General features: G+C 40.1%; 2 protein-coding genes across 2 annotated transcripts; one reads left to right on the top strand and one right to left on the bottom strand.

The window, feature by feature from the left end:
* Positions 1 to 2,145: 2,145 nt before the first annotated feature.
* On the bottom strand, positions 2,146 to 26,707 carry LOC124273869 (fibril-forming collagen alpha chain-like). Its single transcript, XM_046709210.1, is given in 53 exon segments — positions 2,146 to 2,720; positions 2,970 to 3,191; positions 3,605 to 3,688; positions 3,862 to 3,971; positions 4,341 to 4,473; positions 4,731 to 4,748; positions 4,969 to 4,986; positions 5,332 to 5,406; positions 5,687 to 5,722; positions 6,080 to 6,115; positions 6,523 to 6,594; positions 6,889 to 6,942; positions 7,120 to 7,173; positions 7,454 to 7,507; positions 7,842 to 7,895; positions 8,192 to 8,245; positions 8,509 to 8,616; positions 8,731 to 8,838; positions 8,996 to 9,103; positions 9,314 to 9,421; positions 9,642 to 9,803; positions 9,982 to 10,035; positions 10,218 to 10,271; positions 10,394 to 10,609; positions 10,758 to 10,811; positions 10,989 to 11,042; positions 11,280 to 11,378; positions 11,585 to 11,683; positions 11,813 to 11,866; positions 12,404 to 12,511; positions 12,898 to 12,996; positions 13,199 to 13,252; positions 13,464 to 13,508; positions 13,944 to 14,051; positions 14,278 to 14,331; positions 14,527 to 14,634; positions 15,186 to 15,235; positions 15,238 to 15,283; positions 15,553 to 15,696; positions 16,062 to 16,259; positions 16,519 to 16,572; positions 16,804 to 16,857; positions 17,100 to 17,153; positions 17,288 to 17,341; positions 17,661 to 17,714; positions 17,852 to 17,896; positions 19,079 to 19,174; positions 19,385 to 19,453; positions 20,156 to 20,209; positions 20,355 to 20,384; positions 20,609 to 20,631; positions 21,750 to 21,881; positions 26,417 to 26,707. Coding segments are annotated over 53 exon segments (4,314 nt in total). The 5' UTR covers positions 26,493 to 26,707; the 3' UTR covers positions 2,146 to 2,567.
* Positions 26,708 to 46,718: 20,011 nt separating this feature from the next.
* Positions 46,719 to 60,566, top strand: LOC124273871 (perlucin-like). Its single transcript, XM_046709211.1, has 5 exons — positions 46,719 to 46,867; positions 55,008 to 55,096; positions 58,804 to 58,894; positions 60,026 to 60,248; positions 60,470 to 60,566. Exons 1-5 carry the CDS (start codon positions 46,804 to 46,806, stop codon positions 60,504 to 60,506), a joined length of 504 nt encoding a protein of 167 aa, XP_046565167.1. The 5' UTR covers positions 46,719 to 46,803; the 3' UTR covers positions 60,507 to 60,566.
* The last annotated feature ends 2,327 nt before the right edge of the window (positions 60,567 to 62,893 follow it).

Below are 62,893 nucleotides of genomic sequence, written 5' to 3'. Positions count from 1 at the left end.
CAAACTAGTGATGATGAATAACACGCTTTTGACAATAGAAATATATAGCATGTGCTATTGATGATCAAATCACTTCACATCCACACGTGAGGTGTGTTCGTTGTGTGTTTATATATGTGAACAATCTTCAATATTAAAATATACATGTTAAGAAGAAAACTCTGTTGTGACAGAGTATGCATAGCTTTCCACTTGATCAGATGCGTCAGTTATGGTATTTAGTTGATGTTTGTTAGCGTTATGTACATATTCACGTCAGGACAACTTCCACGGGTTGTACATGCCTTTTCCGATTGTGGGTGTTCAGACTGAGGAAGCCTTTTCGGATTGTTTCAGTTTGTACTGTGCATCATTGGACCTTCTAAAGGCAATACTTCAATTAAAACACAGTATATACTAACGAGTGAGTGAGTTTGGTTTTACGCCGCCTATAGCAATATTCCAGCAATATCACGGTGGGGGACGCCAGAAATGGGCTTCACTCATTGTACCCATGTGGGGATTCGAACCCGGGTCTTCGGCGTGACGAGCCAACGCTTTAACCACTAGACTACCCCACCGCCCCTATATACTAACGATCATTGTCTCGAAGAGCAATTATTTGAAAGGTAAACATATGTATGTCATGTTACTAAATGTGTTGCAGGAATACACCCTGTATCATGAATATAGTTACAAGGTGATCTCGACGTGATTTTATCCTTTCGTTTCCGTTCATTCCATTTTAGCTATCTGCTTTATCAAATAGTCTGCCACAACCGTTGTTCTACATGCAATAGGATAATATATGCCGATTTGGGGGGGAGACTTACATTTAGTCTCTGAAGTGAACATAGTGTACACAAAATAAGTTTTTTAAATATTTACTCGATAACATATAATAAAAAGGAGCCATTTTCTGAAACTGCAATAATCTAAACTTACACACCACAGACGCTTGTGGGCTCTCTTAATTATATTTGTTTCAGGATCTATATGACCGGATATTTGTGGGGCAAAATTGTTGTCTGTGGTTCGGTGTTAGGCTATAGAACAAAGGTGTGATGAAGGTAAAAACTAATATGTCATTAAGGTTAAAACTGGTGTGAATACTGTGTAAATCTGGGCCCACTTTTTTATGTCTATAACTGCTTTAACGTAAAACGGTTTTGATTTTTATTAATAGATACGTCAACAAATATATATATATATATTCACAGAGGGCCTATTTAATGATCATTAACTCACAGAAATCTGAACAAACGTCACATCTTGCAACGTATTACTGCGCCTCTTCTCTTATCAACCAATAAAAAAAAAGTTCTTTGCGGCGTTCTTTGTTTTACGGAAACATAACTGTGGAATGTAGAACGTCAGTGCAAAGGAATACCCAATTTTGACTATCCTCAGAAACAAATTCCGTTTGGTGTGAAGGGAAAAATAGTTATATAAATGTATCACTGAATATAAGTTCTGACTCCAGGTGTTCATGAAAAAAGGTGAGCATGTCTTGCCCTTGCGTTAAATTGAAGTATTTTTTGCTTGACGTCGCAAAGCAGTGCTCCTAATAGACCATGAAATCAATTGCAATCTACCTGTCGTCATGAACCATGTATCAAGTGGAGTTCCGAGTTTTCATTGACACTATTCATTGTGTTAAAATGTGGGGACATTTTGAAATTGTACACTAGGATTGTAAACTAGGTATTTTACACACCAGCCACATAATAACCTGGTCTGAGCCAAAGAAATCAGTGACCACGGGACCACTCCATTCGCAAGACTGGCAACCGGATTGACTCGCGTCCAGTTTGGGGCACCTTTTGTAACCCTGGTAACCTAGGGGCTTACGTTGAGTTGACTGAACCAGTTCAACACACCTTTCTTACACAGGCAGTCTGCATAAGGTAACTAGAAAACATATATCCATATTCAATTAAAAAACTGACAAATGGAGTGGTTTTCTGAGAGATGTTAGCGCCACGACTGTCCGAAGTTTATATTGAGACAATTGCACGATAGTCTTGTGAAAGCGGTCTTTGACTGTGTTAACAGTGCAAGATATTGACCAAGTCAAACATGCATCCACATATGTTACACTTAATAAATAAACAGTCATTGTCTTTTTCTTTTTTTTTTATTTAAAAATAAATCACAAAAATGTTCTTAATTTTATTTTTTTATTTCCCACTTCAGCTGAATGCCGACATTTTTGGACGGATTTATTAGACAGAGGTAGTAAACAGGCCGCGTTGAAACAACATGCATCCAGCATAGGTTGTGTCCCCTGATCCCTTGAACACTAGATGTAGGTAATGGCAGTAATGTAGCGCTGATCACATATGCTTTGTATTAGTAAATCACAGTTTCTTAACATCCGCCTACTATTCTCCTCCGCCGCGGCATCGATGCTCCTTTCTCAATGTCGAAAACAAATAATAATAAATTGGTCCATGAGGTTAACAGAATGATATCTGGAAGGTACTTGAGTTTTATTAGATGAATGTTGAAGAATTTTCTAAAATTGTCTATATCTGTCATGAAATATGAGAAGACGTGTGCGGATGAATACGGAACTAGCCATCGGCTCAGCTGAAGCAAGCGGGCCCTATGTCAATACCAAATTCTTGATCTTCTCCCCCAACATCATATAGTCCTACATCCATAATTGGCATTCTTTCTATGCGGTGTCCGCGGCCGCGTACTTCTATTAGTGTTTGTCCCACGTTTCCACTGTATTCCTGAAATAGATATTTATATATTAGAAAAACTGGTACAAACTTATCTCATTGTTAGTGATTTTGGAACAAAAGTTGGACTGTTTGGTGATGGAATTAGTGCACAATTCTAACACTGGAATAACATTCTCTTGGTTCATAAAACAACATTTTCTACCACAAAGGTAAACACTGATATCAAGAACAGTTCCAAAGTTTATAATGTATTTGAAAACCAAATTCAATCTATTTTTCAGGTATGTGCAAACGTACCTTGCAAGTATCAGTCTTTACTCTAAATCTGTATGGTTTCTTGGCAATTGGTCCCATGATTTCCTCGTCGAAACTGCCAAGCCTCACAGCCTTCTTGTGGTTGCCTGCGGCTTGGTCGTAGATGACGACGGTGTTCATGCAGCTGATTGCGAGGTCTTGGCGAGCACGGGTGCTCATTTGGTGTAGGTACTTAATTTGAGACTTGTGCATTCCATAGTCGAACTGCAATTGAAAATGAATCACATGTTGCATCACAATGACCTAAACAATCAACAAACTGTGAACATAAAAATATATTTCTTTGTCTACCCGAGGTAGAGCACGAGTAGACCAAATGTCAAAATCTAAAATCATATTGCACAATCTTGCATTATCATGAACATAATACAAAAGGGCAACACATCATCATCGGCCTATCCTCTAAATTATTTTCAAGTTAAAAATGTTGCTTATGTCAAAAACTACTACAGGCATGCTCCATACCCGACCATAATCAAGTTGTAGCAGATGTTATTTAGATGGTATGTATTGGGGTGAAGACAATGCAAGATTACAAATACTGTTAAAAAACAGAATCACTAATCATTCTTTGAGGTAGTATGCAAACTTAGAGTATGTGTTATGCGAGTACATACAAAGCCGTTGGCATCGAAGGTTTCAGCGAACCACACGTGGGCCTCGGGGTTCTCCTTCCTTGTGAACCAGTGCTGTCTCTCATACTGCAACATGATAGAACAGGAGTAAACAAACCACGCCACATATACAATTGTCAAACACAACTGAACAGTTGTGAAGGAGTACAAATACCTACTGCGAGAATTTACATCTACGACCTATTAAAACATACAGAGGAAAACAGGAAGCGTTGCCCAGCAACTACATTCATTCTTACCCCAGTTTGGATTGGATGTAAGCAGGTCTCAGTCCTCTTTCCGTTGAAGATACATTCGGCCTCAAAAGCATCACTGATACCTCCACCATTAGGATCAATGAAGTACCAACCTGTATAAAGAACACAATACTTCCGGAATCTGCTTTGATAACTAAAACATATTCCTAACATAGGTATGGGAGCTTTATTTCTTATAAACCGTCGAAAATACTATACTTTTAGAACCTACTGTTGATACCTTAGACTTACACTACAGACGCTTACACGCTCAGACACATTTCTGGAATCACTGACCCAGTTCAAAGGTGATGTCAAAGGTCACACCGTTTTGTCGGTTCCGTTAGAAACGCATTCTAAAGACTTTCCAATTTCTATATAGTTACCCAATTAAAGGAATATCGGTTTCACATGTTCGAAACATAATACTTCGAATCTACATGAACTAAAAGAGCAGAATGTCAATGTTCATGAACCCGTACCGTTAGTGATTTCAGGGTTGTTCTTGAGCAGGTCATGGCAGGTACGTCCTGGGGCGTCCTTGGTTCCAGTGGGATCCCTCAGTTTCTTGATCTCCTCTTCAACATCCTTCAGAGCCTTGATGGCGTTACGTGCCTACACGAAAATAGTGAACACACAATGAGACACTCAATCAACGAGCGTGCATATGGTGTGCACAAACAAGGTATTCAACAGAACAGTTACAGAAATAAGTATTTAACAGTTGTACTCAATTAACTTTAACTAAATTGAATACTGACGTTTTTCGATTCTTGAAGTTCTTTTTATCAGTGAAGCTTCATTCTTTTGTTTCAATTTCATCCTGTTAATTGTTCCTTACAACATGATACAATATAAAAAATAGAACCTACCTCCTCTGGTTCACCCTCCTAAAAAATGAAAATAAATAACCATTCAATAATACAGATACATGTTTTTTTCTGAGGAATATGTATTTGTCAAAACGTCACCTTTAAATGGCTGTTCTGATAATTGCTAAACTATCAAATGAAGTGATGAAAAATCTTTATCAAACATAATGCGTGGATTCAAATGTTATGGCTTCAAAACATGCCAACGGATCTGTATTGTTGTAAAAAGTCAACTTACTGCAGATGGCACATCACCCTGTAAACAGAAACAATGATAGGACGATAAATACTTGGATTTAACGATTCGTCACTGTTATTCCTACAGTCAGTTCTCAGTTGTATACCCAGAGATCATTTTCAGGTTATCTGACATGTAGAACTAAAAGACATGAGTATCTATCAGTTTGGAGATATGTAATTATAAATAATAACGGTAACGCTTATGTTAAGATAGACAGAAGAAATGTTAGATTCCTTTAGTTTGGGAAAAGATATAATGTTACAATAATGTCCCATGTGTCATCGTGTAAAGATAAATACAGGGTTAAATTAGAGTTATCAGAACACAGATCGGGAAGTGAAGGTGGTTTCAAACACCCACCATGTAGCCAGGGCCCTTGGATCCGGTGGCCCAGCCGGTAATAGCACGGCCGTACACGCTCTCTCCTGGTGGTCCCTACAACAGATAAGCAATAGCCTGTAACAATACATTTTCCTTCTCACATTATTAAACGATAACTATGTCTTCATGACACAATCATCAACCTCTTACCAAGTTACATACTTAGTCATGAATCTTTAATTAGAGTTTTTCCGAACACTGTCGGAGATAGAGCATGCATGTATGCACAAGGCATATATACATAGTGTATAGAACGACGTTCCATTTCTTATAGATATTGTAACAATACAGAAAAGGTTACACTATATGTATTTATATGCATGGTTTCACTTACGGGGGGTCCTGGATTTCCGGGAAGACCGGCGGAACCCTGTGAAAGGAAAAGAAGCACAGAATAAATACACAGGTATATAATATGTAACACAGGATTATAAGCTATTTACAGAGCATTAACAGGGATAAATGTAACCTTAACACAACTAATTTACATAGCACTGGGCTTGTGAACCTTAACGTTAACACACACGTGCATATAACACAGGAACAGGGGCCTGTGACTGAGACAATCTAAGCATTAACATCATAAGTACAACATTTTACACCTCTTGTACACTTTGATTTGTGAAGAGTGGAAATCAAAATGGAACTTATCATTTACTTGAAGATAGTCCAATCTGCCGGTGATCAAAACATAATAAAACTAAGGTAGTTTCACAAATATACATACCCTTCTTCCATCTTCTCCACTGGGTCCACGGGGGCCCTGTCGTAGGCAAAATACAAAAAGATGAGACGACAAAATACATAAACGTTTACAAATTATACGAAAAATGCACGCGCTAGCAAAAGGATAAGTTTGCACGTTACCGTATTCAAGTGGGCAGAAAGGATACATAGACACCATTCTAGGTGAACTTATATAATGTGGTACGAAAACAAACAAAATCGTTGGCCGAAGCAGTTATTATGAATGTCGTTATCGTTTTTTTAATGTGTCCTCAATTGCCAATGCAAGCACATAATGGTTTCTTGAACTCTTTGGTAACAGGGTGTATGATTTAAGTAATCTCGTGAGAACATCCAATAAGTGGTTATGTAACATAAAGCCATGTGGATATGTACAACTCAAGAAAGACGAATAAAATACGAAATATTTCATCAAGTACTCACAGGGGCACCACGGGGGCCGTCGGGTCCATCTTCTCCGGCTATGCCAGGTTGTCCACGGACTCCGTCGTTACCCTAGCAGGAAAGATAACATGGAACTGAACACATATACATGAGATACGTGAGTAGCCATGTTGGAATTGATCTTCAGAGATCCATGCTTGTGGTAAAAATCGGTTAACTGTCACTAAAATCTGTTCATTTATAGACGCCGTCATTAAGCTGGAATATTTTTTTGCTGTTTTGCTTTCGGGAACAAAAAAAACCCAAACTAAGAACAACAAAACAAACAAACAAACACACACACACACACACACACCAAAAGAAAACCACACACAAAGAACTGTGAATTAAAGAAACAATACGTACTCTCTCTCCAGCCGGTCCACGAGGTCCTGGTGGACCATTCTCTCCAATTGGACCCTAAAAAACAGAAAATATAATTTTTAATATGCATTTGAGTTGCTTGAAAGTTACTTTACTTTTGGATGCTTTTGCAATTAGAGATAGTATACATCGTTACATAGCAATGTTTAGGGCAGTGTTATTGTAAGCAGGATATTGCAAGTTTATGAAGAAAGATGACATAGTCCTACGTACCTCGGGTCCAGGTAGACCAGGAAGTCCCATGTAGCCTGGATCACCCTTGTCTCCCTACAGCATTACAAGAAAAAACACAATGAATTGTTTACTCTCACTAATAATCTTTATAAAATAAAATTTCAGGCTTGCTGCTATTAATAAGTTTATCGAATATATAAGTTCGTAAATCGAGATTGGTTAAACATTTCCAATCCGAAAGAAGTATTTACATATATCAGTACATTTACTCACTTGACATAAAAAATGACTAATATATGTTTTTCAACGAAAGTACATATTGTCTTTGCCAATCTTGTCCGTCCCTGACATATATTCGTGCTGTATCACTTACAGTGTGTCCGGCATCTCCACCCTCGCCATCAATGCCTTGCTCTCCTTGAACTCCCTGCAACAGAAAAACTTATACTGATGCCATGCTAGTCATACTTCATGTGTTTTCCTTTCACATCTTGATTTTGCAAGACATATATCACCGACGACATCATGGTAACTTAATACAGTCACACCAGTGTTATTGTAAAATGGGTGACCGTTACCAAGCAACATTAACATATACACTTGATTTGAAAATGCGGGCACGTATTGAACTGGAAAATTCATTTTCTTTTATACTGTGTGGATGAAATTGGAGTTTCACTGTACATGATTCATGTTCAATGGAAATATGTGTCAGATGATTTAAAATATTTAATTTTAAGTACAAACTATGCATTACTTACGGGAGAACCTCTCAATCCCTGGGGTCCTCTGGGTCCAACAGGTCCAACTGATCCCTGCATATCGAGAAATGTATGTTAGCATGGTAAGAAATGTATTTACCATTAAGATACAAGATATGTCGAGGCGTGATAATACCTCAAGAGAAGAACAAGTGAGTAAAGGTCTGTGTGAGAAACATACAACTTTAACGACCGTGAAAGATAATGCAACCAATTACATATCTTGTGATGCTTAAAAAGGACACCAATGTGCAACTACGTCTGATACTTGTGGAATCTACCAGTAATGTTGACTGTATTACATTTTTTATCAATATTTCCACTGACTATTATTATGAGAACTGTCTTACCCTTTCTCCACGTGAGCCTGCCTCGCCTACTGGTCCGCTTGGTCCAGCAGGTCCCTGTAAATGAATATATTGGTTGTTACAAAATTGCCAGTGAATAGCAAATGTCATGGGAAAATGAAATACTTTCATTCTGCGCGTACTCGGTAAATATAACACGTCACTTGATGCATGCATCACAAAGTTGTGATCGGATTTCACAAACGCATGACACAACAGAAATATGACCGTTTCACATGACAGTGTTACTTCGGATATCTTTTACAAACCTCTGGGCATACAGTGAACCAGAAGTGAATGAGAAAACAAATATAACTCACCTGAAGTCCTGGTAGACCTATGGGTCCAACTCGCCCGGCATCTCCAACAAGTCCAGCCTCGCCTTGACGTCCTGGAAGACCAGCGGCGCCGTCAGCTCCGGGAGCTCCCTGATCAAGGAGAAGACCAAATCAATCACATGCATAGATTCTTCTAATGACGTTGTATTAAAATCATATAGCAAGGCTTTACATATAACGTTTAGAGTAACTGCTAAAACATACAGATGGTCCTGTGGGTCCGTTAATGCCGGGTCCTCCAACGGGTCCGGGGGGTCCAGCTTTTCCGGGAAGTCCATCGCTACCACGACGTCCATTAGTTCCACGAGCTCCCTGTGGATGAATCATACAGTGTAATCATTTCATGTTGTATGGCAATACTGTGTAATGTGAATGCTGTCCATGCCATATATAATAGAGATTCGTAATAGGCATCCCCTTTACTGTATCGACGTGGTTTCAATTGTGTTGGAATAATGATAGTACTTACATTAGGTCCTTGGGGTCCTCCGGGTCCAGTTTCACCAGGTGGTCCAGGCATACCTGGCTCACCGCGCTCTCCTGCGGCACCTGAAGGACCAGGGGGTCCAGATGATCCCTGTTATCATATGTAGACACATATCATTAGGTATATTGATTTTTCCTTGCAAAATGGTAATGCGCTCTCTTCTGAAAAGTGGCCCGCGTGTGGTTTACGGTTTGGATAGTGGCATTTTAAAGGCAACGTGTACAAACATGGAAAATATAGGTTTAATCAAAGGTCTACAAAATTTGAAATATAAAACATGATTGTTTGTGGTTTACTTACAGGTGAACCGTCTTCTCCACGGTTACCCTTCAGTCCTGGATTTCCGGGTTGTCCGGAAGCACCATTTCTGCCAGCCTGTCCCATGTTGCCAGTGGATCCACGTGATCCCTGTAAAACAAATAAATACATCTCAGTGCTTCTAACTGTATCGAGGGCGGATTCATTCTTAAGTTGCTTGATTAGAGAACCAGTCCTGACAAACGTTTGGTATTTTTGTTCCCAAATGAATGGGTCATTATGGCCTCTGTACTTTCATACTAATACTACAAGTAGATAATACATTAAAGAAAACGCTCAAGAACACACATGATTGCAACCTCATACTGACCTTGATACCAGGAGTGCCAGAGGGTCCAGCGGGCCCAGGGAGACCTTGTTGACCAGAGAGACCCTGGGATCCTGGGGCTCCGGGGGCACCTGGTTCACCGGGGATTCCAGCCACACCCTGCTCTCCTCGGGGACCCTTGCGACCTTGAATACCAGGAACTCCCTAGTGGAATGGATATGGAAAATGAAAATAGTTTGCAAAGACAAAACCTCAATGTGACAATATACAGTTTTACAATATACAGGGCAAACTCTAATTTAGACCTCATATACTAAAAGGCCTATGTTATACGGTCATTACGCAGACACATGGCGGGAAAGTAGTACATCTTGGTACTCACAGCTGGTCCCTGACTTCCGGGCTCACCAGAAGCTCCACCATCTCCTTGCTCTCCCTGAAATGCATTAAATAACGTTTTAGTTAACATGAACCGTTCTACTGAAACATTTATAATATTGTGGCTGCAGCAATATTTGTGTTGTAATTGTTGCTTCACACAAGCCTTATGCTCTATTAATTAAGTATCTATTAAGTAAATGTCTTATTTCAAAGCAGAGGTTATGAAAACAATGGTACCTTAGCTCCGGGCAGACCTGCCTCTCCCTTCATACCTGAACCTCCGGAAGGACCCTGGAGACAACGACAAAAAACGTTTGATTAGGATCATGTACATTGGAATGATTCCACAAAATTAATTCCTTATATTATAATTACTCCGTTAAAATATATAATCGAGAATCATTATGACTTACGGGAAGACCGGGGTATCCGGGCTCTCCGTCAGGACCAGCATTTCCGCGCTCTCCAGAGGCACCAGGGGGTCCAGATTGTCCACGGTAGCCAGGGTCACCAGGTTGTCCCTTCTCAGCAGGGGGACCGGCAAGACCAGGTGGGCCAGGCTCTCCTGGGGGACCAGCAAGACCAGGTCGGCCAGTGTTTCCATCAGGGCCTGGAGGGCCTGCCTCACCCTAAAGACAAAACAGATCCAAAGATATCAGGATTAGATGGACGTTAATATTCATTGACCCAAGCTCTCATTATGATAATTTATCGTGGATTACTTTAGCCTATTAATGGGTTTTCAGAAAGGGAGGGAAATACGGGAAAGCTGCTTACATCGTCTCCCTTAGCTCCTGCCTCTCCACCGGGACCTCGCTCTCCTGGCATACCCTGAAAACATTGATACACGTGTTTTAATACATGATTCATCAGGTTTCCTATTGTGATACATGCCATTTGAAAGTAAACATTGTTCATCATATCAACGACATGAAATTCTTCTCAACACAACTTGAAAACATCAACTTCTGATTGACTTGAAATGTCCTCAAAATTCGCTGTACTCACCATGGGTCCCTGGGGACCAACGTCACCCTGGACACCGATTTCTCCGGGAATACCCTGAAATAGAAGTATTTGAATGATTATTCGGACACTAACAGATAAATATAAAGCACGTGCTTATCGTATCTCATCCTTCCACAGAGAACAATTAACTAAACCCCTAACTTCATCGACAAATATTCCCACAAATAAAGCATTGTATTACCTAGAAAACATTATTTTTGTGGCACAGATGTATGCATAGATGTAATTTATTATACACTGCCTCTTGAGGAAATTATAGCTGCCACCTACTCTCTCGCCGTCATTTCCAGCGGGTCCAACTTGCCCGGGTGGTCCAGGCTCGCCAACAGGTCCCATACCTCCGCGTTCGCCTGGGAAACCACGCTCTCCCTGTGGCACACAAGAAAGAGCTATGTATGATGTGATAAAAAAACATATTAACAATCTCAATTAAACCACTCTGAAATAAACACACAATGAATTTACCATGACACGACTCCAGGTAAATTTAAAAAATGATGAACTTTCTGTACAATTTACTTTTATATATTTCCTCTTGAAAATCTGCGGTTAGAATCATCTAGTGCTATAATTACCCTGTTTCCAGTGCGTCCTGTTTGACCGGGTCCTCCGGGTGTGCCGGGCTCACCCTCAGTTCCAGCCTCTCCAGGGGGGCCGGGAAGACCTGGAGCTCCCTTGACATATGAAATGTTTCCATGTAAATATCATACTTTCAAAATTATATAATGAAGCAATCACAGAGACAAATGTTCGTTTGGAAATCGCCTGAAGGATACTACAAACGCAACACGCTATGTACTCACCTGGAATCCAGGTCCTCCAGGGGGTCCCTCAGCGCCTCTAGGGCCGGGCTCTCCCTGAAAGGGCAAAGTAGAATACTCTTCATAAATGCAATTTTTACAAAACACTATGAAATGTTAAGAATAAGACTCGTGAAGGTCCGGGTTAGAATGAGCCTTCAGTAACCGGTGATCGGGTGGTCAGGCTCGCTGACTTGATTGACACATGTCATCGGTTCCAAATAGTGGAGATCGATGCTCATGCTGTTGATCACTGGATTGTCCGGTCTAGACTCGATTATTTACAGACCGCCGCCTTATAGCTGGAATATTGCTGAGTGCGTCGTACAACTAAACTCACTCACTCACTGTTAAGAATAATATGAAAAGGTAAGCTATCAACGTAAATAAATTATTGTCTTGTGCATTTACAAGTTGCAAATTAACGTAGGTGAGCAGATTTACTGATGTGAGAGAGAAAGGGCAAATGATAATTCCTCATAATGTCAGCATTTATTTATCGGTGCACAATATCTGCTGAACTTTGAAGCTAAAACGTTGTTGTGACTTCTTCATCAACTGTTTAGTCAGAGAATCGATCTTCACTCATCGTACCTCGGGTCCAGGTGCTCCCTGGGGGCCCATTTCACCAGTTGGTCCGTTGTCGCCTGAGGGTCCACGTGGACCTTGTAGTCCGGGGTTTCCAGACTTGCCAGGGTTTCCCTGAAGTGTACAGAAAGTAATCAGCAACACAATAACGTTAGGAAATTGTAGGAAATATCAAGAAAGAAATTACCGGTGATATGGACCAATAACAACTTGTCTACTACCAACTGCTATTATTCCCTCGGTTATAGCATCTGGTGACTGCAGACTAACGCTTATACAACATTATATTTGACTGAACATATCTGGTACAAATATTTTTAGGTTGCATGGAAAATCCTCAGACATGAGATATACAAAACTAAAACCATTAACGTGCTCTTAGGCTAAACATTTCCCTCTTGACTGGAACGCTTGGAAGTAGAAATTCGAGAGTCCATTCGATATCATTGGCAGCGTCAGACTGCCATCTATGATGTGGCTGCTGCATATGTGACACGTACTCTCTCTCCAGTTGGGCCTTGAGCACCCTGCTGTCCTGGGGAACCTGAGGGTCCGGGGGCACCAATCTCGCCGGGGCGTCCATCGTTACCAGATGGACCCTGAAACAGGACAATAGATATAATTATTCAGGGCAATAATTAATATATTTTGATAAATGTTACTGTCGTTTTCAAAGTAATGAGCTCCACCTGTAATATACGTGTTGGAAGAAATAAACATATGCATATCAATATAATTCTTTAGTGAGGTCATGTAAGGTATTTAATGTAAGTGTATTATGTTTTATCTCTTGTTACTTACAGAAGGTCCAGGTGGTCCAGATTTTCCATCAGGTCCAGATGGTCCAACTGCACCCTGAAAAAGGAAAGCAAATACATACATACATGAATTCACCAGTATGGGATAATATTATTTTTTGTAAGTTTTCATTACCAAATAGAGATATAGAAGCTAAATTCACACAGGAAAACATAACTTTAGAGATTCTTTAAATTACATCATATCACGGGTAAGCACTGTCATCATCAATGAAGGTACAGGAGAAACTTTATACAAATTTTCGTACCGCCTCACCAGGGGGTCCGGGGGGACCTGGACGACCAGCCTCTCCCTAGAAGTAAATGAAACATACTATGCAGAAGACATTCATCAAACAGTACAACCATGAGCTAATATTTAAACAGATATTATGAAAACACTGCATTGCCATGATAATTACTTTCTATCAGCACAGGTGTAGATTTTGTTACTAGAGGGAGGGGGCTTCAGTGTGATTTGAAAATGTATATATCATATAGAAGCTGTGACTTCTCTCATCATGGATTTAGGTTTTGTAACCTAGTGAGGAAAGGAAAAAAAAGCGCAATAAGAACAAGGATAAACGTTTTTACTACATTTATATAATGACTTACAGTAAGCTTCATGTGCAAGAACCAAATCGTATTAACAGAAGGGGATACAAAGAGATGCAATGCATTGAACAATGTGATAGCGCATTCGTTTTCGCAGATGTGATACAGCAGATAACGACACGTGTGACCCTTACCATAGAGCCTGTCTGTCCCCTCTCTCCGCGGACTCCGGTTTCTCCATCTTCTCCCTTAGGTCCGGGGTTTCCTGGACTTCCTGGATTTCCACGCTCACCGGGAAGGCCCTGCGTTCATATGATAGTATATAATTGCATCTATAGGGACAGACATCCATTTACCATATTCATTATTGAATATTTCCAAATGATACTATCTCCCAACTATTTAGGAAATTACTCAAACATTCGTCGTGTTTTATTTTTAAACGTGAAAAGATATGTCTTATCAGAACATCTTGTGTGAACGTGCTTTGTATGTGAGGGATATACATTAACCTATCCTCCGACTTACCCTCTCTCCACCGGGACCCTGGGGTCCGGCGGCTCCAGCACCACCACGGCTGCCCTGCAAAACATCAAATGATGAAACTAAACGGAAGCATTATTCGAAGATATTGTCATGGTCTTTTCTGTACTTTCAGTCAGAATACGGCGGACAACTTTTATACTTTGTAAGTTATCATGTGGTCAGTACAAAAACGTTTTCTGTTTTCTGCAAATTTGTCTCTTAAACTGACAAAACAACGTGACATGTACATACACGTCTTCCCTGGGTTCCTGGGGGTCCTGGTTGTCCTCTGTCTCCAGGGGTACCTGGGGAACCCTTCAGACCTTGTTCTCCTTTGTATCCAGCTTGACCTTGGGCTCCCTGTGCAAATGGTTAAGATATCTTTTATCATCCAAAACTGAGATATTGCTTGTGTGAGAGATATCGTTTTGACAGTAGGTTTGTACAATGCCGAGCCGAGACAATGCTATGACGTCATGAACTTGATGACGTCACAATGCTATGACATCACTGCACTGCAGTTCTAATGGCAGTACCATGCTCAGAGATGTACATATTCCATTGAAAACTAATGAAGAGTGGTTTTTGATGATAAATAGAATAGAATTTCACCCTCGTGTCTTCTGATATCAAATATATCCCAATTAAATCGCAAGCCTCCGATATTTGTAACCTCGGATATTTGTGGTGATATATTTGATATCAAAAGACACTCGGGTGAGATTCTCTATATAATCACCCTTACAAGTTCGCATGTTTGATATTGTTTATTGGAGTCTAAGTTATACGGTATCTGATAGCCTGAATTTTAATATTATTAAATAAAATGCTTTATTGCATTCTACTTATAGTAAGAATCATCTATGCAAGTTTTGGCCAACGTGTAATTCTGAGGATTACTAAAAACTTACGGCGCCTCCCTTAAGACCAGGCAATCCAGGGCTTCCCAAAAGTCCAGGGGTCCACGGGGTCCAGGGAATCCTGGAGATCCTGCTGGGCCTGGGTCACCCTGAAGTGAAAATATAAACATGTAAGCTCAGTATTATGAATGTTAGGTCATATTATATAACACTCCCTCCCAATACAATTACAACATATAACAGAATGAATGCAATACAAAATGAATCAACTCAGACTTTGGTTTCTGCCTGAGATCACTGGCATGATGGTATATATCTTTTTGTTAAAATGTTGTTTCCTTGTCACATGCCTTATAATATATAGCTTCCTAAACAAGATGATATATTGCTTCTTAAACACGACCCCAAGGATACTTACAACGGTACCCTTCTCGCCATCACTTCCAGGCTGACCTGGTGGTCCGTTCAATCCGTCCTCTCCGTTAGCTCCAGCCATGCCATTTTCACCACGAGATCCCTGGGGTCCAACTCCTCCCTTAGGCCCCTTAGCACCAGCGTCTCCCTGAAAATTGCAAGTTTTATGTTACAGTCAACAAATAGCGTGATATGAATATAAAAGAATAATGGTATTCGTATTGACATTGCAAATAGTTGTTCTATCGTAGTGGACATTGCGGGCCTTGATTGCGATTCTTTCTGCTATCTATATGGTGCCTTTAGCTTATCACTATGCCTATTAAAAATGTCAACCAAGGTTACGTTTTCTGTCATTAAAACACAACTAATGACCATTCATTAGGCATCAATAAATTGAAACTTCTGCTCATATTGGGCGTTTACACACATGCCTGCACATACTTGTTTATTTTTACTGAGCAACAGATTAATAAAAGTGTAAAGTGGTTATAGAAACAAATTCCTCCTTACCTTAGCTCCAACCATTCCTGGTGATCCAGGGGGGCCGGACGCACCCATTGCTCCAGGAGCTCCAGGTTGTCCAGGAAGACCATCAACACCACGAAGACCTGATTGTCCAGAAGAACCATCAGGACCCCTCTCGCCAGACTGACCACGGGGTCCAACTGGGCCAGGTGCTCCAGATGGACCTGGGGCACCGACGGCACCCTAAAGAAAAAAAAAAAAAGTTCGTAGTCGACCTCATGTTTTATTTTCAGACACAGGCTTCTTTCGTTTGTACTATACACCAGTATGTTTTTTCTCTCGTGAAAATATACAACCATCCAAATGATACATTCAATTGTCTATAGCTTGATATATATTATATAGTATTGTATGTGGTTTGGGCATGGCATGCAAGTCTCACATTATTTTAGCAAAGGAAGAGATGATTTGTATGAATCAATTAATGCAAAGAACTACTTACACTCTCTCCTGAAATACCCTGTTCTCCGCGTTTTCCGGGGAAGCCGTTGAAACCCTGAAAAGAACAAAGAAACACAATTTTGCTAAAGAAGGGGATAACATTTCCAGAAAATGCCCCAGACAAACGTAATGTTTGGTAGACAATTCCCGCCAACTATTCATTCATATAATTATTCACCATGACATCTTATGAGTGCCCTATAATAGATGATCTTATATTAAATTAAATTAATGCACTGATATTGTTAGATCTTTAATGTTTGTGAACTGTGTTGACAAGACTTACTCTGTGTCCCTTAGAGCCAGGAAGTCCAGGCATACCAGATGGTCCAGGGGCTCCCTGAAGAAGTAATCACAGGACCTGTGTATATGACCTAGTTGGCATATAACTTCATAGCTCCGATATGATCCCATTATCGGAAATAATAAATATAAGTAAACTAATAATTTTTTTCGACTTTTGATAGAATGATACTTCGAATATATTATACACAAATATATCAAATACAATAGCCTCAAACGCAATTCAGCATATAAATATTTAAAAAAATGCACAAGGCAAATGACAAGAATGTATTTTACCCTAGCGCCGGGGAGACCAGGAGCGCCTGCTTCACCATTACGTCCACCGTCGCCCTGAAATCACAACAAAAACTGAAAGTTGTCCTCTAAGCGTATTGGGTGACAAAAAGAATATAAGCGTCGAATCTCTATCACATCGGATAAGCAGAATGAATGTAATGTAATGATGTATTTGGTTGTACTCTCACCTCAGGTCCGCGAGATCCAGATGGGCCTGGAGGTCCACGGCTTCCGGGTGCTCCCTACAAGTTCAGAACAATTTCAAATATAAGACTTATTCAGGAAAGATATATCGATAGATTTTACACAATTAACCCCAGACTGTTCCCTTTTACTCCAGACAATTCACCCCAAAACCGTTCTTCATATAAACTATTCATGATTATTTAAAACATAGGTGTTAAATCTGAGAATGGTCAAATCATTCGGAACATACACAACAACAATGACGAAGATTCTATTATTAATTTAAATCTTATAACAATATTTATAATAATAGGCAGTCTACTGTAAATCTTAAGTGTAAAGAACATCTATTACGAAGCGACAAGGGATACGAACCTGTGGTCCGCTGTCTCCAGTTTCGCCTCTGATTCCACGGCCTCCTTGGGGTCCCTGAAATTCAGCACAATTACAGATAATAAAAACATAAAGGTTTATAAACCAGTTGGTTTTGAAGCATTTATGCACCACTGGACATGAACTCAATTGTTTTACTGTTTAACATCTGTCAGTTTTATACCAAAACTTACGTTGGGTCCTGGGGATCCAGTCAATCCACGTGGTCCAATGGGACCCTGAAATCATATATATGAAAGTGATACAAATATGGACACACTACAGATATCTCGATAATATTGAACACGCTTTATGGATAGCTACTTCATTATTTCGTGAGTGCGACGTTTCGATACAGATTTTTGTACCGTCCCAATTTCTAAAATGCTACTCAATTAGGATATCTCGGTAGTTAGCAGAAATAGGAAGACATTCTCCAGAAGGAGTATGAGTATTTTAGAGCTCCCGATATTTCCACATAGACAGACTTTCTTAGAAGATATAATCTCAACGGGATCAACAGAAAGAGAATGAAAGATATGCTGGACATAGGCTCTCGTTCAGAGCCTGATATGATGTGCAGCATTTAAAACAATTATTCAGTCGATGAGTCAACAATAATGTGACGATAATGTTTTGCTTTTTGCTTGGTACAGTTATATCATTCATACACAACACTATTCATTATATATAGCAATATGAAAACAAACATGATAAGTGAGATGAAGTGATATAAGTGGCATGATGACCAGAAAGTCATGAACTTGCTGTATTTGCATACAGAGTAAGCATTGCTTTTATGGAGATTGTAACTATGGTTCAATTTGGCTTTGGGACTTTCAAAAGGTGGACGTATATTTGGTACTTTTCTGGAATATATATATATTCCTTTGTTATATATACCTTTTGTATATTATTTCCTTTGATAAATATCAAGTTCAGAAAAAACATTGCGTTTTCATGAAAGCCCAGGAGGACTGTTTTCGGATCCAGGTATATAATAGTGTCTGTTTTGTTTTCAATCCAATTTAAAAGGTCTTGCCACAATCTATTTACATATCTACATTCAAACATCAGATGAACAATGGTTTCTTTTTCAGTAGTGGTGATTCTGTTATATTATAATTGTATAGGTTTTATTGGTTGTGAGAATTCTGTGGACAATACGATATTGAAACTATCTTTCGTTAGTGTTATGAAAAGCTCTAAATGGTATAAAATGATAGCTATTCCATAAGTCAGGTAGAAAATTGAGATGAAGGTCTTTTCCCCATTTACATTGATAACCTAAACTTGGAATCGAGTTAACCTTGATTAGAAGCATTGTGTAGAAAATATTGCAGCCTTTCGTATTTTCATAGAGTATTTTTACATTCGTGTAAAATAAAGGGTAAATGTCTTTGATATAGTTTCCTACTTACAACTTGAGCTTGAAGATACTGAGGTCCGAAGGCGGCTCCACCAGCCTTGTTGGAGAACCGTCTGGCGTAGTAGCGGCGGTAAGCCTGGTCAGCTGACTGAGGGGAAATGGCAGGGGATCACATGAAACGTCCATCGTTACGTAGTATATGCCTAAACACATTTGCACACACAAGATTCTCTTGCATAGATGGCTTTATTGCTTCCTCGCTTTATCTTTTATTTGGGCCATGCAATATTATATCATTTAGCACTACCTAGTGTGCATAAGATCAGAGAATGACTGAATTAGAGGGAGAGGGACTTACCATTTCGCTCTCTCCTGGGGAGCCGGGGGGTCCGGGGACGGCATTAATTCCATCAGCGCCAGGCTCTCCCTGGAAGTCAGATCAACAGCTACATGCAACTGGGATATAACATAGCAGTCAATGTACCACCAAAAAAGACGTATGTATGAACGGTAATGACTATTATTGAAAATTCATGCTGTTTTGAACTAAGACGTAGTTCCGCTAGGCATTCATATCGGTAAGATAAAGTGCAGTGATACCTTGAACAATTTCTGATAATGACAACTGCCGTCCTCTTTGTAACTTTTGCTAGCTAGTTTAGGTGTCAAGGAATTTATCGATCCCATTGGTTCACCTGGTATCACCACTGATGGAAATGTGCTGTCGGAGTAGTGAAAAGGACCATGTTCTCTCACGATTATGGAATGATTCTTGTTGTTTTCATTCTTATGTGTCAGGGATACGAGTAACATCTCTTGTGCCTTTTTACTTGTATTTTCATCATGTTTGTTTTGAAGAATATTCTTGCTACGTCTAAAGAAAACGAGAGGGAGGGAGAGTGGTTGAATTTTCAGCAACAGTTTCCAACATAGTCTGTCTCACAGTTCCTTAACCACAGCAGTCACAAGCACGGCCCTTTTCACAAAATAAAAGCCCTGAACGAAGGAGGTCTAGAATTTCCTCAGGTTCTAAATGTCCCAGCTCACTGGGGCTCCTGTTTTTGGAACAGTTTGGTTCTATCAAAATGCTATATTTTCAGTGACTATATGTTAGTCTACTTATACTCACTTGCTCTCCCTTTGGACCTTGTATGCCTCGTATTCCATCCTCGCCAGGCAGACCCTGAAATATAGCAACGACAAATATATTATCCATGCTCAAACAACAAACACGTAATCGGAAGTGCCTTAAATCACTGTATTTATCACTAAAACAAGACGAAGGACTATCAGGCAACTTGTCACAACAACTGGTGATGATGACTTACTATGACGGCAGCCATGACTCTCATCTTTTTCTGCAAAGAAAAAAAACACACCATGAAATATCCACAACATCATGACAACAAACGAGACCAATGAAATGTTCAATGTTGAAAGAAACATGAGATAACATTTAAAACATAGTTATTTATTATTTTGTTACAGTCGAATAATAGTTCAGTCCGTCACAATTTGTGTGTTATAACGTTAAATGTTGTTACGACAAATCTGTATTTGTATCTGTTTTGCAGATACCTACCTGCTCTTTGGTGAGAGCGGAGGCTGAAAGGATAAAGCGCTGTGTCAAAAGTTACACATTCATAATATACTATATGAACAGTATATGTACATACCAATGATAGATGAACTAACATAGTAATTATAATAAACGTGATCAAAGTGTTACTAACATGATACCCATACAGAATAATTGAAGTTTGTCTATTGCTTGTATCTTACATTATTAGATATTACTTTCAAATGGTTTCGTTTGACTGTATGAACGAGACCGGTGAAGCTTCGGGTTAGAATACTGATCTGCACTTACCCATGCTTGTCATAAGAGGCGACTAACGGGATAGGGTGGTCAGGCTCGCTGACTTGGTTGATACATGTCATCGGTTCCCAGTTGCGCAGATCGATGCTCATGCTGTTGATCACTGGATTGTCTGGTCCAAACTCGATTATTTACAGACCGCCGCCATAGAGCTGGAATATTGCTGAGTGCGGCGTAAAACTAAACTCACTCACTCACTCACTGCATGAACGAAATCCGGTGACATTCTAATAAGGGTAATAGTCAACGTCTCATGAGTAATTATTTAAACGTTCAAAATAATCACTGCATATTAAAGTGGTTGACAGAAGCAGAAAGAACCGTTGAAGATGCAACGAATGTACATGAACTTCCACATACAGTTATTGCTTTGACGAATGTGTGTGTATGTGTATGTTAACCAGGGCCTACTTTCACAAAGCACTAAGGTGATCGTAAGTCCCTAAGGTAACCTTAGAGTTAAAGAATGGGCGTTAAGGTTAACCTTAGTAAAGATTGTTTCATGAAAGGAGACCCTGGACGTTCACATAGTATCTGGGAGAGTTACTTCCACATTCTGTCATCAATAGCGTCAGTATATCTCAATACTAAAACAATTTCTCCAAACATTATCCTTATCGAAACAACAACGTGACTAATTTCTCTCACAACGCGAGACCATTCGAACACCGGATTTAAGTAAATTAACTTGACAGTTACCACGATTAAGTACGCAATTCGAATACCGGATTTAAGTTTAAGCATGGTTTTAAATCATTCCTAAACTTACTTATATTTCATTGACCATCTCATCTATATAATAATAAAAATACAATCTATTGAGCAGGATGTTAGTCGTACTTACCGTAACCGTCACAGTCAGCAAGGAAAGAACAAAGGGCCTCGCCATTGTCGCAAATACATTCAAAACATTTGTCCTCTTTATTTGGTAGCCAAACTGCTCCGTTTTCGTATTGAACTCCTTGATATGTGCACCCTGAAAATATAAGGATGAATGTTAGACGCAAATAGGATGAAACCCTGCACACAGATAAACCACAGATACACCGTCTAGTTGAATGATGTTTGTTGGTTTGTTGTTTAACGCCGCACTCAGCAACATTCAAGATATGTGGGGTTGCCTGGAAAAACATTGAGTGTGGACCGGAAAATCCAGTGATCAACAGCATGAGCACCGATGTTTGGATACGATTCCATTAATCGCCTAATACGACAAGCATGGGTTCCTGAAGACCAATTATAACCCGGTTCTTCATGGGTGAATTCAGTGGGAAAGTGATCCAGAGCACCTTGAGCTGGAACACCTGTTGTTTGAGCATAGGGACATTTCACCAGCAGAACTATGATTAGAATTATATGTTTATTTTATTATGGAGTGTATTTACTCTTACAGTATATCAAATCTTATGTGATGTAGAAGCTCCAAGTAGAATCTAGTATTGCTTTAAACCAAAGAAATAAGCCATAACTCCACAGGAATCGCTCGAATCAAGACTTCAACTTTTATTTTATTATTATTATATTATTAGCTGTGAGTGTACTTCGACAGAACAGAAAGTAAAGGGAATGCAACCATTGGCTCCATCACCGCGGGTGACAAGTCAGCTTACTAAGTAACGTTATCAACCAAAGCATCGCTGAAAAGAGCTTGCTTTTAGGGGGCAGTTTGAGTTGGACCAAATGGGCGAGGAGAGTTTCGTTTTCTCCAAATTGAGAGTATTCCAGTTCATTTAAAGAATGGATTTTAAAAGATTGAATGTTAGCGATGAAGAACGGTTAGAGACAAATTAACGTATGCGTCAATGCGATAAAAATGTAAGCTATCTCTGCCAAAATGGTCAACACCAACAAATATTCTTCAGGAAGCACGCCAGTATTGCAATGTGTGGGTTACTTAACAACACATTTTAAGGACTGCTGTATGACTGTCACGAAATAGTTCAAAGGAGACATTACTCAAATATGTTACACATATTGACGTCTATAACCCAAAATGTTGATAAAGCAAATGGAATATCGAAATCTGAAAAATAAATTCGACAAATCTAGATTTAGGATTTTGTGTCATACAGTCTTGTCGAATTCGAATTTCTCTTCGCCGTCCACAAGAGAACTATGCCCTGCATGTCCGGCATATTTGTATAAGGTGACTGTATGTGCGATTGTTCAGCCCATGTTGAACGAAATGCATCCCATGTGAATGGAATTGTATTGTTATATACAGAAGCATGTGCGATTGCTTCCACATGTGCAGCTCTGACTTCAATTTGCAAGTCTGGCCAGGATTTGGCGAGGGTGAGGAATGTGGGTGGATATGGAATCCTGGTTAAGTATCTTAATGAGGGGTTAATATTCAGATGATACATTTAACTTTCTCCATAGCGACACGCACTCTGACTCCCCTGGATGTCTGTCATATGCTTATGATAATCTGTATTCTCTTTACGCTTTTACAGTTTAATCATATATATATATATATATACACACACACATGGCAATTATAATTATGACTTTATGACGTGACAATAACAATAGTAGTCACAATGTCACTGTTATTGTGACGTCATAACTGTCATTTACTCCCTGAAGAAATTACTGAAACATGTAGGAGTTGAATTAGCTCTGTGTTTTTTTCAATCTAATTATATATAACTAACTTTATACCTGTGAACTTTTTTTCATACATCTTTCATATATATAAATATATGTATATAATGTGTGTGTGTGTGTGTTCTCAGTGTGCTGTGATTAGGCATTATGTTTGATGTTCATAAGAATAGCGTCAGATAACCAAATAATGATAATTAGGAGTGCGAAAGGAAATGAAAAGCCTTAATTGGAAAGAATTGATTTGAATACAGTCTTTAATAACGTGACAACAATATTTTGTGGAAAAAGATTCCAAAGAACAATGATTAAATACTGTTTAAGGTGTATGCGTGCTTATACTTTATTTCATCTGGGGAGATTCTTCACAGGGCCCAATATTCGTCACTCACTCACATACATGTAATGTGTTTGCAAGGAACAGCTCTGTAAAGCAAGGGAGATAACTGAGCTGAAGCGTTAAATGGCAAATAGAAATGCCGCTTTTCACAATATCCCAGGAACATCGCTACACTACAACTGGGCGTCACATGTGCACATGTGGTGAATCGAAGCCTGGTCATCGGCGTGACGTGTGAGTGAGTTTAGTTTTACGCCGCACTCAGCAATATTCCAGCTATATGGCGGCGGTCTGTAAATAATCGAGTCTGGACCAGACAATCCAGTGATCAACAGCATGAGCATCGATCTGCGCAATTGGAAACCGATGACATGTATCAACCAAGTCAGCGAGCCTGACCATCCGATCCCGTTAGTCGCCTCTTACGACAAGCATGGGTTACTGAAGATCAATTCTATCACGGACCTTCACGGGTGCGTGCCGTGTGGATGTCAACCACTTGGCATGCTCACCGCCCGAATGAACATAGCTTATAATAGGTGGTTTGTAAGTGAGTGACAGGTGTTGTACGACGGGAGAACATACCACTGCCACATACATGTAGACCAGACAAACCATTGGCTCATACTATATACAATGATCTATGCCGTTTCTTTGTGATTACAAACAATCAGCCGGACAGTTGTTTAGTGATTATCTTCTATTGTAGTATATTCATTCAACCCTTAACAAACCCGTTTGCAGTGGTATAGTAGGTATTTAAGTACATATTTGACATTTTGCTTCTTAAATGAATTATATTTTAGATATCTATTGGTATGACAATACATAAATTAAAATCTGCTAACTAGTCCACCATATCTGGCAGTCCTAAGTCAGATATTATGTGGTGCATAGTGACGTTACCAAATGCCATGCCACCCAAATACCTTAGCTAATGACTAACAAGACATGTTTATTACTGGAAACCAGTCTGTATAAACATACGCTCTCTGCAAAGGTTATCAAAACGTATGTGCCTTACATTAAAAACAGATGATCATTGTTTTATACCAAAACAAACATGTTCCCAAAGCACAGATCACGGAAGAATCCGCATTTTTGCATTTTACAGAAAAGAAAACCCAGCCAAGCCTTTTCATAAACTGTTTTTGTAAATTTTTCGGTCATTACTTTGGGTATGAATAGTGAAATGTAACAATAGACTATGTCAATAAGTTATAGACTGAATTCAAGGAAATCTACGATAAGAATTTCGGTATATCGGATACAAATTCGAAAATAATAGAAGCAATGACAGTAATATTATATAACCTCTCGTTGGGTATTGCAAAATTGTTTGGTGTTTCAGGGTTGATTTGAACAAGTGGACTGAATTGACCTAGTTGAAGGAGCTTTATTGAAACACAACAGAGCAAAGACAGTCTCATCAAACGTAGCAACAGATGTAATTTGAAAACATTTTTAACCCGACAATTGTTCAATTTTATTCGTCAGTGGAGAACCAAATCCAAGTGGTTATCTGATTACAACTGAGTTCCACAGTTAGGAAAGTGATATTCGATATCACAACCCACAACCATAATAAACTACAGTTACAAGCTTCAAGGAATGAGATGAGGTGAGTTGAGAAGTTGCATTATTTCAGCCATGTTGCAATCAGACCAAATTTACACATATGCACAAGTCCATCAGTCAGACTCAAAAATAAAAATAAAAAAAATTAATTAAGATAATTTGTATTAATACCCTGTACCCAACTTGGAACTTCAAAAGCAAAATGATAATCGTTGTTATTAATAGGTTGCAATGCATCAGAGTAACTGCTGTTGATGTGCACATATGCACATTAAGGATGAGTATACCCGCTCTTAATTAGAATGTAATGTTGTAATCTTAATTATATGTAATGCATACAAGGGCTGAGATGACTGAAGAAGTGAAGAAGAAATGAATACCAATACAACAGCGACTAAACTAATAAATTCCCCGGTTGAGATTCGCTGACAAAGAATTCCACGTTTACAATTGCTGACGTGGTGATACGTGGCAGCCATGTTGCTGACCCAGGGTGACCTAGATTTGGTGCCAAATGTCACGTGACATAATAATCTGTCATTGGCCGCAGTTCAGCCTAACATGTCCGATCAACAGGTGGACCGTACCATCAGGACAAATATACAAAAATAATGTAATAATGTAATAAGAATAATTACGTTGCCAAACTTTACTTTCACTTTAAGGTAAGTTTGTATACATTTAGAGATATTTCTAAATAACTTAACACTACAACTGTCGCAGGCACTATACACTAAGTAACAAATGCATGAATTAGACAAATACGAAAATACGTATCCTAAATATATGGCATACATGTTGTCAATGACATTTCGAGTAAGGAAAATAATGTAGAAATTCATCGACGTTGTAAATGTAATACTGTTTCAATCACATAAACACTATCGCATTGTCACATACATGGTTATACAAAGAAACAGAAACATCGGTCAGCATCAAACTCAAAAGCATCATAAAATGACAAATAAATGATATAATTCTCCTACCTCGATCTTTCTCCGGGGCGGCTGCCACTGTAACAACCAGCAGAACAACTACACAGACACACTCCTGAAGGCGCATGGTGAACGCCGTTCTATAGTCCCTTCCCACACGTACAACTGTTAAACCATCCAAACTAATAAATAGGTGGAATTGGTTGCTTTCTTTGGGTAAGAAGCCGAAAAGGCTTCTTTTTAACTAGGAAGAGCCGAGCTAGCAAGCGTTACCGCCTGCAACAACGGGTTCCTAGGACAATTTATAATTTCTGGCGTGCAGCCTTCCAGGACTGCGACCAGAGTCTTTTGAATATGCTCGAGTTTTAATATACCCTAAGAAAAAAGTTAACCAATCAGGACTCCAGAATAGGACGAGCTCTGACCCCCAAACTGACTATGAGCCAGGCCTGCCTCCCTCTTTCAAAGCTCCATGCAGTGTTCCTCTCAGCGTTGTAACCCTGCCCCCCTCGTTCAGTCCCCGGTTCCAGATTCTGCTGCAGTCAGCTGGCGAGCTCATCAATTTCAACCACTGGATGTCTTTGACCTTTCTCTGACCACCACTTAACACAGAACCTAGAGCAAAAGACGGATACATTTCATTTCGAACTTGCAGATGTTTCAGACAAAATTACATTTTAAGTCCTTGCATAATATACTTCAGAAACAATTTGTGATTTAAAAAAAAACCCTATTCCTTTCATGTTAATTTAATCAAATACTTTTATGATTTCGTTCATATTTGAGGAAGGATCGAATATAATTGGACATTATCAATTATTATCATATACATATATTAGTTTTCAAAATAGAACCACTATATTGGAATCAATTAAGCATCTGTTCATCTGTAAATTTCGTAATGAGAGTATGAAGCTTTAATGCAAAAACCACAGTAAAGAAAAATGAAGTTTTTGATGACCTGATAGAAGGTAATAACATCAAACAAATTCGTGAGGTTATAAAAAAGTTTGTCACGTTTTGACTGGCAGGTAACGCAAACGATCGGCCATTAACCCCTGTGTGGTATTTTTCCCTTACAGATGTATTGGATCTGCTGAGTCGTCAATTTTTTCACCATTTGTGATAATTTGACACCACTACAGGAATCTCAGTTATCACTGTCAGCATTGCAGATAAAGTCAATGTAAACGGAGAAGACATGATCCCCGGTCTTAGAACTGCCTGACCTTCATTTCCAAAATGTTCAACATTTCAAATACTTGATGATTAAATCCACATAAACAAACTTCAGCCTTCAAAGAGACCTGCAATAAAAAGATATCATATATTTCTAATTTGATAAAAGAGGCTCAATCTGAGAAATTGGAAACATTATCGACTGGTATGAACTGCTTGTAATATGCCCCGCCCTCTTGTCCTAGATCGAAATAATACATATACATACGACATGTGAGAACTTAAGTCTTTAATTAGAATCACGTGTATATCTATTCATAGAAAAACTGCAAATTAGGTTTCTAACTTTGCTGATAACGAGAGAAAATGTTTGTTTAATACGAAAGCAATGCTCTTTTACTTAATCTGCTGAGTGTGGTGTCTTTCAGAAGTGTAGAACACTCTAAAATGATACAATGGCAACTGCTCCCTAACGTGAAAAAGTAACAGAGGATAAGGTCTAGACAGATGCCCTGTCAACAAGAATGCTTTGGCAAAGTTCTAATTAAACACAATACAATTTGTTATGATTATGGAAACGATTCTGTCAGTTTATATTAATGTGAAGTGTCAAAGTTCATTCCCAATGATAGCAATTCAGAAACACTATATACATATGTATGTATGTATGTATGTATGTATGTATGTATGTATGTATGTATGTATGTATGTATGTATGTATGTATGTATGTATGTATGTATGTATGTATGTATGTATTAATGAAGATTTGGGCAACGTATTTTTTCTCGAGAAAGATGAGTCAATTGTATTAGCATCTCTTTCTTATCTCAAGAGTACTTTAACACTACGGGAAGGCATATATCATACAGTCATATTTACATGTAACACGTGTTAATCAACAATTCTATCTTACTGACACCGAACACAAAATAACTTTGGGATCTGTGAATGTGTCTGTGTGTTAGAACAAGGGAGGAATACACTTTAACATATTTTGACGAAACATGATTTGCGAAGTGTTTCAAGGCAATAAATACCAAGATAAACCGATACAGTATACAATATATGAAATACGATCGTTAAAATACAAAAATGTAAAAATTATAATTTGGCATTTGTTTCCGCAGTCAAGTAGTCACAAACTCGAAATCACAACCACAAAACATGAAATGCGCGAAACGGCATGGCCCGTACAGGCACCGTAGACACTGTGACAGCGCGTTGAAATCCTCGACCCAGAGAACGAAGAACCACAGTCTCACGATAAGCGAATGTCGGGAAGCCTGGTACTGTTGTTATCAGCGGTCATCTCTGGAAGACAAAGGGTCAGCGTTTATCAGGAGAAAAGAAACTCAGGGTGCAATTGTTTTGCACATGCCATGCCCAGATGCCAGTTATACACATAGGCACTTGGCCATTCTCCACGCTATGTTAAAACCTAAGATGCTTGCATGGATGTTTTTATTTTTCTGAGTTTGTTTTTACTACTACTCTTAAAGCGTGCAGACGAAAAGCAATACGTCTAAATTTCCACGTATTTTGGGTGGGAATTAGAATTGATCTTGTCCACGTCATGCCAATAATATCCAGATAAAGTGTTGGCTTCGTATTTTATGTCCAGCCACAATGAAACAGCAGTATTTTTTAAATGCCAGTCATTACAGAGACTTCCTGAAAGTTTTGATTTAAAGTGGATCAGTAGTACGACATTATTAGAAACCCGACAAATTACAAATGGAACATATAGTGGTGTTTATTAGTTAGAATGGAAGTGTTTTGGATAATGCAGAATATATATAGACGCTTTAATGACTATCTAATCGGGAACATTACTTTAACCGCTGCAGCCATCACACATGGGATAGTTACCGGAACAATTCCTCAGTTGAATATTGCAAAGTTGCAGAATATATCACTCCATGAAGTAGGCATTCAATACTCAAGGTCTCCTACAATGTCAGTAACAGGAGTACACAATAAGACTATTTCCTGTGGAATGATTGTAATCAAATCTGAAAATCCTTCTGCGATTTAAAATTAAATGCGAACTCCCTGGTCGCAACTGAACGAGTGACGTCATCATAGGTCTGCATAAGGCAGGACGTTTTAAATACTAAATCAAAAAACATATACGAAAACTTCACTATATATTCCGCAGATGTAAGTTATTATATGTCACATACATTGATAGCTTCTTTAAGTGTCATTTTGTAAGGTGGGAGGAACAATATTGAATGTGGAATGCTGCTTAACAACGGCACATGAATTTGTATCGAAACGTCGCACTCACGAAATATAGAAGTTGTTATTCATAAAGTTTGTCTATATTATATATTGATTGACCAAAAAAATGTCCAAATAATGATGTCAGTCTAATGGATACGGTCAATGATGATCATTTATCTTGTTTGAAACCCTACGGTATCCATGGGGATTTTATGAGTGAGTTATCAAAGTGCTCCCACAACTCCTACAAGTTCCGGTATAAAGGCACCACCAACTGACTGGTATATGATTTAAGATGGAAGTATTCACCTCGTTCTATTTGGGTATAGGTGAATTGTAACAATGAAGAGCAAACTAGTTTCGATGTAAATTTTATTAGTGTGCAGTCATTCGCTGAAGAATTCTTGATTATGATAAATTTGTGATTTGATTATAATTCTTTCCATATACGCAAAATGTTCATGCAAATTCTCTTGATCTTAAAACAACATTATTTAACAGGTGTAGCACATGTTTATAACGGACTTGTATAAATAAGCATGTTCATGCTCTGAACCCCATTGGTGTTTATAATACAGTGAAGCACATCATTATAGTGATCTATACTCATATGCTCATGATATAGTCTGTAAAATCGATCCTGCTTGTAGCAGACATTTTAAATATGGGACGGATTCAGCTGCTTGAAGAAATAGGCAAAGTGTTATAAGAACTAAATCAGATTAAAGTCATAAATGAATCGAGGCGTCACGAGCACCCATAACATTTTTATCGTCATAGATTATAGGAAAATTCATTGATGTAGACGGCAATATGTGAAGTTGTTTTAAGTGTGTCATGTGTGTTGCTGATGAGGCTGTTGCAAGCACACCAGTAGGAGATGGTGAGGATGAAAGTAGATGGTGCCCTCCGCGTCGTGTCACCACAGTTCAGAACCACAACCTCACGATTCTCAGTACGACGACAAAAATAGATTTCAAATATTGCTGAGGGTTGCTTTTCTCTTTAAAATGTGCTCTAAATAGTCATAAATCACACTCGTCGTCTTGGGGTATCACGCCGACTGTAATCGCTACACCAGAGCTGCCCTTGGGAACATGGCGACACGAGTCGCCGTACTGCAACACAAGTGTATATATGGGCGTAAGCACAACTATTTGAACGCATGTAAAACACCCTGGCATTTTAACCAATCATCCCGTTGGCCTTTTAATATCTAAATACATTAAGTATGGTTTTACATGCAGTAATTTTACTTGTTACACTGCTTCATTTCTTACACAGTGAACAATAACCAAAGTACATATCTAACAGGTTGGTATCCTGGAGAGAAAAGCTGCTTCCGCAAAATCCAATACAAATGCTATACAAATATACCGTATATTTGGGGCACCAGATAAAGGGAATGTAAGGAGACAGTGACTTTTCTTTAACGTCCACCGAACTACATGTATAACCTATGACAGCTTTGAGGGATTGAAAAGTTTCGTAGTAGTCAGCAATATCTACAGCTGTATCACGCCGTCCGTAGTGGAAATCATGTGTGAATTCAGCTATCTCCACGTCGATCTGTACAGTCAGCACTATCTTTACTATATCATGGAGATCTGTAGTCAGCAAAATACAATGTAATATCCATAGTGAGCCTTTGTAATCTAGCAACACTTATTGGTTGATAACTTCTTTGAGTGGCATTTTAGAAGTTGGGATGTACAATATTGAACACACTTTATGGATAACAACTTCTTATGTTTCGTACTCACGAAATATAAGAAGTTGTTCAATATTACCTGTTGGTTCTTTCGAATTATTTAGGGTAATATGAATCAGTTCTGCCATGGACATCACTAATAGTATCATGAATGCGCAGTGTCATGCAGGAATTCCGAGAAAATGTTGCAACCGAAAAAGCAACTTAAACAAGATGTCAGACGTAAGATGTCACTACAAAAAATTTACATGGCCAAAAATGGGGCAAAGTATCTTAAACAACGAAGTCTTGTCTGACGACTGGAAAAATTATAACAAAATACCATTTAGATGCACCAATGACAGTAAACTGCAATGGTTCCAATATAGAATATTACATCACATCTTACCGACAAATATAAAGCTATTTAAGATTGGGTATATGAATAATTCAAAATGCAGCTTTTGCCAAAAAGAAATTGAGACACTCGATCACGTGTTCTGGTCTTGCAGTAAAGTCAACCATATCTGGCAAAATCATAAAGCTCTTGTCAATATCAAAGTATCAAGGAAACAGGTATTGCTCGGTTTCCCAGACAAAAACAATGACCCCCTCAATATTATTATTATTATCTTTGGTAGCAGATTAAAAAACAGTGTGCCACCTTTCCATGTTTTCCAGAATGAAATTAGACATTATTATATGATAACAAAGTGCTCTTCTTTAATGGAGTGTAATATCAGCGCCTTTTATAAGTTCTGGTCTTCATGTCATGAACTGTTCACATGATTTGTGCATCATATGCTTGTATTGTATTGTAACCTGAATGTCCTTTGTTGAGTTTTCGGAATAGACTGTAAAACATCTTTAAAAACAATAAAATTTAAAAAAAACAAAACTTAAAAATAACTTTTGGCAATTACAAGTACATCTCGCAAATGGACAACTTAACATGTATTTTTGAGAGAACGCATTGAAATATGCTTTGTTCCCGTTTTGTGAACTTGCAAACGCCGAAACACTATTGTTTCCTGCAGTGAAAAGGTTGTGAATGCGTAGATGACATTTTCGATGGGATTATCAAGAACGCGAAATATTTCCGCTGAGTCTATATTTGTACCCACGCAGTTTTTAAATTTATTTCGTCTTTGAAATACCATTCCCTTTTCCTGAGATTGAATTTCTTTACATCATGCATTGAGGAATCGGTAAATGCACGATGCCTAACGCATGAACACAATAGTTAAATTCAAAGCTAAGAATAGGGAAAATTTTGGGAAAATATCTGAAGAAGTAAAGGGGGAGTATTAAATAGTTGCAAAGTCAATGTTCACTGCCGCGCAAAAATGGTAAACACTTGAACATTGAATTTGACGAAAACATTGGTATGATGTGCTTGTAAAATTACCAATGATGCCCGTATATAATTTGTCACCATCAAAGAATTAAAGAACTAAATCCTTGATGGCGTTCTCACACAAACACACACATATGTACACATATACTCGAGCCCACATACACATACGTACATACTTGGGATGATCGACCATCGCATACATTTATACTTGGCATTATTTCAGGGTCACATAAGTATCTAGCGCGTCAAACATAAACATACACCTCAGTAAGTCCGAGTATGTTGACAATGTGATTAACAGCTAATGAACTAGTTGTTTATGCCCATGGTGTTTTGATGCTTGATTTGAACCCAAACAGTGGTTGAGAATATGCATATGCAATTCAGGTGCAACTGAAAATGCGATGTTAATTTTGTGCACGCATTTTCTTATTATCTGCGTGACCCCTCAATAATGACAGTGATCCTCCATCGTACATGAACACCGGAACAAAGGTACATATCAGAAAGGTCAGGCCCGAAAGGTAGCACCACTTGAATCATTTAGAGAGGTATGGGGTAAAGGGTGGAGGTAAACATTCTGGTTTATCCTTGTCAGATACGAACTTCTCACAACTCAACATTAGTGAGTGAGTGAGGTTAGTTTTACGCCACACTCAGCAATATTCCGGCTATATGGCGGCGGTCTGTAAATAATCGAGTTTGGACCAGACAATCCAGTGATCAACAGCATGAGCATCGATCTGCGCAATTGGAAACCGATGACATGTGTCAACCAAGTAAGCGAGCCTGACCACCCGATCCCGTTAGTTGCCTCTTACGACAAGCATGGGTTACTGAAGATCAATATTCTAACCCGGACCTTCACGGGTCACTCAACATTAGGTTCGGTGGGACAGCCTAATGGTTACAATTGCCAGTCACGCCGAAGACCCGGGTTCGATTCCCCGTATGTATGTACATGTCCATTTCCGAGCCCCCGTCTTGAGATGACTGGAATATTGCAAAAACCACACACACACTCAGCGTGACATAACGGGAACCCAACGAATTCGTTCGAAGGAAACAATCGGGCTGTACGTACACATGCCCAAACAAACACCATGACACGGTGTAGGCGCTCCCAGCTGGATCGACCGGTGTATGAAAACAAATATACATGAATATGGCATCGGGATTGAGACCTTGCCCTGGTGGGCCTGAGATCCCTGTGTCACCTTACAGACTGGAGTAAAGTGTTCTGATGATCAAGCAGGAAGTTGTCCAACTGACTTACACTGCAATACTATGTAGAAGAAGTAATATAACAAGCCCTATCATATCTAAGGTTACATATTCTTCACAGTGTTGACACATGAGAGAAAACGTCCTTCAGAAATGCTGATTGTACAGTTAGGTACGACATTTCACTGAAACTAAATGTACACAAGCTGTGATCACTAAACCTCTGACTTTACATCCTAACAACAAACACATACACAGGCATTTAATATTATTATAGAGCTTAACTAATTTTAGCTTGGTACTTTATATTCAAAAGTCTGGAGAATGCGCAAAGTCAGAACATAAGAGTATTTGAGGTCTCCAATAAGGAATCAGTTTTTCTTGACGAAGGTGGATTGTATGGACACTTAAGATCTTGTCTTCCATTTCAGGACTCTCGAGGACATTGAACTTCTATATAATGTACAATCTATTGCATATGAGCGCGACGACTCGTGTCACTTATAGAGGTTTCCTTCACAGACAAACAGAATCAGAAGCAAGAAACACCACAAACCGACAATGCCAACAATGTACTTCCACAATAGGACAACATATTTATCCAAAAGAAACACAACTCTCAAACGCCTCATAAATAGTATGAGAGTGCAAAAGCGTGCAAAAGGGTGCCGATGAGAGTGCTTGTAAGGGTGAGGGTGAAAGTGAGGTGACAATGGAGTTTGTAAGGGTGCCAACATGGGTGCCGATGAGAGTATGGGGTAGGGTGAGGGTGACAGTGGTGGTTGTAAGGGTGCCGACACGGGTGCCGATGAGAGTATGGGGTAAGGTGAGGGTGACGACGGGTGCCGATGAGAGTATGGGGTAGGGTGAGGGTAAGGTGATGGGTGGATGACATGGGGTAGGGTGGTTGTTGTAAGGGTGCCGACATGGGTGCCGATGAGAGTATGGGGTAGGGTGAGGGTGACAGTGGTGGTTGTAAGGGTGCCGACACGGGTGCCGATGAGAGTATGGGGTAAGGTGAGGGTGACAGTGGTGGTTGTAAGGGTGCCGACATGGGTGCCGATGAGAGTATGGGGTAAAAATGACAGTGGTGGTTGTAGGGTGCCGACACGGGTGGATGAGTATGGGGGTAAGGTGAGGGTGACAGTGGTTGTTGTAAGGGTGCCGACACGGGTGCCGATGAGGTACACAGTGGTTGTTGTAAGGGTGCCGACGGGTGCCGATGAGAGTATGGGGTAAAGTGAGGGTGACAGTGGTGGTTGTAAGGGTGCCGACACGGGTGCCGATGAGAGTATGGGGTAGTAAAGTGAGGGTGACAGTGGTGGTTGTAAGGGTGCCGACATGGGTGCGGGTTAGGGTGACGGTAAGGGTTGTACGGGTGCGGGAGAGGGTGACGGTAAGGGTTGTATGTGTACGAGAGGGGGTGCGGGTGTAAGCAATAGCCAAAAATCGATCAGCCAACCTGGTGTAGAATTAACATGTGTGGAAGCTAACCCAGCTTGGATTTACTTCATGTCAGCATGAACACATATAAAACCAGTGTCCTTGTCAAACGTGTGAAAGTGTTAAAATTGAAGTAAATTGCGCATAACGATCCACAAATGGATCACGTATTTAGGTGCAGTTATTCCTTTACTCAGCATTACAACTGAGCCATGTCGTGAGATGCGACAGTAATTGGTTGAAATTAGTTTCATATGTTTCTTAAAGTTAAATAGCAGGATGCTATTTCTGGTAACGTGTACAACATGCCACCGTGCTAAGGAGTGGGCTGGATGGTGATAAATGTTATGTAACATTTCGTTCATTTAATCAACAGCAACCTTTATGTGAACGTCTCAAACTGAGAACCCAACGTACTAGCTCTACAGATCATTAAACATGTAAACTTAATCCTACTTCCAAAGTTTTCTACTAATGAGACCAGGTTTGGATGCTTCATTTGATCATTTTCAACATCTTCTGTAATGGCTTTATGGGGCGGTGGGGTAGTCTAGTGGTTAAAGCGTTCGCCGAAAACCCACATGGGTACAAAGTGTGAAGCCCAAATCTGCTGTCCCCTGTCGTGATACCGTTTAGAAAGTGGTCGGTAGTAATATATGTTATATTTGGATTACACTTTCTTAGTAAAGTACAGATTCTAGTACTTTTGTTGGGTTGAGTCACATCCGGGATTCGAACCCACACGCTCCGAGTAAGGCACATAACCTGACCACGGTACAAAAATTTGTATCAAAACGTCTCACTCAAACTCAAATAAAATAGTTGTTATCCATAACAAAATTGTCATTATTGTACCAGACGACCTCAATTTATAAGGGTTAACATTCAAACCATTTAAACTTAACATTATGATAATGCCAAACGCACAAAGAGAGATTTATTGATGGGTCCAGCAAATGTACCACCAAAGCCCTGTTTCTGAGATTAACCGTTAACGCAACCAATAACACCTCTTCTTTGCATTCTAAAATAAACGAGACAAGCGAAGTTTAAACCCAAATGAATTCTTAATAGCTCAAGAAATTTGCTAGCATTTTTGCAATTTCAGAAAATACCAAAGTTCGATTATGTGAAAACATTCGATTTTTCAATATCCTAATCCATAATTCTATAAACGTGGAGGCCATAGGTATAGTTACATTTTGTATCTTCTGAAGTTTGGGACAAAACATCAAGCAGGCGAGTTACCAGCCGGAGCTGGAAATGAAGGGAAACCATAAAATAAAACTCTTTTGTTTCATTTTGACTCAGTAGTGGCAAAGGTAATGTCAGAAACAATTCCTTATTTTGACTTGTACCATTAGTTCCTGTGTTTTAGATGGACCGTTGACTTACCATTACATTCCCGCTCACCTTTTGGAAGAATAGCTGGTATCATCACTATTTGATAGGGGCGGTGGGGTAATCTAGAATAGCTGGTATCATCACTATTTGATAGGGGTAATCTAGAATAGCTGATATCATCACTATTTGATAGGGGCGGTGGGGTAATCTAGAATAGCTGGTATCATCACTATTTGATAGGGGCGGTGGGGTAATCTAGATTAGCTGGTATCATCACTATTTGATAGGGGCGGTGGGGTAATCTAGAATAGCTGGTATCATCATATTTGATGATAGGGCGGTGGGGTAATCTAGAATAGCTGGTATCATCACTATTTGATAGGGGCGGTGGGGTAATCTAGAATAGCTGGTATCATCATTATTTGATAGGGTCGGTGGGGTAATCTAGAATAGCTGGTATCATCACCATTTGATAGGGTCGGTGGGGTAATCTAGAATAGCTGGTATCATCACTATTTGATAGGGGCGGTGGGGTAATCTAGAATAGCTGGCATCATCACCTATTTGATAGGGTCGGTGGGGTAGTCTAGAATAGCTGGTATCATCACTATTTGATAGGGTCGGTGTAATCTAGTAATCTAGAATAGCTGGTATCATCACATCATTTGATAGGGTCGGTGGGGTAATCTAGAATAGCTGGTATCATCACTATTTGATAGGGTCGGTGGGGTAATCTAGAATAGCTGGTATCATCACTATTTGATAGGGTCGGTGGGGTAATCTAGAATAGCTGGTATCATCACTATTTGATAGGGGCGGTGGGGTAATCTAGAATAGCTGGTATCATCACTATTTGATAGGGTCGGTGGGGTAATCTAGAATAGCTGGTATCATCACTATTTGATAGGGCGGTGGGGTAATCTAGAATAGCTGGTATCATCACTATTTGATAGGGGCGGTGGGGTAATCTAGAATAGCTGGATATCATCACTATTTGATAGGGGCGGTGGGTAATCTAGAATAGCTGGTATCATCACTATTTGATAGGGTCGGTGGGGTAATCTAGAATAGCTGGTATCATCACTATTTGATAGGGTCGGTGGGGTAATCTAGAATAGCTGGTATCATCACTATTTGATAGGGGCGGTGGGGTAATCTAGAATAGCTGGTATCATCACTATTTGATAGGGCGGTGGGGTAATCTAGAATAGCTGGTATCATCACTATTTGATAGGGGCGGTGGGGTAATCTAGAATAGCTGGTATCATCACATCATTTGATAGGGGCGGTGGGGTAATCTAGAATAGCTGGTATCATCACTATTTGATAGGGTCGGTGGGGTAATCTAGAATAGCTGGTATCATCACTATTTGATAGGGTCGGTGGGTAATCTAGAATAGCTGGTATCATCACTATTTGATAGGGGCGGTGGGGTAATCTAGAATAGCTGGTATCATCACTATTTGATAGGGTCGGTGGGGTAATCTAGAATAGCTGGTATCATCACTATTTGATAGGGGTAATCTAGAATAGCTGATATCATCACTATTTGATAGGGGCGGTGGGGTAATCTAGAATAGCTGGTATCATCACTATTTGATAGGGGCGGTGGGGTAATCTAGAATAGCTGGTATCATCACTATTTGATAGGGCGGTCGGGGGTAATCTAGAATAGCTGGTATCATCTAGAATAGCTGGGGCGGTGGGGTAGTAATCTAGAATAGCTGGTATCATCACTATTTGATAGGGTCGGTGGGGTAATCTAGAATAGCTGGTATCATCACTATTTGATAGGGTCGGTGGGGTAATCTAGAATAGCTGGTATCATCACTATTTGATAGGGTCGGTGGGGTAATCTAGAATAGCTGGTATCATCACTATTTGATAGGGTCGGTGGGGTAATCTAGAATAGCTGGTATCATCACTATTTGATAGGGTCGGTGGGGTAATCTAGAATAGCTGGTATCATCACCATTTGATAGGGTCGGTGGGGTAATCTAGAATAGCTGGTATCATCACTATTTGATAGGGCGGTGGGGTAATCTAGAATAGCTGGTATCATCACTATTTGATAGGGTCGGTGGGGTAATCTAGAATAGCTGGTATCATCACTATTTGATAGGGTCGGTGGGGTAATCTAGAATAGCTGGTATCATCACTATTTGATAGGGGCGGTGGGGTAATCTAGAATAGCTGGTATCATCACTATTTGATAGGGGCGGTGGGGTAATCTAGAATAGCTGGTATCATCACTATTTGATAGGGTCGGTGGGGTAATCTAGAATAGCTGGTATCATCACTATTTGATAGGGTCGGTGGGGTAATCTAGAATAGCTGGTATCATCACTATTTGATAGGGTCGGTGGGGTAATCTAGAATAGCTGGTATCATCACTATTTGATAGGGTCGGTGGGGTAATCTAGAATAGCTGGTATCATCACTATTTGATAGGGCGGTGGGGTAATCTAGAATAGCTGGTATCATCACCATTTGATAGGGGCGGTGGGGTAATCTAGAATAGCTGGTATCATCACTATTTGATAGGGTCGGTGGGGTAATCTAGAATAGCTGGTATCATCACTATTTGATAGGGCGGTGGGGTAATCTAGAATAGCTGGTATCATCACTATTTGATAGGGCGGTGGGGTAATCTAGAATAGCTGGTATCATCACTATTTGATAGGGGCGGTGGGGTAATCTAGAATAGCTGGTATCATCACTATTTGATAGGGGCGGTGGGGGTAATCTAGAATAGCTGGTATCATCACTATTTGTAATCTAGCTGGTATCATCACTATCATTGATTTGGCGGTGGGGTAATCTAGAATAGCTGGTATCATCACATCACTATTTGATAGGGTCGGTGGGGTAATCCTAGAATAATCTCACTATTTGATAGGGTCGGTGGGGTAATCTAGAATAGCTGGTATCATCACTATTTGATAGGGTCGGTGGGGTAATCTAGAATAGCTGGTATCATCACTATTTGATAGGGGGCTAGGGGTAAGTAATCTAGAATAGCTGGTATCATCACTATTTGATAGGGTCGGTGGGGTAATCTAGAATAGCTGGTATCATCACTATTTGATAGGGTCGGTGGGGTAATCTAGAATAGCTGGTATCATCACTATTTGATAGGGCGGTGGGGTAATCTAGAAAAGCTGGCATCATCACTATTTGATAGGGGCGGTGGGGTAATCTAGAATAGCTGGTATCATCACTATTTGATAGGGTCGGTGGGGTAATCTAGAATAGCTGGTATCATCACTATTTGATAGGGGCGGTGGGGTAATCTAGAATAGCTGGTATCATCACTATTTGATAGGGGTAATCTAGAATAGCTGGGGTAATCTAGAATAGCTGGTATCATCACATTTGATAGGGCGGTGGGGTAATCTAGAATAGCTGGTCATCATCACTATTTGATAGGGGCGGTGGGGTAATCTAGAATAGCTGGTATCATCACTATTTGATAGGGGCGGTGGGGTAATCTAGAATAGCTGGTATCATCACTATTTGATAGGGCGGTGGGGGTAATCTAGAATAGCTGGTATCATCACTATTTGATAGGGTCGGTGGGGTAATCTAGAATAGCTGGTATCATCACTATTTGATAGGTCGGTGGGGTAATCTAGAATAGCTGGTATCATCACCATTTGATAGGGGCGGTGGGGTAATCTAATCTAGAATAGCTGGTATCATCACTATTTGATAGGGTCGGTGGGGTAATCTAGAATAGCTGGTATCATCATCATCTTGATAGCTGATAGGGTCGGTGGGGTAATCTAGAATAGCTGGTATCATCACTATTTGATAGGGGCGGTGGGGTAATCTAGAATAGCTGGTATCATCACTATTTGATAGGGGCGGTGGGGTAATCTAGAATAGCTGGTATCATCATTATTTGATAGGGGCGGTGGGGTAATCTAGAATAGCTGGTATCATCACTATTTGATAGGGCGGTGGGGTAATCTAGAATAGCTGGTATCATCACTATTTGATAGGGGCGGTGGGGTAATCTAGAATAGCTGGTATCATCACTATTTGATAGGGTCGGTGGGGTAATCTAGAATAGCTGGTATCATCACTATTTGATAGGGTCGGTGGGGTAATCTAGAATAGCTGGTATCATCACTATTTGATAGGGGCGGTGGGGTAATCTAGAATAGCTGGTATCATCACTATTTGATAGGGTCGGTGGGGTAATCTAGAATAGCTGGTATCATCACTATTTGATAGGGGCGGTGGGGTAATCTAGAATAGCTGGTATCATCACTATTTGATTTGATAGGGCGGTGGGGTAATCTAGAATAGCTGGTATCATCACTATTTGATAGGGGCGGTGGGGTAATCTAGAATAGCTGGCATCATCACTATTTGATAGGGGCAGTGGGGTAATCTAGAATAGCTGGTATCATCACTATTTGATAGGGTCGGTGGGGTAATCTAGAATAGCTGGTATCATCATTATTTGATAGGGGCGTGGGGTAGTCTAGAATAGCTGGTATCATCACTATTTGATAGGGGCAGTGGGGTAATCTAGAATAGCTGGTATCATCACTATTTGATAGGGGCGGTGGGGTAGTCTAGAATAGCTGGTATCATCACTATTTGATAGGGGCGGTGGGGTAATCTAGAATAGCTGATATCATCACTATTTGATGGGGGCGGCGGGGTAGTCTAGATTAGCTGGTATCATCACTATTTGATAGGGGCGGTGGGGTAATCTAGAATAGCTGGTATCATGACTATTTGATAGGGTCGGTTGGGTAATCTAGAATAGCTGGTATCATCACTATTTGAAAGGGGCGGTGGGGTAACCTAGTGATTTAAGCGTTCACGCCAAAGACCCGGGTTCGATTCCCCACATAGGTACAATGAGTGAAGCCCATTTCCGGTGTCACCCGCCTTGATATTGCTGATATTGCTAAAAACGTGGCGTAAAACCAAACTCACTCACTCACTATTTGATAATTGTTCAAAGACACATACGCAAGTTATAGTAGGAAAGGTGCAATCAACATTTTCGCAGATATTTTGTATGAATACATAACTGGTTTTGTATACATGTGGTTTATTAGTTACACCACCTAAAGGCTTACTAAACCCGACAGGAATTTCACATGTACAAACCACAAGCTATTGAAATGGATACAAGTATTTGGGGCCTATTTCTTCTGGAATCCAAGTAGGTGCACATAAACTATCAATAAGTTGTATATACCGTGGTCGGCTTTTCAACTGGTTTACCCAAGCACAACATAAAGCTTCCTGTTTTACCATATCTACTCTGTCGGATTCAAACGTTTTCCATTTCTGGTGTCCCCCGCCGTGATGTTGCTGGAATATTGCTAAAAGCGGCGTAAAACCAAACTCAGTCAGTCAGTCAAACGTTTTCAACTCGAACGGCGTGAATCAGATCGGCCAAGACTGGGACAAGTTTCAATCTTTTACATCCGCTTCTTTAGTCGGGCAATATTCAGATGTACGGTCTAAGCGTTATTTACTTCTGTGAGGGATGCCTCATTTTACCAGCCCTAACATGTGGATGTTCTCCAGCTGCTGTTGTGTGGACTTGCCAACTGCGGACTTTGGTAAATCAAGTATGCTGGTTATGTACATGACATTTAGAATACATGTAAGTGTGCAATTTCTCACAATGTTTGCGAGTATGTACCATTCCTGAGCTACAAGGGGCGGTGGGGTAGCCTAGTGGTTAAAGCGTTGGCTCGTCACGCCGAAGACCCGGGTTCCCCACATGGGTAAACTGTTTGAAGCCCATTTCTGGTGTCCCCCGCCGTGATATTGCTGGAATATTGCTAAAAGCGGCGTAAAACCAAACTCAGTCAGTCAGTCGTGAGCTACATACGAACTCTGAATGTGATTGTAGATCTATGAATTTTCTTTAAAATGTGTTTTACACAAAATGCAACGAGACCCTCGTTAATCTGGACCATGCCCTTCCCACGGACATCTTTAAGTGAAGTGAGATGAAAAGGGGTTAAAGGTGCGTGCGTGTGTGCGTGCGCGCATGCATGTCAAGGTATAATGGTATCTAACTGAAATATGATACCGCGGTTTGACATGTATCCTCCTTGTTTTATGCCTTTAAGAGTGGGCACCAGGCAGCGTAATAACAAGTACCATAGTTTATCATGTATATCTATCTCTGCGTCTCTGGCACGTGATTTGTCAATCGGATTGAGAAAATGCATGGGCATATATGCAGTAATGCCATTTTTTACTTTCATGTTACGAGCATTTATCATGAAAGTGTCGTTTCCGGATTAACGGAGTCTGGAATTTCATGCTTCTAGTGCACATGTTTGAGAAAATGACACAAACGTTAATATGCTTGCTTCCTTTTATATCAAGTTAGAGAATAATCATGACTTTTTTGTTTATTTACAATTGTTTTTAAAAACGCGACGAAATCTAAAAAGCATTGCGGACATGAAGGCATTCTGTATATCACGCTTGAATTCGTACATCAAATTCATCTTCATATCAAAATGTGATGAATGTGCAGGGTTTCTCATGTTCAGAGTAACCGCTTAACTCTGTGACCCTTTGACGAGGTGCATAGAAAACATTTGCCGAACTGTGTGTTAACGACGAGACTGCGATGAAGGAACCATTTAGTCTGGGAAGAGTTATGTCCCTTATCTGTTGTGCCAATTCTAGTAATTTTGCCTCGCTTACAACAAAGCACCACTTCCTTCTATGATCATATGCACCTACATATAGTGTACTATGTAAGGGTTATAACCACAAAGACACACATAACAAACAATACACCCAAGAAAACATATCCTAGCTACTTTCCTCTCAGCTGAGATGTTAGGCCATTAAAGAGGCAGTGGTCTACGGATTCAGTACGGCAGTCTAACATTGTCACCTTGGTCTCCTTACCTACCGTCAGATTTCTGACGTGTGGATGGTATGATGACTGATTTCATTTGGATCCCATTTTTGTGTTTTGTACCATGATATTTAATCATATCATGTAATAATGTCATGTTAATGTATTTATAATCGGCCTAATTAGTGGCAACACCACTTGGATTTACTGACAAGGGTTCGCTATGAGCATTTCTCTTGTCTGGGGGTAAATACTCAAGCTTATAAACTGATGTGGCAATTGTATTACATGCTATGTAATACATGTACGTGGAAACGGGGCTGCACAGGACGTCGACCCCTGGGTGATATCTCACTGTTCAGGTGAGGAAAAAAGGTCGACGTCCTGCCCATTTAAATAAATTCACTACAACAGATCGCGTACTTTTAATGAAGCTCAAAACTGCATAAAAACAACAATGAATTAACTTTTCTAGGATCATAAGGCAAAAATATATAGATGTACATTGACTTCGTTTTCTTTCAATCCTGACATTTTTAACCATTGTTAGATGAAGTTATACTTCAAAATGTTTTGACTTATTATCATAATAATCAAGATGGAACTGTTAATGGGAAAGGATACGCCCTTATACTACCAATTGCGCTTGTGGGTGGCGCAGCAGAGATCGCAACCCAATCAAACATTCTGGGATATCATCCGGCTAGTCGTGAAAAAAACACAATCACAAAAGGAACAACCAGTTCCCAGGGAATTGCTCCTGACAAAGTGTATCTTCAAAGCCAGATATCGCGTGTGTTCGTCCATTGTGTGTGTGTGAGAGTATGGTGCGTGTGTGTATTTGCGTGTGTTCGTCCACTGTGTCTGTGTGAGTATGTTGCGTATGTGTATTACCGCGTGTTCGTCCATTGTGTATGTGAGTGAGTAAGTATGTGCGTGTGTGTATTTGCGTGTGTTCGTCCATTGTGTGTGTGAGTATGGTGCGTGTGTGTATTAGCGTGTGTTCGTCCGCTGTGTGTTTGAGAATGGTGCATGTGTGCATTAGCGCGTGTTCGTCCATTGTGTATGTGTGTGAGAATGTGCGTGTGTTCGTCCATTGTGTATGTGTGTGAGTATGGTACGTGTGTGTATAAACGTGTGTTCGTCCACTGTGTGTGTGAGTATGGTGCGTGTGTGCATTAGCGTGTGTTCGTCCATGTTGTATGTGTGTGAGTATGTGCGTATGTTCGTCCATTGCGTGTGTGTGAGTATGGTGCGTGTGTGTATAAACGTGTGTTCGTCCACTGTGTGTGCGAATGGTGCGTGTGTGCATTAGCGTGTGTTCGTCCATGATGTATGTGTGTGAGTATGTGCGTGTGTTCGTCCATTGTGTGTGTGTGAGTATGATGCCTGTGTGTATAAACGTGTGTTCGTCCACTGTGTGTGTGAGTATGGTGCGTGTGTTCGTCCATTATGTACGTGTGTGAGTATGTGCGTGTGTTCGTCCATTGTGTATGTGTGTGAGTATGGTGCGTGTGTGTATAAACGTGTGTTTGTCAACTGTGTGTGGGTATAGTGCGTGTGTGCATTTTTGTGTGTTCGTCCATTGTGTATGTGTGAGTGTATGGTACGTGTGTGTATAAACGTGTGTTTGTCCACTGTGTGTGAGTATAATGCGTGTGTATATTTTTGTGTGTTTGTCCACTGTGTGTGGGGGTTATCTCACAAATGACAGACACCCATGTGACAGACACCCAACTGACAGACACTGAACTAGAAGGTTAATTAGGGTAACACCTACGGGTATAATGGAACAGTCCACTGTCTAGTGAGTAGAGCAGGGTGAGCCTGAAACAAGTTCGTTACTGACAAGTTTGATTGTGAATAAATAGAACTTTGTTGTGAGTAAATTATAAATGATTTCTCTTCTCAAAATTTATTTTACTATCAATTACTATCGAATATAAAAAACAGGTTTGTCACTGACAGGTCTGATTGTGTTTATTGATAGAAAAGCCCCATCCCAATAATAGCATATGAACAACAGAAGTTAGCTGTGAAATCGTTTTGTTGGAGAGATATAGATATGTACATATTTGAAAACATTCTGATTTGCAGCAAATGAGACACCTGAAATTGCCATGTAAGATACGATTAATACCAAACAGTGTTCTAATTTTAACAATACTTTCTAAAGATTGTAACAGTTTATGTCTTTGAGTAGGATACAATGGTCATTCAAGGAAGTAATGGCCACATTGACATGATGCGTCGTATTTTAAATATTTATTCTAAATAAATCGTAATTAAGTGCACTCGTCATATATCTTAATATTGTGTGCAAAACATATAACTTCTTTATTCCATATGAATAATATTTAGGTTCACATTTGTCTGTATTTGGTTTATATGATACAACAGTGTCGCAATTTCTAATAGCTAAGCTAATGTTTTCAATATGATGATGTCGACTCCCGTTAGACTAGAAGGTTAAACCGAACTGTTTATGAAAATTAACTGTTTTTATATTGCAGCAATATCAAATTACTGTCTTTTCTTCCATCTTTCAAAATAAATAATATAGCTTCAGTTCAGTTTGTTCCTGTGTTTTTTTGGACTATTCCATTATAATGTGTAGGTAACAGGTAGTAGATAATCTGTTCACTGAACCGTAAGTGTTGTTGTTTTAAGGTGTCTGCGAACTGGTTGTCTGCGTAATGGGAGGACGCCGCGTGTGTGAGTATGGTGCGTGTGTGCATTAGCGTGTGTTCGGATACGCCCTTATACTACCAATTGCGCTTGTGGGTGGCGCAGCAGAGATCGCAACCCAATCAAACATTCTGGGATATCATCCGGCTAGTCGTGGAAAAAGAAAACGATAACAAAAGAAACAACCAGTTCCCAGGGAATTGCTCCTGACAAAGTGTATCTTCAAAGCCAGATATCGTTGCTTCTATAAACGTTTGAAGCATTCATAAAATACAAATATAATAGATTTTTTCCCAGGTTAGTCACCTTACATATCCTGATAGTGTCTCGACAAGCGGTTTTAAAAACATGTTATAAGACGAGTTCCTGTACGACTCATGACCTGCCTGTTGTACAGCTGCCGTGTTCCCATTGTGAAGACAGAATGGCGGCGGCACGTCAAGCATTTATATACCGTATGGCATGGTACGCTGTTTTAGCTGCCACAGGTAGGTGTCTCAAATGCCGTGTACATGGACACTGGGTTCTCATTCTTTCAAAAACCTATTCTTTATATGTGTGTGTCTAGTAACGACGGTTCCGTCCATTGTGTATGTGCGAGTATGGTGCGTGTGTTCGTCCATTGTGTGTGTGTGAGTATGGTGCGTGTGTGTGTATTAGCGTGTGTTCGTCCACTGTGTGTGTGAGTATGGTGCTAGTGTGTATTAGCGTGTGTTCGTCCACTTTGTGTGTGAGTATGGTGCGTGTGTGTATTAGCGTGTGTTCGTCCACTGTGTGTGTGAGTATGGTGCGTGTGTGTATTACCGTGCGTTCGTCCATTGTGTATGTGTGTGTATGATGCATGTACGGTGTGTGTGTCTTTAGCGACGGCTTCGACCACTGTATATGTGTGTGTATGATGCATGTATGGTGTGTGTGTCTTTAGCGACGGCTTCGACCACTGTGTATGTGTGTGTATGGTGCACGTATGGTGTGTGTGTCTTTAGCGACGGCTTCGACCACTGTGTATGTGTGAAGATGGTGCATGTATGGTGTGTGTGTCTTTAGCGTACGGCTTCGACCACTGTGTATGTGTGTGTATGGTGCACGTATGGTGTGTGTGTCTTTAGCAACGGCTTCGACCACTGTGTATGTGTGTGAATGGTGCATGTATGGTGTGTGTGTCTTTAGCGACGGCTTCGACCACTGTGTATGTGTGAAGATGGTGCACATATGGTGTGTGTGTCTTTAGCAACGGCTTCGACCACTGTGTATGTGTGAAGATGGTGCATGTATGGTGTGTGTGTCTTTAGCGTACGGCTTCGACCACTGTGTATGTGTGTGTATGGTGCATGTATGGCGTGTGTGTCTTTAGCGACGGCTTCGACCACTGTGTATGTGTGTGTATGGTGCATGTATTGTGTGTGTGTCTTTAGCGACGGCTTCGACCATGTGTGTGTGTGTCTTTAGCGTACGGCTTCGACCACTGTGTATGTGTGTATGGTGTGCGACGGTCACTGTGTATGTGTGTGTGTGGTCTTTAGCGTACGGCTTCGACACTGTGTATGTGTGCGTATGGTGCATATATGGTGTGTGTCTTTAGCGTACGGCTTCGACCACTGTGTATGTGTGTGTATGGTGCATGTATGTTGTGTGTGTCTTTAGCGTACGGCTTCGACCACTGTGTATGTGTGTGTATGGTGCATGTATGTTGTGTGTGTCTTTAGCGTACGGCTTCGACCACTGTGTATGTGTGTGTATGGTGCATGTATGTTGTGTGTGTCTTTAGCGTACTGCTTCGACCACTGTGTATGTGTGTGTATGGTGCATGTATGGTGTGTGTGTCTTTTAGCGACGGCTTCGACCACTGTGTATGTGTGAAGATGGTGCGTGTATGGCGTGTGTGTCTTTAGCGACGGCTTCGACCACTGTGTATGTGTGTGTATGGTGCATGTATGGTGTGTGTCTTTGCGACGGCTTCGTACACTGTCTTTAGCGTACCACCGTATGTGTGAAGATGGTGCGTGTATGTGTGTGTATGTGTGAAGATGGTGCGTATAGTGTGTGTGCGGCTTTTAGCGACGGCTTCGTCCACAGCGTATGAGTAAGTATTTTACGTGTGTCTATTAGCAACAGCTTCGTCCATGATATGTGCAGGCATGTGCGGGTGCAGTTTCTTGTCTGTGTTTGTGTGAATAAGTGTTTCCGTCTCTCAGTGTGTCTCTCTGGAGATCTCACGTGGGGGAGGTGAGGTGAGGTGAAATTGGGTTTTACGTCGTGCTGGAGAATATTTCGCTCATATGACGACGTGCATGCGTGTGTATGTGTATGTGCGGCTGCTTGTACTAGTCCAGACTTAAGCTGGTTTTATAGTGCTAGCCCACTGAGATACCATGCCGCAGTGAAGCATGAATACCCCACTCAGACACATTATACTGACTCTGAGCCGACCAGTCCTTGTTGTACCCATTAATGCCGAGCGCCAGGCAGAGACCAACAAGTACCATATTTTAACGTCTTTTGGTATGACGCGGTCGGGAATCGAACCCGCGACCTTCCACTCTCCGGGCGGACGCTCTAACCACTACACCACGGAGGCGGTCCTCACGTGGGGGAAAGGGGTCTACCAACCGTCTGTGAATGTGTTGTGGATGTGCCTTTTCGGGTGCACCTGGACATTCATTCCCTCACACGTGTCAATAACGCGTGTAAAACGCATGTGCTACGGGTGCTCAACGGGTTGCACTCGAGTTGGGCGCCCGTTGAACACGTATATGCCATGCATGTAACATGGGCCAGGTTTCACAAACAGATCAATTGAACACTGAGCAAAAAGAATAAGAGATGCTCATCTTGAGGTAATGTTTCGTCATTGACTTGTGCTTCCTTAAGTGGCATTTAGAGGTTTAGACTTGTGCTCACCAGATCATATATGGTGGGACACTTTTAACGTTTAATTGGATATTAGAAACAATTGTAAACTGCCGTGACTGACAATAGGATATTTGGGATCCATATAGATTCTCCCCAGGTTTGCAGTTATTACAATTGCCCAGATCGCATACCGAGTATTCGTGCCCAGGGATACCAAAGGCAACAGTATATTATGAGGGGAGATTGGTAGGTAATACTTAGTACTATGTACATGGGATATCAGTAGGACTTTAATCCTTCCTTCATCTGCAGGTAATCCTTTCACGCTCAAGGAAGGAAGTGATACCATTAGTTCATGTAGTCTACGTGGTATCTTAATGCCGTGCAAGTGTGAAATGAAGATGTGTTCGTTTTGAAAAGTCGTTGTCTGTTGTTGTTATTATTATAAGTCCTCTTGTTTGATAAAACAAAATTTCCGACAGAGATTCAGCTAAATGGAAGTTTCTATGGCTCTAACATTCCTTATATAAGTTACACCGTGATGTTTGTACAAGCCACGAAATTAAGTGACTAATAAGTGTAACACAATATAGATGATGGAACCTAAATTATAATATACACTGCCAAGAAGAAGAAGAAAAAAACGCAAAAGAAGAAAAATTGGAAATATGTAATGGAGTTTTTATGACATTTGATGCACACTAAATATGAATTTCACATGTCTGCATTCATCGGGAGTACGGAAGCGTAGTGGGCCACGTTGAAATTTGTGTTTGGTCTTACTATTTCCTACGTAGTACTTAATATCTCCTACGTAGGACTTAGTATTTCCTACGTAGTACTTAATATCTCCTACGTAGGACTTAATATCTCCTGTAGGACTTAATATCTCCTACGGAGGACTTAGTATCGTCTACGTAGGACTTATTATCTCCTATGTAGGACTTAGTATCTCCTACGTAGGACATAGTATCTCCTACGTAGTGCTTAATATCTCCTGTGGGACTTAATATCTCCTACGTAGGACTTAGTATTTCCTACGTAGTACTTAATATCTCCTACGTAGGACTTAATATCTCCTACGTAGGACTTACTATCTCCTATGTAGTACTTAATATCTCCTATGTAGGACTTAGTATCGTCTACGTAGGACATACTATCTCCTACGTAGGACTTACTATCTCCTACGTAGGACCTAGTATCTCCTACGTAGTACTTAATATCTCCTACGTAGTACTTAATATCTCCTACGTAGGACTTACTATCTCTTACGTAGGACTTATTATCTCCTATGTAGGACTTAGTATCTCCTACGTAGGACATAGTATCTCCTACGTAGTGCTTAATATCTCCTGTAGGAGATGATCGATATACGTTTATATACATTAATCTGAAACGGTCGACTTAAATCCCGAGACACGCACACAATCTCCTGTTTCACTGTTTCAGTCACTGTTAGAGTCCACAGTCATTCGTTTCATTCACTATTAGAGTCTACAGTTATGTGTTTCATTTACTGTTAGAGTCTATTATCATGTGTTTCATTTACTATTAGAGTCTACTATTTCCTTCACTATTATAGTCATGTGTTCAGATAATTGTTGCACATTACTGTTTTGGGTCGACTGTTATACTTTACTGTCTTGCGTTCAGTTTGCTCTACTATTACGCGTTGCAGTTAGTTCACTGTAATATGTTGCACTTTGTTACACTTTACTATTATGCGTTGGATATTCAGAGACATGAATCATAATCTGCGTGTACAGACGTGTCTTAGACTATCGGTGGCAATCTATGTGTACGTATCCTCTTTTCATTTATACAAATAACTATAATGACAATTCTTTGCCTTTTTGAAATTCGTATTGTTTTACGCCGCACGCAACACTTTTCCACCACAGTGAAGTCAACCTGTAAACAAATACGAGAAAAACGAGCCGCAAACGATCCAACCTAGCCCCATCTGAAGACAAGCAACATCTTGCGGAGGTCGTGTTATAACCCGAGTTTCATATCAGAACCTCACCCCAACCACCCCACCCACCTGTGTGTGTGCGTGCGTGCGTGCGTGTGCGTGCGCGTGCGTGTGTGTGAATAGATGTATGTATGATAGATTAAACATAACCATACCCAAACCTCCATAACTGCAATTAGAACAGGGTCCACGTCACCCTAACGTAATGCACACATAACAACACTGTATAGTAACACTGCGTTAGTGTCATGAATATTTACTGACTCACATTTCTACTATCTAACGTCCTGCATAGCCAAACATTTCTCAACTTAATAACCATACTTCATAATCCGAACCTTAAAAAGGATATATTAAGTCCTACGTATGAGATACTAAGTCCTACGTAGGAGATACTATGTCCTACGTAGGAGATACCTACGTAGGAGATAATAATGTAGGTGATACGGAGATAGGTGATACTATGTCCACGTAGGAGATAGTATGTCCTACGTAGAGATATTAAGTACTACGAAGGAGACGTATTCCTACGTAGGAGTATCGGGAGTGGCCCTTTTGCGAGTAGAACAAATAGTGCCAAAAATACCGATACAGCAAGGGATACGCAAAACCCAACCACGCGGGAGCGTCGGACCAAACACACCAACATGGAAATGAACGTGCGACATGAATTGTGTAACATCGGCTATGAAAACGATGGGCTTTCATTCGTCTGTCACCACAATTGTACAGCAACGGAAAAGATGCCACGACTGACAGAAGCTCAACGCAACAACGTTCTGCAGACAGACAGCTTCGGCCCCAGTCATGTTTTTTCACATATCTCATAGCACCATTTCAAGAATATGGGACACTGTTACACGGATTACATTCTTCGGCTACACGTTCTTCCAATTACTCAAAAATCAAGTGTTAATTTTTCAACCCGACAAAGTCCGACCTCACATAGCAGGTCAAAAGAGGAATCAAGAACTGCCATGGCCTTCACTGTGTCCAGTTCTACATTAATGAATGTTCTAGATCAACGTCTGCGACCAACAGCAACAGCCACAGAAACTGTAACAAGAACTGCATGAGAGAGGATGAACATTCCCAAGCTCACAATTCATTATCTTATTGGTTTCATGGGGCGACGATGCCACTCAGTTCTGGATTCTCATGAGGGCCATGCAAGATATTGAGAACAGATGACCGTCACCTTGACGTTTCATTGTTTCATGTGTGCCATGATGGACCTCAGTCAATGACAATGACTTGTGCCAAATGTCTACAAATTTAATATGCTGTGATGGTTATTTCTATAATATACTCTAAAAAAATGTAGGCGAACCTGGACTTTCAATTTGGATAGGAAATACAAGCGTTAAAAAACTTTTCAAAACAGATATCTTATGAACGCACCCCCATTTATCTTTATCAATACCCCTAAACACAACGCATGGGATGCACATGCACGACGCACTAGCCCCATACACGTGCATAGGGTGTCATTCTTGATTTTGACGGTTTTCAAGAAGGTCGATAAATCACTGTAGACCATTAATTTTGACAATTATCTTGCACCACACAGTTGTTAGTGTTTATTTCTAGCCGAGATTTTTTTGGTTTGAAAATTAAAACCGTATACATGCAAATTTCACGTCATACACCATTCGTCTTTCAATTAGCGATTACTATATACACAACTACGCTCATAAGGAAGTGCAAGTGGTGATGCACTCTCAAAAACATTCATTATTATCATATCCACATTGATTGATATATCTCCCCTTTTTTAAATCGTATATTAAAAATTCTTTTCAGAGTATATATATAGTATCTATCTGAAAACCTCTTTTGCGTTTCGAATGTGTCATTCTACACACCTGTACTCACAAACCAATCGTTCTTTAAACAACTACCCCAAAGTAAACACAACACCAAATCAGAGCCACTGACTGTTTTTATGGTGCATTCTCGCCAGAGGGACTTTTGAAGATTCGGGTATTCTCGCCTAAACGTTATGCCTTGAAGTAGTGATTGTTTATTCAAGAATAATTAATGTCTGCGCGACAGTTTTCCCATCGCATATTATGCTCAGTGACATGTTTCCGCTAATTAGAGTAACGACTGATAAAAAACTTGTCCAAAATAGACTCCTAATGAGATCCTCCTCTCTGTGAGACATGGACTGTATAATTACAGATTGATCTTTTAATGACTGTATTTTAATGCGATATGAATATTATCATTTGCTCTCTTTGTCCCTTTGTTCCTACAAAAGCGTTTTACATGTGGGTAATACATTTATTTAATATTAACATGCCAACATACATTGCAGGTATTGACAGCAAAAACTCGAAAAAAAGTGATTGTTTCCAGGAACGAGTAAATGATATATTGGCTGTGGCCTTGAGATTTTTCAACAGATCAATGAAAACAACACTGCTTAATCCCTTTCAACTCTGTGCGTATGTTTGTTTGTGTGTGTCTTTACCGACGTGATCGTTCACATTATGTGTGTGTTTGTATGTGATTCTATGTGTGTCTCTGTGTGTGTGTGTGTCTCTCTCTGTCTCTCTCTGTCTCTCTCTGTCTCTGTTCATCTGTACCCAGGAGATTATGGGAAAATCACCACAACGTGAGTGTGTGCGCACGTTACTTTAACGAGGAATAACAATAAATAGTAGGTGAGTGAGTGTTTGTGTTTCTTGGGTGTTTTAGTGGGACAAATGGGTATTATGTTCTTATGTGTATGCGTATGCTTGATTGTTAGCTTTTGGTCGTATGCATGTATGTGTGTGTCAATGTAATCTTTTGGTGAATTACATGCATTGGACAAATGGATCTCCAAAACGCGTATGTGAGTGCTTGTTTATGAATGTGCTCGTGTATGTTTGTGTTGGATATGTGTTTTGCTGTGTGAGCGATTGATTTCTGTGTGTTTCTACTGGTGTGCGTGTGCATTTGCCTGACCCTGTGTGTTTGTATCTTTAGGGGATTACAGATCTAGAGAGACGGGGGTAAATTTCTGCCATGTGTGCCGTTGTGTTTCTGCTCATGTTTGTCGCATCACACGTGGTATGGACGGGTCACGGGTGGCCCAGTCGTTTGTGACACAGCAATTTGCTGTGAACAGTTGTGTCCCTTGGCCATGCCTGGATCCACTGATCATGGGTTCGAATCCCAGTTCGTCATGATCATGTTTCTAGGGGCGTCAGCAACGTTCCCGTGCTCGTGAGTTTCACCACATTTCAGGCTTTCACCCCGGCTTTTCTCCCATGCTAGGACACGACTATTTACTGGCCGTTGTGTTATAGCAGGAATATTGCATACATTAGCACTAATCAACATTTTCTAACGCCCTGCCAAGACACAGGTCTACCACAGGGCCTCTTTGTACGATTTTGTTCAGAATGGGCATGTTCTTCACGTCTTCAGTGACTCATTCTGTCCATGATTCCATCACCACTGATGTTACACAACTGTCACTTAATGTTATCTTTGCCTCCGTAGTATCTTTATCACAATCTTCCACAAACGGACCGACCGTCAAACGAAGACCATTCCACAACTATTCTGTATTTGTAAAATCACCCCGTCACGCCTTTCAACAGTTACGACATTTCACTATTTAAAACTGAAATAATCGATATGTTTTCTCAAGATGGTTTTGTCTGTTTTATTCAAGACAGATAGGCCGTCAATTTAATAGAAGTAATTTAGTTCAATGATTTTTCTGTCCCGTTTCTTTATCATAAAAAGAACCGCCTCTATTTCATTGGTTTTGTCTGAAATGAGAAATGTTTTTATCATATTAGCTTCAGCTACATGTCCCAATGGTTTTGTCCGCCATGACGACTCGTGCTACAAAGTCTTCCTGATACCAACAACTTGGCCAGAGGCGATGGTAAGTCTGCCAATAGCAATAAAACGTAGCATCAACAAATATAGAGACATTTCCCACCGATTAAAGTAACTGAGTAGGACGCTCCACACGCAAGAAAGGTATTGGAGCAATCGTAATTGCTATAGCGCTGTCGCAACAATTGAGAACGTAATAATTTTACTGAGCTCCATTCCCGAAGGTGATCTCAAGTAGACACCAAATAAAGCTAAATTGAAATTAAGATAATATTTCTGTGTACTTAACATGCTTTACCTTAATGTATTGTTCTGTTGTGGGTGAACACTGGCCCAATTCATATAATGTGCTGTATTGTCCCAACCTTTGGGTCATAGTGTTATTTTCAGTGATGTTGACTGTGTACTGTTGCGTTCATTGTGCGTTCATGCGGAAACAATATACATCCACTGGATCTAAGACAACCATATATCTGTTATTTTGTCTCAGTATTATTCTTTTGTTGTCAAATTATATAATTTATGGATCCATCTATTGGAACAATGTACTGGCGTGGCGTTTAGATATGCTACTAGGCTTGATCGCCTATCCAGGTTTCGGCTTTGGCGAAATAAAATATGTTTCAACCAAATTCAAGGTCAAATTATTTCTTAAATCAAATTTTACAGCCATTTACGTTAACGTTTTTATAAAGTCAACATTACTATGAAATCCCATTTTTTACATCAAAATCAACATTTTTATCAAAGTGAACATTTTTTTGAAAGAAACCAAATTATTCAGCAAAGTCTACATAATTTTACAACAAAATCACCATTTTTATCAAGGTTAACATTTTTAAACAAAAACAAATTCTTTTTTAAATTAAACACTTTGTAAAATTTACATTAAAAATTCATTTAAGTCATTAAGGGTGGTAATTTTCCTCTCTGTAATGGTAAAATAACTGGTTGGCTTTTGTCCTCGGTGGCATTTGTCCTAGGTGGCTCTTGTCCTCGGTGGCATTTGTCCTAGATGGCATTTGTCCTAGGTGGCATTTGTCCAGGTGGCTTTTGTCCGGGCGGCACTTGTCCGGGTGGTTTTTGTCCTGCTTATGTCCAGCTCCCACACCCATTTTCACCCTGCTGTTGTACCAATGTGATTGCACCTGTCTGTGTGCTATTGTTTCAACATTTACACTTGACAACAGATCCGGATTGAGACAAAAATGCTTTCTTATTTTGTGTGAAGTGATGCATGTATCAACGGTATGTTATTGTCAACTGAGTGATGAAACAAAATCAAATATTATCACGGTAGATTGTACGATAGTGCTGTTGTCTAATATCCTTTTCAGTTGCTACCTGTGATTCACGCGTTAATACCTGTGATTCACGCTTCACTAATCGATTGTAATTTTACTACGAACGCCATGTCAGTGTGTGGACATTATGACTAATAACACTACGTAGATCGGGATTACTCAGTAGAGGCACAAAGTACACAAAACATTTGTTTTAAGTGCATTCCACGAACTATATCTCACGCATCTGTAGACCCGTGATGGTCCGGTTTAGAATATTGATCTTCAGTAACCCATGCTTGTCGTAAGAGGCGACTAACGGGATCGGGTGGTCAGGCTCGCTGGCTTGGTTGACACATATCATTGGTTCCCAATTGCGCAGATCGATGCCCATGCTGTTGATCACTGGATTGTCTGATCCAGACTCGATTATTTACAGACCGCCGTCATATAGCTGGAATATTGCGTAAAACTAAACTCCCTCACTCACGCATCTGTACCAGTATCTAACGTGAAGGAACACCCCGAAAATATCACAAAACCCGAAGATATGTAAGAAATATAACACATAAAACAACACAAAAGACACAAATCTATTCAATATATTATTTATGTTATTGTAAGAAGTTGGCTGTTGACAAAATAAATATATAACAAACACATTACCCAAAATAACAAAACATTTTCCAATGGACTTCCGCCATACAACCTGTTCAGATGACGACCATAGAGGCAGTGGGCATGATTCTATCTCTGTTCTTGTCCACACAGTGTATAACAGCTGCGTAAAATATTGAACAGCTAGCATGTATCGTACCTGTTGACGACAGCAGATGTAATATATCCCGGATCAATCCTCAAACGCCCACACCTCCCCATCGGTTTTCGCGCCTACAGAGTGAAAAACATCCATTACGCCACTGCATATAAGTGTCTTGGAAACCGTGACACGGGGCAATGCCCCCCTCACCCTCATCAAATGTATTTTCTATTACGTTTTTACTTTACTTCATCGATAAGATGCATGCAGCAATGGGAAATCACATGTACATACTTACCGTGTTGAGGCTGATTTAAGTTTTACCAGATTCCTTTCAGTGTAGTGGATGGTCAGCTTCATGAAAAATCATAATTATGTGGATTCCTAGCTCTCGTTATATTAGGAACAAATTATGAATTGTTATTTCAAAACATATGCGTCGTAGATATGTAAGGTCCATTTAAAGTCAGTTGTACTAATGATTCCCAAATCAAGGAACTATATTGCGGAAGAGCAGTACTTCAAAATTGACACCAATTTTAAATCAATTGAGTTAGATGACGTTTCTTTGTGATGACCTTTGATAATAATATAAGACATGAATTATTAACGAATACACGTTTGTCTAGCAGAGTACAGTCATATATATCAGTGAGACTACAAAAGAAAAATGGTGATCATGTATGTATCTACGTTTTCCTAGTTACGGTGCAATGATCTGGGCCTAGATTGTCGAAGCTCTCTTCGCGCTAAGATAGTCGTGAGTGCCATACATTGACATTAACTTACGACTATATTAGCGATAATAGAGCTTCCAAAATCAAGGCCCAGCAGTACACGTCTGGGGTAAATGCTGCTGTTCCCTAAAGCTCATCCCACACTGTACTACCTTAGTACACAGTAGTTATGTGTGAACCTCGAAGAGAAAGTTTTCGTTAATGTTTTAGCAAATGAGTGACATTTTTAACAAGACAAACATGAAGATCGATGTTTTGACTTTCAAACGAAAGGCCGCATTACGGCGAAAGGCTGGGTTATAATGATCGATACATAATTTGATTTCCTTTGTATTATCTAACACTGGTAAAAATAGGTCTAAATTTATTATATAATGTTGTCCCTTTTACTCATTTTGTACACATATCAAACGTCAACATGTCACATTCATATTTGTTTCATTCAGCAAGAAATGACATTGAAGTGGAAGAATTTGACATTATGGTAATTGCTACACGGTGGTACATATCACATGACACTATGGTGTTGTCTGGAATAAACACAGAGACGCACACAAACCAACAGATACAGATCATGAAAATGATTATAATTATTACTTTCACAAATGCTTTATCACATCACATGATATGATATGATATGATATGATATGATATGATATGATATGATATGACTGATGATATTGACTGACTGAGTTTAGTTTTACGCCGCTTTTAGCAATATTCCAGCAATATCACGGCGGGATATGATATGATATTTGCGACTCAACAAATACAAGAGTTTTCCCCGTAGAGTCCAAGCTGGTAGTCACCACATAGCAGGTAGCCATAACATAACCGTCAACATATTTCAGGGCAAGCCAGCAAACAGAGAAATGGAACATGTATGTATGAATCTGTTTCAGCATATCTGTAGGCTATCGTTTGCAACCCAAGGTAACATTATCCATGTAATGATATGATTTTATTTTTTGAGATATTCTGCGATTCATTTGGCGCCAAACTGGCCGAAATCTCCACACCATCGCAACAACAGTTTTTGGAATCCTACCTGACACCGTTTAAATGTAAGTCGAAAAATAAACGTGCAGTTTGACAAAGGGTCGAAGAACACACTCATTGTACTTACTGGAATTGCTCATAATAACATTTGGGTGTGCGAAAGCAATGGAGAAATAATAATTGTTTCAGTTATTTTTATTCAGTGGAACATGTTTGTCATTCCATGCTGAAAGCTCGGCCTGGGGTATTCGATGAGTACAGAGCGTCACCTGACTGATTATGTGCCTTTCCATCCTTTCCATGACAAACTTGCAAAAAGGCGCCTTGTTTGTGTCATTTTGTGTCATTTTCGTGGTGCATTTTTGTCGTGTCCACAAAGCGTCACATAGATGGCTGTGTACTGTCAACGCTGTAGCGTTCAAAGCAAATTAGGCAATGTACTGACTGACTGACTGAGTTTGGCGTTACGCCGCTTTTAGCAATATTCCAGCAACATCACGGCGGGGGACACGGCAATGTACTACGTAGCAGTGAGTGAGTATGGTTTTACGCCGCTTTTAACAATATCCCAACAATATCACGGCAAAGGACACCAGAAATGACTTCACACATTATACCCATGTGGGGAATCGAACCCGTGACGAGCGAGCGATTTAACCACTCGGCTACCCCGCCGCCCCGGTACTATGTCACAAAAAATTAGTATTGGTAGCATGGTAATGCAGTAGTATATTAGTTGAAGCAATGCATACTCATCCCCGTAATTGGCCTGTCGTGTATTTCATTGTTTAAACATCTTGCGTACTGAAAACCATTTATTGCCAGTCTGACACTTTTACCGGAAAAAAGGCTGCATTCTCCAAAGTTCCATTTTAAGGCGTAATGTGTCTTCTCCGGCTGTATATTATACCTTCTTATAACATGTCACAGTTTACACAAGAACAGTTAAGATCCGGATTAGAATTGTTCTTCTGTAACCCATGCTTGTCGTAAGAGGCGACTAACGGGATCGGATAGTCAGGTCAGGTTTGCTGACTTTGTTGACACATGTCATCGTATCCCAGTTGCTGTTGATCACTCGATTATTTAGAGACCACCACCATATCGCTGGAATATTGCTGAGTGCGGTGTAAAACTAAACTCACTCACTCACACAAGAACACAGGATCATTAATATGCATCCCTGTTTGTGACAGCCTCAATAAACACACTGGATGTCTGGATCGGCGGAAGTGACCTCGTGGTTGAAGGCAGATTCATGTGGTCCAGGTCTGGTGACCCTATTACTTACTCAAACTGGGTCCCGGGGGAGCCTAGTTCCGCGGGGTATGAGGATTGCTTGGCTCTCTTCACATCTAAAAACTTCATGTGGAACGACGCCCCATGCGAAACTAATCAGATGTTCTTGTGCGAGATACCGTGAGTTAAATCATGACGGTTGAAGCAACATAGCTAACTAACTAACTAACTAACTAACTAACTAACTCACTAACTAATACTGTTAGGGTAGCACTGAGGTTGTGTTCGACTATTTTTGTGATGCTACATATTAATGCAGACAAAATGTTTTCTAATCAGCATTTGAGTGTAGGTCTATCTGGGGTATGGAATAATGGTATATACCTTCGTTTCCTTTTCAGGGGCTCTGGTAATGCAGGATCTGGTATCTTTGGTTAAACTTTGAAACAACTGGCATGCAGTAACAGTAAATGTACCAATAAATGCCTTGGAACTACGTTTCTTTGGTAGTCATATAATACTGTTACATGTCCTGGTCTGATATGGTGCATGTGATGCAAGCTGGATATTGTTTAACGCAATGTTCAAGCCATCTGACGGGGCACAGTGGGGAACATCGAACCAAGATCTATAGAACACTGTAACAACTAGGCTACGGCTATATACATGTGTGAAGTTTTATCAAGCTGGTTCTGACTAATCACGATGTGAATTAATACGCTTGAGGTGTGCAAATGTCAAACAAATCTTTCACTGACTTTTGTTCACAAATACCAAAGATACATGAGATGTAATGTAACTTCTGAGATGGTCAACACTTTTGGAATGATATCCGCGAAGTGCTCGAGCAAGTACTGGGTCCTTTGTTCACACCCGTGAAAATCCGGGTTAGAATTTGTCTTCAGTATCCCATGCTTATCGTAAGAGGCGATTAACGGGATCGGGAGGTCAGGCTCGCTAACTTGGTTGACATATGCCTGGTCCAGACCCGAGTATTTACACACCGCCGCCATATAGCTGAAATACTCCTGAGTGCGACGTTAAACAACCAACCAATCAACTAACCTTTGTTTAAACTTCCTAAAGAGACAGGTATGTGTATATTATGAATTTTACCTTTACCAACATCGTGTGACACCCATATGACAGAACACGGCCACCCATTTAGCAAAGGCATGATACCATCAAGGGTTCGACAGTGACGCTGTTGGAGGTATCGCCTCCTTTTTGGGCGCTGTTCCTTTTGTTGAAATAAAGATATGATTGAGGATTTCTGTATATGGACAAAATCCCAAAGGAGGCGTCACCGATGATGATGTTTCACGACGTTGGCAATGTATATAAACGTGCAAGGCTTACCGACAATACGTCATGATTTTCTGCTTGCTTTGAATGCATAGTACTATTTCACAAAGCATGTCTTCTACCAGTACAGTGAAATTTCCCAACCATTATGGGGTACTCACATACATGAAAATAACTCATTGATAAGGACGAACATATACTTGTGTATCTACACACACTTTACACTAATACAACAAACCAAAAAATGTAATAACTGATGAAAGGCATGTGTTGAGAAACTGGTTGTGTAACATACAATGTACGTGTGCATGGAGCGTGTAGTCCATATATAATTACTTCGAACCGATATTATAGCATTGTGCGTCATTTTAGTGGTCTATTTACGGTATGGATCAGGAGTTTATAACCCAAGGGTAACTAGTCGGACCCCTTTGATCGATGGTATATGTGGCAAAGCAAGGTGTCCACATTACAACTGTCTAGCTCGCTCCAAGACCTTTATTGTAGTCGTTACGTTGAGACTTATGGACTACGGGGAATTCTTTACTACTGTGGTAGAGTTGATCGGGGACTCTGCCTTTTATATGTGAAGCTGGGCGCAAGTGTAGAATATATGTAGCCAAGAATGTTCAGTTGTGAAAATAGTTACCAAAGTAGTAAACGTATGTACAATACATTAATGTTAATGAGGTTTGTGAGGGGGTTGAATAATCATTCAGCTCCCCACCATAAAGGGAGAAGTGGTCATGGTGGTGTTAATGGTAGCGATAATGGTGTTGATGTTGGTGAGGTCTAATTCGATGGCGACTGATGGTCGGTGTGATGTCTTTTGTGATGTGGTTTTGAAGATAGGTTTGGTGGTGATGGCTAATGGTGACTGTAGTTTGTGTCGTCATTATGCTATTGCTGCTGGTGGTGGTGGTAGTGATACAGTTATTGGTGTTGATGGTGGTGTTTGGGATACCTCTTCCCCACACACACACACACACTATTGCACTATTTGTTAGCGTCATAGTTAAAACATCAGCTATGGGTACACAACATTTAGTGAATACACGACGTTGTTCTTATACACCGATCGCTAGGCACACGTTGTGACCAGCCTTTTCAAACAAGGAATGAAACGTCTTCAAGTCCAAACTTCAACTAGAGCACGATGATACTCGATCGACGTGGCAATATCAAGGTAACGGTATTTTATATGTACATACACACACTGACACATGCATTTCCCACTATAACAATAACTTCAAATTTGTTATTGTAACGCTGTTTCCAATCTTTCATTTTTTTACGTAACCAAATAACTCTAAATGGTCAGTCCGACATTAATATCAAACCAGCGGAGCAGTGGTTTGGAAAGTTGCCAGACAAAACATTTCAAAATGTGTTTTAGAATGCCCTTACATCATGTTTTGTTTTGTTGTATATATGACATTTTGTGGAACAGATGATCAATTTAACTGTTTCAGTGGTTTAACACGATAACAAATCACAAATGCATCAAAGCATAATCTTTA

Source organism: Haliotis rubra, unplaced genomic scaffold (assembly GCF_003918875.1).
Source record: "Haliotis rubra isolate DU_JTF1 unplaced genomic scaffold, ASM391887v1 Scf185, whole genome shotgun sequence".
Taxonomy (NCBI): domain Eukaryota; kingdom Metazoa; phylum Mollusca; class Gastropoda; order Lepetellida; family Haliotidae; genus Haliotis; species Haliotis rubra.
This window is presented reverse-complemented; position numbering and strand designations above follow the sequence as displayed.

Excerpts from the sequence above, each read along its gene's own strand:
- LOC124273871 (XM_046709211.1), top strand. The coding sequence starts at position 46,804 with ATGGCGGCGGCACGTCAAGCATTTATATACCGTATGGCATGGTACGCT. Across the intron at positions 46,868-55,007 it reads CGCTGTTTTAGCTGCCACAG|CTTCAGCTACATGTCCCAAT; the intron begins GTAGGTGTCTCA and ends TTATCATATTAG. Across the intron at positions 60,249-60,469 it reads ATGTTCTTGTGCGAGATACC|GGGCTCTGGTAATGCAGGAT; the intron begins GTGAGTTAAATC and ends TTTCCTTTTCAG.